This window comes from Lepidochelys kempii, chromosome 7, assembly GCF_965140265.1.
Source record: "Lepidochelys kempii isolate rLepKem1 chromosome 7, rLepKem1.hap2, whole genome shotgun sequence".
NCBI classification, from domain to species: Eukaryota; Metazoa; Chordata; order Testudines; family Cheloniidae; genus Lepidochelys; species Lepidochelys kempii.
The window spans coordinates 63001093-63073181 of record NC_133262.1 but is presented as its reverse complement, the minus strand read 5'-3'; the positions used below and the strand labels follow the sequence as shown (position 1 = coordinate 63073181).

Sequence of the window (72089 nt, the reverse complement as noted above, 5' to 3'; positions counted from 1 at the left end):
TGCTGTCAATTATTTGCTAGTGCCAAAAAAGCAAAAGTAAGATAGAATTCCCTTAAAAGACAAAGCCATTTTTATAGTGCTTGCTCAAAAACGAAACCGTAAGAGGTGTGAACAATAAGTGCAAGAGCCAGATACATTTAAAGTATGTTGCATCTCCGAAATATCACCTATTCAGTAAATTGAATAATTTCAAATATCTTGCTTCATGTATCTTGTTGGTACATTACTTGGTACATCAGACTGCCAATTTACTGTACATCACATGACATTACCTAAGTCACCATCCTCAGTATCTAAGATCCCAAATTAGAAATAGCTCATCCAAATTAATACACCAGCCAGGCATTCCACCTACCCTTAAAAACAAGTACACAACCCTAGAAATACAAATTCTCTCTTTTATTTATGTTTCCAACTGTCTGCATTCAATCTGAAAGATTTTGTGTTAAGAGGAAAACCAACAAAACAAGAACGAACAAAAGTGAAGCCCCGATAAGAAAGCAGAGTGCCTCTCTTCTATAACAAGCTGCACCTTAACTAAAATTGGAAAGGCAGTTGCCTCCAGCAGACAGACGCCCTAACATGTGAGTCTGTAGCACACAATCACAACAGTTCCCTAGCTATATAATGGTACTCAGATAGGCTCCCCTGGAGAACAGATAGTCAAGTTTATTAAATAAAGTGGAGCGAAAGCATTTTTTCACTCTCAACTAAAAAGGTGTCTGAGCTATTCCATTCAGATCCAGATCCAAATTTCAGGAGTCTTTGGATCCAGACTTTTATGTCTAGTCCATCTAGAAAGGTGGAAAAAGGAATTCTCATTTCTCCAAATTTTATTCTTTGCCTGTCATCTTTTAGGGGCTTAATCTGTAAGCTCTTAAAATGCCCCATCAGTAAATTACAGTCCGCACTGCACTCTCATCTGACTTTCCTAGCCAATGAGACTAGCTGATGTACCAAAGCTTTAGAACTGGATGTGAACCAACTGATTTTCAGAGGTTCTCAGGATGAAATATGTTAATACACCTGCTCTGTTTTTATGGGTAAAAAGGACGGGGGGGAACATAGATGTTTAACTGAGGACTGATACAGCAGCTCCCCCATTAAATGCTCCACGCATATCCCTAAACGTTTTCTCTGCCCTATGCAACTTTATTCTTATGCAGCTAATGAGCAACAAATGGAATTTAACTGACTCTGGTATAGGACTGTAACATACATAAGCTGATTGTGACAGTAAAAATTTGTGAACTCTTGAAAATATTAGCAGGCGCTTAGATACAAAACTTGGCCTCTCATTCAAGCCACTCTGCAGATGCAGGCATTAGAGGACTTCCATGATATTGACATCTGCATGCACTTGTTCCCATTGCAAGATTACTTACGGTATAGTTTACGAAGGAAGGAAAATGCAAAGCCAAAAAGAGTCCCAGATCTGAAGTCACAACTAGAACTGGGTGGGAAACCATTTTCCTGACCTGCTAATATTTTCAAGAGTTCACAAATTTTTACTGTCACAAATCAAGGCAGAAAGTCAAAACCTCAAAATTGTGTGTGAACGAAAAATGTTTCAGTTCAGGTCAACTGCAACGTTTTGATGATTTCCAAACGTTTTGTTTATATTTCAACTTTTTACTTTTTAACCTCCCCCCCCCCCGTGTAATTAGCTTAAATTTCAAAGTGAAAAGCCAGTCAGAACAGATATTTTCCCCCCCGCACAAAAAACATTTCAAGTCGGGAGATTCACTGAAATTGACCGTTTCACAAACTGTTATATTTTCAACGAATCAGCATTTTTAGAAGAAAAAAAGTTTCATTGAAAAAATTCCCAGCCAGCTCTAGTCACTACTACCCTAACCAGACTGGTTTCCAATTTAAGGTTTTTTTTGAGACACCACATGTCCCCTATATTTATGTATTATGTAGGTGATGGAATGAAACTCCTGTAACTGACTGCTGATTCCAACCCATCCTGTTCTCATTCCATTTTCCCAGGCAGGGGTCCCTTTGTTAGAGCTGCAGTCATAGAATCATAGAATATCAGGGTTGTAAGGGACCTCAGGAGGTCATCTAGTCCAACCCCCTGCTCAAAGCAGGACCAATCCCCAATTTTTGCCCTAGATCCCAAATGGCCCCCTCAAGGATTGAATTCACAACCCTGGGTTTAGCAGGCCAATGCTCAAACCACTGAGCTATCCCTTCCTCCCCACCCCCAGTCACACAAACGGTAGGAAGTGAGACCAAGTGGAGCAAAGAGTGTGTAATCCCAGCTCTGGTGGGGAACCGTCCTGGGGGAAATAGAGCGCTTGACATTTCTCCCAACTCTGGCAGTGTACTTGTCACTCTGGAACTAAGACATGTAACCTTCACCAGCAGAGAAGGAGCTTTGTCAGAGTGACAGAGGGCAACAAAGAAATTAAACACCTGAGGCCCCATTCATTCCTGGTATAACTCCATTGACTGTGACGTCACATCAATGGTGAATTTGGCCCGCCTATAATACAAAACAACTATGCAGAGGTTATGGCTTAGAGTCAAGCTTCACGTATGAAACACATATGGCCTGATTCTCCTCACACAGATGCTGGTTCTATACCAGTTTGACTTCCTTACTGGAGTGGAGTTACTGCTGATTAATGGGCAGGCAAAGGAGAGCTGAATCATGACCCACAACCATAGAATATCAGGGTTGGAAGGGACCTCAGGAGGTCATTTAGTCCAACCCCCTGCTCAAAGCAGGACCAATCCCCAACTAGGTCATCCCAGCCAGGGCTTTGTCAAGCCTGATCTTAAAAATATCTGAGGAAGGAGATTCCACCACCTCCCTAGGCAACGCATTCCAGTGTTTCACCACCCTCCTAGTGAAAAAGTTTTTCCTAATATCCAACCTAAACCTCCCCCACTGCAACTTGAGACCATTACTCCTTGTTCTGTCATCTGCTACCACTGAGAACAGTCTAGATCCAGTGGGCCAACCAGAAACAGCTCAGCCCTACCCTGAGCCAACGTGGACTTGTGGAGATAGAACTGGATTTTCATCTGGTATAAAATCGCTATGGCTCTATTGAAATCTCTGTAGACAAGTCAGACAAAAGCTGGGAGAAAGGAAGTAACATGATCCACATTTTACAAATGGGAATCTGAAGCACAGACACTGAAGCAACTCGCCCAGGATCACACAGGAAGTCTTTGGCAGATCCAGGAAATTAACTCAGACCTTCTGACTGCCTCAGCCACGAGGCCATTCCTCCTCTCATGTTAGATCAAGTCAGTCAAGCAGCTGAACCCTACTAAGCTGTAAGCTAGGCAGCGTTATCTCATCATAGTTCAGAATGAAAATGTTTTAAATGCCGAGAAACTGAACAGCTTCCCAACTGTAAGTTACTAACTAGTGAAGTGCAAATGAAGGTCGGACAGGATTTTTATGGGTGAGCCAGCTAGTGTGTGGAGTCCTTTTGCCCACAGGGATTTTTTTTTTTTAAACAGGTTGGCTGGGGGAGTGGTGGAAGACATGGGAGGGAGGGGAACTCCGCAAATCCAACTTTTGGAATTAAGATTCTCATCCAGTAGGTGGAGCGTATGGAGAAGCAGAGGACCATCTAAAAAGTTGGCTTCTAAATCTAAACTATTCCACACCAGCAACTGACAGTACTTTCAATGAAGAAGCACCTGAGTACTTAATAACAGAGAATTAACGATCTGACAATAGGCAAGGTACTTGCTCAGGCATTAGTAAGGAAACAGAGTGACACCTTACATAAAAAGCTACTTGAATGCCATTTAAACTTGTCAAATTGCAGAAAATAGAGCTGCAAATTGATAAAATCAGGCTTATTCATTATGTGAACGAATGTCTAATTTTTTTAAATTGCATCCATTTTCCATGAGATAAAACAAGAGAGATTCTCTGCCTGAAATACTAATGAAAGGGAATGATCCTGGATAGTGCAAAGGACCCAATGTTGCCAGTTAACCCATTCTAGGTGTCATGGGTGTCTGGGCAAATCAGTGGTTCTAGCAGTGGTTCACGGACCTCTGGGGGGTGGGCAGACTATGTCTACCTCCATTCAAAATTTATTCAAAATGAAAAAGGATTGAGAACCACTGAGCTGTAGTGACCTCTTATATGGCCCCAGGGAAACACATCATATATCTTACCATAGCATGAGGATCCGGAGCCATCAATGGCTATTAGCCAGGATGGGCAAGGATGACGTCACTAGCTTCTGTTTGCCAGAAGTCGAGAATAGGCGACAGGGGATGGATCACTTGATGATTACCTGTTCTGTTCATTCCCTCTGGGACACATGGCATTGGCCACTGTCGGAGGACAGGATACTGGACTAGATGGACCTTTGGTCTGACCCAGTATGCCCGTTCTTGTGTTTATGTTTTGAGTGGGGACAATGCAATGGCTCATTCAGATCACTGAAGGGTAAACGTTGCTTGCATATGAAATATTTATATTGCAACTTTAACCTCAAAAGATCCTAAAACACTGGAATCCTTTCCCCAGTCACTGAAATGCAGCTACCTCTGGGGTGAAAGGCACACAGTAACACTACACAAAACAACAGAAAAAATACCATACCCAGCTGAAACTGCAGAGAGGCACAGTGCACAGTTACCACTCTAGCTATTTCTGGACGGACAATGGTGGGGATAGAGGGACGGATTTTAATATAAAACTCAAGTCCTGACTACGTGTGGATATCTCCTTTGAAAAGACAGTACTTGCCACAGTTCAAAGACCTTTTGCCCTGCTGGGGTGGTACAGAAGTGAATTAGGAGAAAAAGAGGGCTACCTACTACTATATATGGCAGTACTCTGGGTTCCCTTAGCAGATCTTCCATTTAAATACTGACCAGGTTTGGACTGACTTTGACTGTGAAATCCGATGGGATCCCAGCACAGAGCAATGTGGCGTCAGGTTTGTGGAGAAGTGAAGTGGACAAGATCTAGCTAGAGCTGGAGGAAACCTTCATTACACCTCGGCTTGCCAGGTGTGGCCCTAATTAAAATCAATGTAGGATTCTCAGTCAGGAGGAAAATGATGGCAGCAAGAAAATAATATTAATAAAAAAAAAAAAGCCTAGACAAGTGGAAATCAGGCCAAGGAGAGGCCAGAGGGCCTAGATGGAAGTGATAATTGATATAAGAGATGGATATGTCAAAGAGCAGCAATGACATTGCAGAAATAATGCAGAAGAGGAGAAGGAAGCAATTAGTGTGTGTGCAGTGGGGGAGAAATGGGAAGAAACTAACTGTGAGACTAGCTGTCAGGGTGGGGGAGTCATGGTCCTACAGTGCCTACTCTTCATGCTGCCCTGTTACCATGACATGCATTAGCTTAGTGCTTTGCATCTGCAGATCTTTAAGTCCTGCGCAAAAGGGAGCGAGAATGACATACAGGGAACGTGAGACTGGGAAAGTTAAGTTACTTGCCCAAGGCCAAAGGCAGTTGGGAATGGAACTCAGTCCTCCTGACGATCTGCCCCCTGCTGAAGTCACTACTAGCCCACAGCTGCTCTGCAACAGAGCAGCGTACATGTCGCTCTCCCCGTCAGTACCCAGCCTGGACTGGGAAAGCTAATGATCCAACCAGTGGATCAAATTTGGTGACGAATCCTGGTCAAGTGCCATCTGACTGTGACCCCAATGTATCACCATCCTTTGACTTTCAAGCTATTGGACTGGCGCTTTGAATTCTTCAGCTTCATGTTGAGGACCTGTCAGCAGCCAACCACAGCAACAGTAGTGCCTTGTGATCACTCGTCAGAGTATTGACGTAATCGGTGATGTCACATATCCTTGACGAGTGCCCACTGACTTATTTCGACGGTGGGCTAGCAGCTCTCCGCCTGGCTGATGATGCTGCCATCAGATGGCTGGGCAGATTGCGCATATGCTGACAGCTACTCCACTCCCAGGGTTGGTGGCAGGATTCTTATTCACTTTGCTCCAAGCCTCAAGGTATTGGCTGTGGAGGAGGAGTGATGACCAAAAGTCCCCAGGCGCCAGGGCTGCAGGCCAAGTTAATTATAAGCAGAGGAGGAGCTCAGGCCATAGGGCTTTTTGGTGGGGGAAATTGGAGAGTTTTATCATTTTAAAAATTCAGTTCATTCCTTTGAACCTGTCAGTTACTACAGGCTTCAAGGGTGCCCAGAGAGCAGAGCCATTTTGGGGATGGGGGCTGTGTTGCTTACATTCCCGCACCACATTCTGCGGTGCTGCTTCGAGTGAGTGGGAGCCATTTTGGAGAGGGGGAGAGGAGCAAGCTCCTAGTCAGTGGGGCAGCTTGGAGGAGAGAAGGAGAGAGCAGGGCTCTATTCTCAAAGGGTTATTGGGACTCAGGGCTGGTAACCTGACAACATGAGGACTAAATACTACGACACCAACACAGAGAGCTAGTTTCACAGCAATTCCATGGTAACAGACACAGACAAATGAATCAGCTATTTAACAGGTTTCATAAAACCATATTGCCTCTATATTCAAAGAATGTTTGTCCATATGTAAAACAATATTGAACCTATTGCAGGACTGGCCAATCTGGAGGATAACTTGGAAGAGAGATAGCATGGCTGACGGTAACAAAACAGAAACCTTGGGCCAAAACCAAAAGGACAGTGTCCCTTTAAGCAAACCAACATACTCAGACAAGTCTATTTTTAAAATCACTTACATTGTTGCCATTTTTGACACTGGTATGCTAGCCACTGTTACCACCAGCAAATTTGGGGAGACAAAACATGAGTTTTATTTAGTTTGTTTTTTCTGAAAACAAGAGCAGTGAAAAGATTTTAATGAATTTTGTTTCCAACCCACCCAATACAAAGCAACCAGCATATTATGCATTCATCAAATGGAATGGCAATGGCTATGGATATGCATAGTCAGTGCATAGTCAGTGCTTTCATTCTCTGCGTGCTCTTGTTAGCCAGACAACTTGCAATGCTGAGATACTACAGAGAGGGGCACTACACAAATACCTGAAGATAACTGATTAGATCTATTACTGGAGCTGCAGTGCTGGGGAGCTTCGAAGGGAAGGGAAGCCCCACGCCCATCAGTCTGCACAGATGACCCCTGGCCTCCACTGAAGCTCTTTGGAAATCCATCAGGACTGGGGTTAAACCTTCGCTCATTCTGCAAGAGGGCAAATCCTGGTCCCCTGCAGAACGATCCAGGGAAAACTGCACAGTTTGCTCTCTCATGTGTTTTCTCGGTGGAGACTGGAGAATCTGGCCCAACATAATGAAATGAATGCAGGACAAGGAGATTTACTGGTGAGGTCCATGAAGAGAATCCCAAGGCAAGAGGTGGAAGCCCCACTGCTTGACACACTTAAAACAAGACTAGACAAGCACCAGTAAAAATGTACTAGGGAACAATCCTGAACCGGGCCCTGTGAGATGGACAGAGTGACCCAAGAAACCTTTTACATCTCCAACTTCTATCAGTCCAATAAGCAGCGTAATGGTGAAGTGTGAACTGGATCTAAACAACGAATTCAGATGTAATAATCAAGGAGATGCTACGCAGGTAACGAAAGTCGTATTTTTAAAGTTAACTTGAGGTGGACATGGTCCTTTTCAAACAGGGTTTTCTCCTTCACAGCCCATCTCCACATGCAGAGATGTCAGAAAGCTGGTCAGAATATTCCATTTCGACAAACTGAGCTATAGCAGCAGATGATTAAGACCTCACCATATCACTGTTCATAGTTCAGTGTTAAACCCTCAGCTGGTGTCAGTCAGTACTGATCTATGCCAGCTACAAACATGGTCCCGAGGTGCTGGCATCAGATTGCAGTAATCACTCTTATCAAGTCAAAACAAAACCACAGTCACCACACAATGGAATCAAATACCACAATTATTTCTTATTCTAAATATGTTTCAGAATCTCACTCTGGCCACTGGGAATGGGCGACACGGGATGGATCACTTGATGATCACCTGTTCTGTTCATTCCCTCTAAAGCACCTGGCATTGGGCACTGTCGGTAGACAGGATACTGAGCTAGATGGACCTTTGGTCTGAACCAGTATGGTCATTCTCATGTTTCTTATGTTCACATCTCAGATACTCTGTGGGTAAAAGTCATCTTATTAAAAGGTAACCATTGGAGATCACTCAAATGTGAAAGGAAGTGTCATAACCTGACAAATGAGAATAAATACCAATTATATTCAGGAGGAGACATTAAAATTTTGCTGTTCCATTTCCTGTTAATAAATTCATATACAATGGTCATGCTTGAAAAGTTGCCAGTTGCTTCAGTTAGGGCCTGACGCAAAGCTCACTGAAGTCAATGGATTTTGGCTTAAACCCATAATGCTTTCGACAACTGAATAATCTTACTGAATATTTGCAACATTATAGGTATTCACTATAGATTGAAGTCAATTTATCTCAGCAATTCTGAATTTTTTTCATTCTGCAAACTACAGCTTAACATCGAGATTGTCTCCCTGACAACTCCTGCCTCCCAGTCACAATTCCTGTGACAACTAGAGCAATTGCCTACATGGAAAAGTCATAGCAGGGAATTATTTAATGTATTGTAGCCATCTTTCATATGGTCTTTTCATATGGTATTCTGCAGATCATCAGTGAGCCTCAGACAATCACTACATCATCTAAGGCAAAACTGGAAGTTTCTAAGAGTGACAACTGTGTAGCACGGACATAAAGTATCCTCTTCTGACCCTTAAAAGTGTAATTTCCGTAGCAGAAAGTGCTCCCTTATTCATTAACATCAAAGTGTCACTAATGGTGCCACTAGATATCAAGTAGCAATTTTTTCAGGAATCTGGCATATTCCTCACTGGCACAGCTTCCAGACAAGTACAGCATTCAGCTGAATAGCTTTTTCAACAAATGACACGGCACAGCCTTGACACAAAAATACTTGCACCTCGTCAATCATTCACTCGCCATCAAGTTCAAGTGCTCATCTTCACAGAGATGGATTTGAGCCGCATTGCAGTTAGGGAATGCTAAATATGTAACTTCAGAGGGGGAAAATGGATGTGAGTAAAGTACCAAGCCAAAGTGGCACATCACAGAGACATGATTTCATGTGTACAGTAACTAGGCAATGCAACTTCTGTAGCATGTGGAAATTCAGACATTAGCTGTACAGACCAACAAAAGCAAAGCAACATGGGCCAAAGATCCAGCCACAAGCTGGTGACCTAAAATATCCCAGCCCAGAGGTTAGATACTGTTTTATCTATGCAGTTTGTTACATGGCAGCCGCCACACTAATAGGTCATAGCAAGTCAAGCCTTTTATCACCAGAGAGGAGAGCAATTCCTGGATTGTTTCTAACACCCAAGTTATTTGTTTCACATAGCTATCAAAGAAATATGATTTGTGCAGTGGGTTCCCTGGTTACTCATTGCTTTCTCCAGCCGATTCCATTCAGGCTGAACTTACAACCAAAGTTAGCCAGCCCGTTTTGAATTATTCAAGTAAAATCATAATGATTCACAACATTTTACATGTGTGCTGACCAGGAATGCTTTACTCAGATAACTCAAAACACACCCAAGGTGCTCAGGAGCTGGATTAGTCAAGCCATAGAAGGCTTAGACTTGGATTTCCAGAGGAATTAAATTTAATGGAAGTTGAGTGTTTAATTCCCTTAGGCCCCTTTGGCAATCCCAGTCCTAATGGACAGGAACAGTGAACATGAAATCTTAGCTTAGTAGTGTTAGCAACAGCACTGCTGCAATTCAAGGAACCCAAACTCCATAAGCCAAATTTTGGGGGCTTTATTTTTTTTACTTTTCTTTTTACTTTTCCCTTTAATAAAGGGAGAAACTAAGCAACTGTTCCCCCTAGGCCGCAGCCAGAGTGTTGCAATGAGTACCACCTCCTTCACCTCCAAAACACAGATCTGTGTAATTCTATGGAATGTACTAGAAAAAATGTCTCTCTAGAATTCTATATGATGGTCCAAAAATATGGAAAACTTCTATTAAACACTGTGCATTTTTACAGTAATTTCTATAAAATCTCAACAGTTTCATGCTGATTATCTTCTATCAGACTTTTCCATGGGCTGGAGGAGAAGGAGGGGGAGAGACATGTTTTTGGTTGTGGTATTTGATTTATGTAAAAGGAGCTTTGGAAGAACAGGTTTAGCACTTTATGGTCAATAACAAAAAGCAAAAATGGTGACTTTGGCCCACAATAAACAGACAGAAGTGACCCATTAGATTTGCCAGCAGCCATTCGGTCAAATGATTCATTTACCATCTAAGTGCCTCTGAGCAGAAATATGCTACAGTTGGTCACATAAGTAGGTGAGAACTCCCTGTTCTAAGGCACATCTGGAAATGCTATGTTTTCTCACCACACTATCTGCTAATTCGACTCCTATGACAGTCGTACATGATCAGTAAGCAGGGAATGTTTGCCCTGTGCAGAGCCCTGGTAAGAAAGAGTGGAACCAAGTTATCAACCAGAAATCTATTTGATTATATATTTTAAAGGAAGCGAGGAAAAAACTGGATTGCTTGCCACCTCCTCCTTCATTCCAATCTGCCTCATTTCTCTCCGGAGAGTTTCCCCGCTTTTGATCCTTTGCTCACCAGTACAAGAGAGATACAGAAATCAAAATGCTGCCCTATGTGTTTGTCATTACATCTGTCCTACCTGAGAAGGACTGCTGAAGAGCGGATCAGAAAATGGTTTTTCCCCCACTATGGAAATTTTATGCAAATGAAATAAAACTATTTTTGTCAGCGTTTTCCATGGAAAATTACAACTTGTCAGGAGAATAAAAATCAAAATCCAAAATATTTTGGCTGAAAACAGAAGTATTTTGATTTGGAAGTGCTACACCAGGGTGCTTCATCAGAGTTGGAGTTCAGTTGCTCATATTCCTATTCCCTTCTCCAGCCCAGGCTGTCTGGTTGGACAACCTCTCTCACCATGGTCCCCTTTCTTGGTGAGGAGAGGCATACATCATGACAGTCGGACCAGGGAATGTTTAGTGCATCTTGGGAGAGGAAGTCCTGCTGAGAAGTCCACAAAGAAGAATGGGAGCCGCAGGAGCTCAAACTACAATTCCCATAAGGCACTGTGGCAGCATTTCAGAATCTAAATATTTTGGTTTTCAGACAAAATATTTCAGTTTCCCTGGCATTCAGCTTTTTGACGAAAAAAGGCTAAATTTAAAAGAAAAATCTTTTGTGAATCTTTTTTAGTTGAAAACCCAATTTTCTGTTGAGAAACAATTTCAACAGAAAAATTTTCCACCGGCTCTAGTTGGGTACATCTCCCCTCACACCCAAAGCTCATAAACACTGCTCCTATACCAACCAAGTAGGTCATTTCAGAAGACTAAGGTTTCCCTCCCATTACACTTGCCATCTTACACTGAGACACTGCGGGGGAAGCCCACATGGCTGACTTTTAACTGATTTGTTGTCAGGTACATTTTCAATAATTTAAGGCCTCTGACAAGTTATCCCCCACTATTAATATTCTTCTTACCTATGCTATTAGCTACCATAGGCAATGAGGGAATTCAACCGAGAATTGGCTTCTGAGCCAGTATGCAAAGTCACTAGGTTATTGATTCCTGTAGATTGTAATATGCCATTGAACAATCTGATCTGATGAACTCAATTAAAACAGTCCTCTAATTTAGTGCCACTCATTCATTACCATGTGGCATTCTTAACGGCCACATGCTCAGTTAGTTATTGCTCTCAATTCACAGTTTTCAGCACCCCCTTTCACAGATCAGGCTGCTACATACTGTATTTGTTCACAGTCAGAAGCCACATGCATTAACCCAAGGAATCACTGCAGTCTTCAAATAGATTTTGAGTAAAGCAGAGCCCACTTAACCAGCCCCTTAACACAAGGCACACCAGCCTAGAGGAGAACATATCCCATGCAATACATTCCAAGCACCCTGAGCAACGGATAACTGGCACAGCACATCGTGAAAGCCTGTTTAAATGGCACATTTGGGATTTACCTGCAAGCTTAGTGACAGCAGAAAACAGAGGTGTGAGTCTGGGACAGTGTGAATATTTACTTCAGTTTTGATACTTCATACTCCTATTTGCCCCTAGAAATGCCCAGCACTGTGCTTCCCCTTTCACAGTCGCTTGTAACACATAGGTTCCTATTGCATTTCTGCCCCATTGTAACCAAAATATCCCCCCTAAGTCCCTATGTTTAAGGAGGGTCTTTCAGAACTGACGGTTAGCCCTGCAGAGGTGAAGAACATTAGAGCAAGTCACTGAGCTCTCAGGCAAGGGCATTTTGCTCTTGGTTCTAAATGCCTTTGCTGCAGCTCAGATTTTCATCCTATTATTTCAAATGGTAGGAACTTGGCCATTGCTCACTTTCATACTGTTGCCATTATTACAAAGCAGCATCTCTTTAAATGGTGCCAGGCTTAGTCACTCCAACAGAAGAAGGGATTATGGGAGGGTGCCCGCTTGCTCACCGCTTCCCTCATTTCATCAGCCATTCACCAACTCATTCTTCAGTAAGAGAAATAAAAATCAGGGGTAGGCGGAGCTCTAGTGGTACATTTAGCTTTTCTGGCGTGACACAGGTAGTAACACAGCTGAGATCAAACAGTTGTGTCTTTTCTCCAGAGCCAGCTTGGCTGTGGCATAGCTGCCTCTCAGTTAGAGGTTGGAACGTTTCTGGCAAGGCGTGAGCATCTCTTTTCTAGATGGAACATGCCCACTGGTAGCTTTGGTATTTAAAGAATATTCACTTCTGTCTTAGTAACTTGCTTCGTTCTTAACCCAAGTCCCAGCTACCTGTATGAAGAGCAAGTCACAGCCTGACCACTGAGTTAAGAATAAGCCCATGAGTATAGGGAAAACTGAACAGATTATTAAACCTGGTTGTTACAGCACTTACATGGTTTTATAGACTATAAACCCTCCCATGCATTGCAATAAGTGCTTCCCTGCTAGTCCCTTGCAAAAGGAGGGGAATGATGGCCTCACAGCTACAGTGAATCTCCGCTGACCTTGGTTCCATATAGTCTGTGCTTGACATTAAGCAGTTCATTTCACCCCTCGGTATCTCTGTCACTTATCTGCAAGTAAGGGATAACACCAGTTGTCTTCCCCACAGAGGTTTTACAAAGCTTAATTAGTTTGTGCTTTGAGATCCTCTGCTGGGAGGCATTTGGGAGTACAGGTCATCCTGAAGTTTTGCACTATGAGGGATGGGGACTGTTTCAGCCTTGTTCCACTTTATGAAAAAAATAAGTTTAATCCATCAATTTGTTTTATATTAATATGAAGCTATATGGAATTTTGGTGTGGCCTGCATGTTTCCAGAAAAGTTGAACCTCACTGTTCCAGTGAGTCAGCAATAGCTTATGTTCATATGGCACCAGAAATCTGATCTTTGCCTATTCTGGTATTTGACAGAACTTCTGGATCTGGGGTCACTGTGTTAGGGAAGATGATAAAGGCACACTCCTGTCCTGATTCATATTATATTCTTTGAGAGAAGGAATATTTTTAGGGTTTAGAACAGGGGATTGGGAGTCATGGCTTTTGAATTCTTGGGCTTTGCCACAGATTTCCTACCTGTTATTTAGTAGCGTACTCAGTATCGTGTTCAGAGAACACCTGTCTAAGCTGTCTGTCTCCATGTCTCTCTCTAGCCTACATCCTATTAGAAGAAAGAAAAGGAGTTCTTGTGGCACCTTAGAGACTAACAAATTTATTTGAGCATAAGCTGTTAGAGTCCATGTGGAGTCCACAAAACAGCCCTCTGCCACTCTTAGCTCACTAGACCATCCCTTCCAACCAGTATATTTCTCCTACAAGATTAATCTTTGCTGTGGTGGGCCTTTCCTGGCTGGAAAGTTTTGCACCTCATTGCAGCGAAGCCACTCTTCATACATTGCAATGTTTATCAAACTCAGAGGCCTGGTTTTCAGTTTAAAGCCAAACAACCTGCAACATCTCCCTTTGTACAGAAATCAGCAGCATTGGCTGGCAGGTAATATATTGATTTTCAGATACTGCAGCTGGTGTTTAAAAACACTATCCATAGGAGACCTTTCATATTCAGGCGAGCATCTCATGCCCTAATGCACTTATTGTGTGTCGTAAGGTACAAACTGCTAATACATAAGTAACTCTATAAATAAGGAGGTGCCAGAGAGACACTTTTCATGTTGTACCCCGCCGCCCTTTGCCAGTAAAGACTTGAGATATTAGTTCTGTAGATGCAGTTAGATCACTATTAAGTATGTGATTGTCTTGCTGAATATTCACTCTGCTCCATTAACCCTTTGGAGACTGTGGATAAGACACCCAGAGCAGGATTTTCCAAAGCACTCCGCTCCCACTGAAGTCAGTTGTAAAACTCCAATTGAAACCCACAGTTTACAATGCTGCCTAATCAATGGAGAGGTACAGCCCAACAGTGTTCTTTAGGCTTTATATAGGAACCATGTTAGGAAAAAAAAATAAGGCAATTCAGAGCAAGTTGGGATGATTATTTCCCTCTTCAGCTTGTTAAAACTTTCAAAAACCTTGATCTTTCTCCAGGTTGGAGTAAGGAATATGGTGTTTTTCCCTAGCAACTGCAGAGACTTAAGGCTGCCATTAGTGTTCATGACTGTTACCTGCTTACTCCATCTGAGCACAGAGGATAAAAAAAAAAAAAAGTTTCCTCTGCAGAAAGTAGCATCTCTGTGTAGTCTGCCTCATTAACACACTATAATAATATATCACCTATTGTGAAGGGGTACACAAACCCCACACTAGGACAGAAGGGGTTAAAAGACAATACTGGGCCCAGCTAGCCCCATCTCTCCACCCCTGAGAACATGCTCCAGTTGGGGACAAGGTTAAAAAGGGAGTAACCCAGATCAGACTGGGGAAGGAGTACGGACCTACCCTGCAGGCTCCTGCACAAGGGGCTAGACATGCCTCTGAGATACACTAGGGCTGGATGCCAAGCAGGAGTGTAGCCATGGGTGGTCCTGGGTAGTATCCAGGCCCACACAAATCTGAGCTGGGGTGTAGTGCTGCCACAGTGGCCCAGAGCATCACTCGGGCACCTAAAATCCAGGACGGACCTCTGTGCTCGCCCTTCAGAAAGCTACGCTCCGGCAACTCTGCCTTGCCATTTCCTGAGCCGCCCCATGCACATGCCCAGCTTGGCAGGTGAAGCCCTGTGTCTGGGGGCACCAGGGCTAGGAAGAGGGCATGGCTTCAGGGGAGAAGCTGAACTAGCATGGTCTGTCATTGCCCATCCACCCAAAAGTCGGGGCCCACCCAAATTTCCACTCCTAGCTACGCCACTGATGCCAAGCCCGGTTGGGGCTCATTGATTGGTTTCCTTTCTATTTTTTCTTGTTCCTTATCGGGGACCAGAAGCAGAGAGAGCAGTGGTACGAAGTGATCCAAAGAGGGTAACACAGTAGGGTGCGCTGCCCCGCCCCAGAGGTCAATGCTGCTGACCCTCCTAGGCCCCTCAGTTGGAACCCGGTGGAGTGGGTGGGCCTGGGCTCCCCCACGGAGTGGACGATAACCGCTAGGCCACATAGCCACCGAGGACCCTACTATACGTACGTATGGCACCTTATGTCTCAAGGCAGCTCACAAAATTGAACTGATATACAAACCAGATACAGCCAGCACTTCATTCACCACTGGAAAGCAGCCTCCCACAGACTGAAACGGGGCCATGGTTTAATGGTGCACTTTAACACTACACTGCAGTTTTAACCAGCAAATGAAGAATGATGCTGCATCCAGCTGAAAACGCAGGCAGAACTCAGGGAGGCTGAATGTAATAAACCAAGCTGGAATATGGTTACGCACATGCATACGCACAAACCCCCACATGCATTCTTCCAAAAAGCACCATGTGTTAATGGCCACAACTGATGGAGTCCTCAGCGTAGCAACTCTCAGGAAAGAGAGAACAGCAGCACCCTTTGGCAGCACAATGCCGGGGCAACTGGATCACTACTGATACACAGGGCAAGAAAGCCACCTACAAAACAACCACATCACTTCCTGCAACACCTGATACGGACCCAATCTGACCCTGCTTCCTGTAGGATCACCCAAGGAGCTACCCATTGTTGTTGGAATGAGGCTTTTAAAGAGGGGTTAAGTAAGGAGGGGGAGGAGGGAGGCTCCAGATAACATAAAAAGTCCTGTTTTCTCTAATGACAAGTCATTAGATGCTAAGAATATACTGTAGCAGGATGGAACCTTGCTCTACACCAAGGGCACCCTGTGCAATACCCAGCAGTATGAAATATGCAGGCTGTTACATTTACATGCTGCCGTCACTTTCCTGCTGCTTCAGGAACAAGACAATAGTCCAAGGAGACTGCTGCTGCAATCTTTCCTCTTGCTCTTTTGAATACCCTTAAGCAGCACCGCCTTCAGCCAAATGCCAAGCAAACTGGGCTTTCATCCTCCATGGCAGCATTTCTCCCAGAGGAAAGCACATCAAAGCTGTCAGTCCAGCTTTCACATCATCATTCACTGAGAAGTCACCAGCTCCCTCCTCCCCCCACCTGTCCCACAACAACTGAGCAACTTTGCCACATCTGTGTCAGCACCCGAAAGCAATGCAGAAGAGCCCACAGCCAAAGCAACAGCTGCAGCAGCTGCTGTCACCACTGGTCAGAGGAAAGGGCTGACAATACAGTACCTCTATTTCTTCTCCATTGTTATTTATTGTATTACAGAGACCCCAGTCAAGATTGGTGCTAGATGACCTACATACACACAGTAAGAGACGGGGTGTAGGGATAACTTAGCTGACTTAGGGCATGTCTACACTTACCTCCAGAGCGAGCGATCCAGCGGGGATCAATTTATCACATCTGGTGAAGACGTGATAAATTGACCGCCAAGCGCTCTCTCCGATACTCCACCAGAGTGAGAGTGGAGTTGACACGTGGAGTTGACAGGGGTGCGTCAGCAGTCGACCTACCACAGTGAAGACACCGCGGTAAGTAGCTCTAAGTGTGTCGACTTCAGCTGCATTATTCACATAGCTGAAGTTGCATAACTTAGATCAATCCCCCCCACCCCCCCGCAGTGTAGACCAAGCCTTAGACCTGAAGAAGAGCTCAGTGTAAGCTCTGAAGCTTGTCTCTCTCACCAACAGAAGTGGTCCAATGAAAGATATTACCTCATTCACCTTGTCTCTCTGACTTAGATAACTTAGCTTGAGCAGGTCCAAGTTAAGCTGAAATAATTAACTATTGTGAATATGTTTATAGTAAATAGGGGAGGCAAAAACTAACCAAAACTAACTATTGTGGGAATGTTTATATTAAACATAGGCAGAAACATACTGAACTGATAAACTTGCCTTACACAATCTGCAAAATGACTGGTCCTTACATGTGAGAAGCATAGAGTTTAGTAGCTTAGAAAGATGTACATAAACTGTGTAGTGTGAGACTTGAATTGGAACTGTGGTATCGCCCTGCACCTAAGCCCACTGTGTCTGGGTCTGGCCAGCACAGGCAAAGAGCTGTCACATGCCTAATAAAGATACCTGAGTAAACAGCTAAAGTCAAACTGCGTTTTTTGGATCCCAGACAACTGGATGAATTGTTCTTCCAGAGCTGGACAAGGTGTTCTGGATCAGTCAAGTGGAAAGGTCTCAGAGGGAATCCCAAAAAGGACCTGCCCCCAAGAGCTTACAATTTAATTATGAGACAGAAGAAGGATTAGTATCTCCATTGCACAGATGGGGAACTGAGGCAGAGAAAAGCGAAGTGACTTGCCCAACGTCACCCAGGAAGTCAGTGGCAGAACCTAGGAACTGAACACAGAACTCTCAACTCATACTCTACTGCCTTCACCATAGGACCATTCTTCCATCACATCCGAGTTGGATGAGCTAGAACTTCAGCCGGTCATAATGGCAGTCCTCACCCTGGGGCACAGGAGGAAGTTATCACGCTGTGAGCATTTTTCATTGTTGCTTGCAGTTAGCAGAGTTTTCATTTTATGAATCTTTTGAACCAGAATCTTCTGTGGAGGTGGAACCATTGGTAGAGAACTTCCTTGGGGACCTGGTAAAAGGCAACAGTGACATTCCATGACACTATCACTACAAGCAAGATGATGATGACACTTGCAAAGTGACACCCATCAGCAAGGCCTGTAGCCCATCTGGAAGCCCACATGAGGCAGCATATTCAGAACAAGACATTTCTTTCCCTTCCCTTTATTTTTAGGTGAACCAGAAACTGGTGTAAGGTGGCAGATAACTTCACACTCCAAGGCGGTCTTTCGTATCAACAGAAAACACACCACACAGGCAGCAGCACCTTTCTATGCTGCCCAGGCTATGAACTTATGTCCTGTGGTGGGGCTATCACTTTCAAGGGCAAATTCTTCATGCCTACACATTTCTTGCCTCCTCTGTGGAGACTGCTACTAACTGGACTGAGACCAAAGAGCTGTCAGACAGCACTGATGTTTCCGTCGCCACTGCCTTGGGCAAGATTTGAACTATGGACTTTTAGGCTCTGTATCCTAGAATCCAAGTTCCTCATTCGTTGTCATTTTTCTTTGCCGAGAAGTCACACAATGCACCAGCCATCCTCTCACAACTTAGTTCTGGTTACAACTGGGGCTTCTCCTCGAGTCTAAAAAAGAGTCAGCTTTTCGGGAGGCTTTTGGGAGCTATCTTTCCATCATAGGGTCCCTACTTCCCTCTTCCACCCCCTGCATCCCTCCAAATCTCTACTCTCCAGGATCCTTGACCCTGTCCCCCACGCCCACATCAAAATCCCAGGTCCAGATTCTTGCATCTGGATGAGCTTCAGGTCCTTCACCGAACAGGGAGAGAAAGGAAGGGGATTTTCAGCCTCTTCTGTGCTTTGTTTGGTTACAGCCACTCAGGGTTAGCTTTGTATTACTGTAGCATTTAAAGGCCCAAAGCAGCACACGGCCCCGTTGTCCCAGGTGCTTCACACACACATAGGAGGGTTCCTGCCCCCAAAGAGATTAGCCTGCATAGAAAACAAGAGGTAACTAGGGGATGAAATAGACAGCAGAGAGAGGTAGGGTACAGGAAAAAGGTGTTTTCATGGACTGCACTTGCTCTAAACTGCACTCAGCTGCTTACAAGCAACAAAAAGGGGTTGTACAGAAACCATGAATCAGGCTTTTGGTCTAGGAGAGGGCAGGAGCATGGCAATACAGCCCTCTCCATCTAAGGAAGGTCAGATGCTCCACAGTGCCCTTGCAAGCAGGCAGCTCTTAGTGGGAGAGTGACTCTACAGTGGGGGCATAAGGGGATGCAGGGATTGAAAGGCGGCTCTGAATTTTACAACAGGCAAAGGCACTTATCTGTCCACAGTTGGCTCCACTCTTTATGCTACTGGCTTCTTTAATTCTCAGAGGCCTGGAAAAGGCAAGAGAGACAGCTCTTGCTCAGCTTTCCATGCCTGCTTACAGCAAAGACCAATTTAAACCCCATGCACACACCCCTCTAGAACTTGCGGCAATCAAAGTCCACCCCACAGGGACATGCCATTTCCTCCAGATTGCAATATGGCCATTCATTTTCAGATGCCGGTGTCACTGTTCAAGATGACTAGCGCACACTGGGAAATTACAGCTTAAAAAAAAATAGCCCTATGTGCCAAGAGAAAGGGAGAAGCGCATGCCAAGCTCTGTTCCAAGAAGGTTATGTTAGAAAACTGGGCAGTGAGCTGAAAGGATAACTTCAGATGCATTGACACAGATGCAGCCCATGTACTTAACCTGGACGCCAACAAGCAATACAGAACAGCTCTGCAATTTACCCCAGAAGGGTGGGGAGCTGGAAGCTCTCTGCTGCCAAAATGCCCTTCAAATTGGCCAAAAGGTACATTTGGTTGCTTGTCAGTGCAGCAGATGCAGAATGGCCATCCTTTCTCTGCCCTGACCTCCTCAAGGACAGCAAGAGCCGCTTCCAAGAAGAAACCAAGGGACGTTACAGCAGATTTTGTTCATTTTGGGTTTTACAAGTTATAAAAATTTCCAAGCCTGACTACAAAAATGGCATCTAGATACTTTTACCAAAACCACTTGTTAAACAGATCGGTGATGGGCTTTTAAAATTACTTCTTGAAGTGAACTGCTAAAATTTCAAATGATTTAAAACTCCTTGGGACACTGGAACAATTCCGAGTAGAACTTATTTACAGAGTCATTTTTTAATGCAATATTTATTTAGTGAAATGGATGCCAGGTGTACATGCTTTATGAACTCATTAGATTGGTATATGGCCAAATCCTAACCATATTTAGCGGTTTTGCTCCCTCAGTGATTTCCACTTCTTACAAAGTAACAGCCAAATTTGACCTATTGTGTCCCAGTCAGAAAATGAGTATTTTCAGCCTAGACAACAAATCTGGCCACCTTAAAAGCCCTGGAGCTAAATTATTTTCTCATTATGCTAGTGTAAAAATCCAGACTGAGGCCATTGGCACCAATGGAGTTATTCTGGATTGGCACATAGGTGCAGGAGGGCAGAATTTCATCTGCGTGGGTATGCAACACACCCGCTAGAGCTGTTTGTAACTGTAAAATGTCCATCTTCACACCATATGCCTCTGCCTACAAAACCAATGTTGCACTCACCCTAACTGGTATTTCCAGTTTACTAAAATGCTCAGAAAGACCACAACGGTCATCATCTCAATCTTAGAACTTGTACTTATATGTAGTACCAGAAGACCTCCCCAGTATTCAAAAATTGCCAATTCCCTTTCCCCACCCCCCAGCCTTTAGAAGACATGGCTTGATTAGTTTGCATGCATTATATATAAACAACCTTAAAAGCAAGAGAAACCCAAGCCAAAGAGAGGAGTTTTGCATTGAATTCTGACAGCATGAATCCTGAGGTCCCTTTTTATCTTTTGCAGGAGCAAGATCCAGAGTCCTGGGCCAGCTCTTCTAAAAGTTCTGGCTCACGTGCTTGCCAGCCTCCCCATACTGGTCAACAGTTTCATGGTTTCAGCGGAATGTAGTTATCACAAGAGATCACGGTTGCAGAAGGAGAGGCAATCTCCCAGGTAGGTAGGCCCAAACCCATGAAGCACTTCAAATATCAGGATAGTGACCTTGAACTGGACTCTGTGCTCAATGGGAGAGTGGAGCAACTGTAGATGCTAAGTGGATGAGTAGTTCAGCTGTGTATCAGTAGAGCTTTTTTAAGGTATCTTGCTTCTTTCCTAGCTATCATGAGTTGCAATAATCAAGCCAGGAGGTCACAAATACATGGATCACTCTGACCAGACCCAGATAGAAATGGGCATTTTTTGCTATCATGGATGTTTGGGCATCCATGGGTACAGAAGAGTTGATGGATGCTGAAACTGTGGACTAACAATCTGATGGTCATACACTATATGCTACAGAGAAGGCAAGTTCTTCAAAGGGTTTTCCTCTTCCTACCAGCATCCTCTCTATGTTGCTTGGATTCAGCTTTAGCCAGCTGCTCTTCATTCAGCCACTGATTTTGGCTAGGCACTGAGAAATGTGCGAGAAAGTACTGATCTCATTTGATGTACTTCTAAGAAAACTTGGTGGTGTCCATCACAGATCCACAAGCAATAGTGTGGGAAAGCAACTTCCCCATAGGTTGGAGAATTCCACCTTTCAAATGCAGAGATTTATAACCACGCCTTTTGTGCTTCTGAACAGCTTAAAGAAAGCACTGGGCATTCTTTGGGTGGCACCAGGGTTTCTGAGGTTCTAGAAGGCTTCCGACTACCATCAGGTTTCCAAAGTTCCATTCAAACTCTGCTTGGTGGCACAGAGAGCTGTTCTGTAATGGCCGTAATCCCTGTTGTCTTCTAGCCAGAATTCCCTTTCATCCAGCCCATCTGGCTTCAAACTGAAAAGGAAACTTCTTTCAACCTCTCTGGTCTCATCATGCCTCCTCTTTTCCCTGATGATTTCGCCTGTCTAATAGGAACAGTAATTTCTATTTATGTTAAGACCAGAACCAAGTCTGATACAGTGTCTGGAACCACATCAAAACTTCCCTACATTTTCAGGGATATGGGGATCTGAGGCTTTGATTCAGCAGCGATGTGTTTGCATCCATGAATTTCATGGGGGTGTATTCTCAGAAGGAATGCTTGTGGGACTATGAAAGGAATAGCCAACTTCTTAGGATTCTAATGGACCAGGTGTTAAGGCCATATAGTCTCCTGCCCTTTTACATCTGCGCCAATTGTGCAATAAACATTGATTCCACATTTCATGCCCTGCTTTAGAAATACAACAATTCTGTGCACACATAACCATCAAATAGGCAAACATTTCATGAATGACTCTGCCGCTAGGCTCAAAGAGTTACTAACCTAATTTGGTCAGAGAAATGGTCTCTGCCTTGGAATGGAACAAATAGCATTGATTTTCCAAAAAGTGTTTCATCAGGAAGGTGTACGGTGCACAATAATTACCTATGTTCTCTCAATCTGCGAGACAGAAGACCAGCTGTACACCCACCCACCTCCTGGCACATTGCCCAAGGATGTTGGCATTTTCCACCGTTGCCTCGATAAATCAGGCAGAAGACAAAGGAAAAGCGCATCAAAGTTTCCACCAGCTGGGTGTCATTTGGGGTTATAAGAATTGTAGTCTAAGCTTCAGTTACAACAGTAACGGTTTATAATGTGCTACAAATATCCTATTAGGAAAAATAACTTTTTAACCACAAAATTCACCCAGCAATGTGAAATATGTGATTGGAAGCTTAAATATTCTGTATGTCCTAAAAATTCACAAAACAGAGTCCCCCTGGCCTCCCACATACAAACCTGGCATGGTGAGTTCTGATCTAATGGTTAGAGCCTGGAGAATCAGAAGACCTGGGTTCTATTCCCAGGTCTACCACTGACTTTCTGCTTTCTTCCTCTGTTTCCCCATCTAAGGAATAGGGATAGTAATATCTACCCACTGACATGGCATGAGGATCAAGGGACAACAGGAGCAGCTTCTCTTCAGTGAACTAATGGGACCTCAGCTTCAGTTTTTGTTGCTCACTGTGGTCATCTCCCTTGAGTAATGTACTCTCTGTAGATGGATGGAAGAACTTTTGTTGTAGCAGGCTGCTGCTGACTCAGTGGGAGACACTGAAATGGCATAGTCATCATGTGAGGCATGCATGAGGGTTTATTTAACGCTTTCCTGTGCTCAGCAGACCTTCAGTTGCTAGACTGACAGTCCAGCCATCACAAGGTTACTTTCCAAATAATTTTTTTCAGATTAATGGAAAGAAGAACAACAGCCAAGTCCCCACGGAACAGCACAGTGTATTTCTCTTCTGTAGCAGGCTACAGAAACTCTGAGAGCAAAATGGCAGCTGCCCCTGCAAACCCTAAAAATGTGAAGGTGCAATACACAAAAAACATTGTAAGAGAACATATACCAAAGATTCCACTTGTCAAACTGGTATAGAGAATATTAAAAAGGTACTTCATACAGGAATACTTGAAGGGGAAAATGGTTAGGATGGATGTGAAGGAAAGGGACAATACATTTCTCCATAGGGCTCGGCAAATTGAGGATAAGAGTCCACACAGACTGTGCAAGGTAAAAAGAGTCGAATGTTGTCCGGGGATATTTATGATGTTTTATACAGAGACACTATTATCCTTTGGAATGGACTATAGAAGAATCATTTTGCTACTTCATGGGTCCAAGGCTCTAAAAATCTGTGTTACACTTAGGAGAGTAAAAGTGAAGTATGCAGAAGTGATCAAAGAAGAACAGGCTGGTTTTATAGCCAGCAGGGGAAACAACTGATCATATATTCTTCCTATGACAAACAACTGAGAAAGTAATTGAGAGCCTAGCAGAAACCAATGTTGTTACCCCAGCATTATTGATTTTAGGCAGACATCTTAATCTAACACATGACAAAACTTTGGCCATTGCAGTAAGATACGACTTTCAAGGAAAAGTGATATTTATAAGGTAGTTTATGGCTCAGAGATTCTTATGAAATCAGGCCCAAGCTATAAATGAATGGAGAGAAAAGGACTTTTTAAGCAAACTTTCTACCTATTTTTTTTTTAAAAAAGCTAAACTGTGATTCAAGTGAACAACACAGGAGGAGGACTCCTCTTCCATGCTAAAGGGAAACCGGTAAAATTAAATTTATTATTTTCAAATAAATGTTTCCTTATATGGGTTAGTCATTAAGAAACCCTTAAATCATCAACAGCACACTCAAAATTCAGAAATTCAAAGCTCACCCAAAATTTGGATTTTTTTTAAAAACAAGCCTAAGACCAACAGAAATATTTCCGTTGTTTCATTTAAAAAAAAAAAAAAAGAGGTTTTAAAGCAAAAAATATCCCCTTGTCCTGTTTGCAACCCACAGATTGCAGCACTGTGGAGCTGAAAGTGAAATCGATATAAGCAAAAAGGTGAAGCTGGCTTAATTTCTTTTCACTGGCCAAGCAGAGAGAAACGCAAAGAACAAAAACAGCAGAGATCAAAGCTGCCTTTTTAAAGGTCTAAAATTATCTGAGGATTTTAAGGATGTGAGTAACATAAAGAAGGAAAATGTGTTTTGTTACTGAGAGCAGTTTTTAAATTGACAGCAGAGCTGTAAAACTGAAAGAATAAAGAAGCACCAGGCATGACAAATTGTTGTTACAGTAGAACCGCAGAGTTATGAACACCAGAGTTACAAACTGACCTCAAGAAGCAGAGATTAAAAAAAGCAAATAGTGTACAGTACAGTGTTAATCATAAACTACTAAAAAAATAAAGAGAAAGTTTAAAAACATTTGACAAGGTAAAGAAACTCTTTCTCTGCTTGTTTCATTTAAATTAAGATGGCTAAAAGCAACGTTTTTCTTCTGCATAGTAAAGTTTCAAAGCTGTATTAAGTCAATGTTCAGTTGTAAATTTTTGAAAGAACCACCATAATGTTTTGTTCAGCGTTATGAACAACCACCATGCCCGAGGTGTTCATAACTCTGAGGTTCTACAGTAATATTAACCAATGTAGGCACCCTCTATTGGAGGGACCTCTGAATTTAATATCCCTGGCCAAGAGGATCCTGAGTGCTGAGATGGGAAGAGAGAGACTGCTGCTGCCAGGAGTGAGAGGAGCCTCATTTTGGAGACTCAGATGTGGTGTGCTCCATTTTGTGGGGGGTGAAGAAAGCATAGCTGCTGAATGAGTAGGAGTCTTCTCTGAGCTCCGTCCAAGTGGGACACCAGCCTGCTGCCGTGGTCCCCTGTTCTGACTCGGGAGTTGAGACTGTGTTACCGCTCCCCAGATCAAGGGACAGGAGATTGCTAAGCTGCTGCTAGAAAGCCAGTACCCACTGCTAAGAAACTGGTGCGGCTTCGACCCAGCAGGGAGCCAAGGTGGCTATTGCTGGGTTTAATGGGAACCTGGCCAAAGGCTGTGGCTGTGACCAGAACTGACTGAGGCTGGCATGCAGTGAAAGTAATCACAATATTTTGTTTGGAAAAATGCTTTCGAGGGAAGGGGAATTGCAAAGAGACTTCAAGTGGTTTCCTTTTGTCTGAGAAGTGAAGAAGCGGTCTTACTGACTAACCAGGATCCAGGATTACTGACCTCTGGTTATAGCACCTCCCATCTTCAGAGAGGTCATGCAGCTTGGATTCACCCCCAGTTGGAATCGCTTTGTCCCTGTTCAACTTGGTTGGACTACTTTACCAGGCCCACAGCGTGCTGTCCCCAGCTTCAAGATCTTCAAGCATGCCCACGCAAGCAAGCATCTAGAACTCAGAAATTAAGAGGTGTGCACACTCAGGGGAGGGGTAATTGGAGCCAGTGTAAATGTAAGTTAGTTACATTTTATTTACTAAATTGCATTTATAAATTTATTGTAAATTGCATTTATGAATTGGTTTATTCAAGTGCCCCTTCTGACTTAATGTGGCTGTGCCAGTCTGTTATATCAGATTTTTCTGTGTTAAGTAAAAGCGTGTTAACTCTAACGTAAGAGTTTATTGTTTATAATTGGTACTTTTGAGTTAGACCCACTGCATAGATTATCTCAGGTTTATTCCTGGAGGCTCCCAAGGCACACCCATTACTGTGTACAGGGCCTAGCCAGGTGCAAGCAGCACCAAGATTAATTTGCTTATATTTAAAAGGACTGTGGCAGAGGGGTGGGTAGAGGATTCCCACCTATCAAGCATCACCACTGGAATCCTTGGATCTCCTTTTCTGTTGACAAGATCAGGAACCTGGGCACACAGGCGAGCGTTGCCTGCTCCCAAGTAACCCCAGAGAGAGAGGGAGGGTTATGCCAAATCGAACCTTAGTTTTCAAATATAAGCATCAAAGGCTATGTTTGAGCATTTAAGTGAGAGATGGGCCTAAACAAATCTGCCCCTTCTCCTTCCCCCTCCCATTCTAGATTTCTACACTGCCCTGAATCTTTGGATATTCAGAATTCACACCTGAATTTCACAGCCTAAAAACTTCTCTAATTTAAAGTGACACTTACATGCCTAAAACAAGAAAAGGAGTACTTGTGGCACCTTAGAGAGTAACCAATTTATTTGAGCATGAGCTTTCGTGAGCTACAGCTCACTTCATCGGATGCATACCGTGGAAACTGCAGTAGACATTATATACACACAGAGACCATGAAACAATACCCCCTCCCACCCCACTGTCCTGCTGGTAATAGCTTATCTAAAGTGATCATCAAGTTGGGCCATTTCCAGCACATTTCCACCCCACTGTCCTGCTGGTAATAGCTTATCTAAAGTGATCATCAAGTTGGGCCATTTCCAGCACAAATGGAAATGTGCTGGAAATGGCCCAACTTGATGATCACTTTAGATAAGCTATTACCAGCAGGACAGTGGGGTGGGAGGGGGTATTGTTTCATGATCTCTCTGTGTATATAATGTCTACTGCAGTTTCCACGGTATGCATCCGATGAAGTGAGCTGTAGCTCACGAAAGCTCATGCTCAAATAAATTGGTTAGTCTCTAAGGTGCCACAAGTACTCCTTTTCTTTTTGCAAAGACAGACTAATACGGCTGTTACTCTGAAACATGCCTAAAACAGATACTTCACAGACCTCAGTACTGATTTGAGCCTGTAACTCTGCAGAGACCTAAGTGTTCTCGTGTGAGTGTCCCCAAACCTTTAAAGCTCTTATTGGCCTGGGACCTAATTAGCTGAGAAGCCCTCCTCCCACATTTCTCTTCCCTTGTGATGCTACTGCAATTGTGATCTGTGGGGCCTCTCTAGTGGGAACCACCTCCCCCCCAGCTCAGAAAGAAGGCAGGCAGACTATCTGGTGTTTTCCAAGAGTGGCCCTCCTCTTGGGAATTCACTCCCTCATTTGATGTGAAACAGACACCGCCTTTAGGGTTCATTACAAAACACGGGTGTGTTTTCTCAGGCTCTGGGATGGAGGTGAGAGGTAATGGCCTGGATACAGTCTTTAGGGAGGATGAGTTGTTCTTATATGCGATTGCTTGTCTGCATGATTAGTTTTATTATGTGTATCAGAGTTGTTTGGGGCTGGATTTGTCACATTTTGCCTCCGGACTGTCCATTCTAGGCTTAAACTAGAACATCTAGAACTTTGCTACAAAGCTTTCTGTAATCTAAATAAGACTCCATGGAGTTGCACCTGATTCTGCCAGGTATGGATTTGGCCCTATGAATGGTCCAACACTGCATTGTGCTCATGATAGCAGTCATACCTATATGCAATTGCTCCAAAGCCCTCGCACATGCAGGATGCTGCTGATTCATGGCACTCTCATCAGCTGCTTTGAGTAATTAAAATAAAAAGCCCTTGACCCATATCCTTCAGCAACAAACCCTCCTTGTCAGGAGAGCTGCATCTCTCAATGAATCTGTCAAGCTGAACCATCAAACCATTTTTTTGGTTGGGTCTCCCCAGTCAAACTCAATTTGTGGGTTTCAGTCCTTGATAGTTGTAGGTTGGTTTCAGAGGATCCATTTGCTTATTTTGCACTGGGATTTATTCTGGTTGGCCGCAGCTCTCTTCCCCCTACTATACCTGCACATCCAAAGTGGAAACCAAGTCTTGTAATGAGATAGCATAAAGTAGTCATATATATTCAAAATGTTGGCCTCTAAACCTGTAAGACCTGGAAATATTTACCAATATGTCAAAATGCTTCTAGCTGAAAACCATTTCTAAAGCATGCACAGTTTGCAAGTTTAATGGCTTAAGGCATATGGGCTCATGAATCACCAGCTTTCTTAGCAAGCAGCATTTGAAATGTTGATACCTTAGCCTTGAAATGGATGTGAAAGCACAACACCCTTTACATGTCATTAGGGAAAGACATACTTTAAAAGCTCCTCCGGAAGTGTGAATGCCAGAGAAGTGGCTGGACCAGGTGGAAGTAACAGAACCAGCTTAATTTGAGTCATTGTGCGCATCCAAGTTCTGTGATAGGAATGACACTTTGTCTGGGTCAGGAAACATATTAAAGGAAGCACTGATTCTTAGAGTTTGTCTGATAACTCCAGATGCCTTTACGAGTGATGATAAGCATTTGGGGACGGTATCAGGACTTAATTCAAATTAGTGAATTCAGCCATCAGATTAATACTTTCTCAGTAATTCTATTCAGTACCAATTGGGAAGATCATAACACTCTTAGCACTGTTAAGTATTCAGATGGCAAAATGTGGACCCTCCAGTGAACAGCCATTACTAAAAGTTTACATGACAGAGAAAATGTGAAGTAAGTATTTAAGAGGAAGGCTGTTATATGTAGACACCAGTAAGTGGCACACACTGCATCACAAAGTAAAATACATGTGCACAGCACCCACCATTGATCCAGAAGAACTGTTGAGTGTACTTCATGCGGTAAATGATCATGCAGCTGGAACTGTCAAATACCATAACACAAACTGGAATGGAAATAAAATACAGGCTCTCTCATCTTAAGTCATTTTTACATGAAAAAAAATAGACTTCATATATTATCTTTTAACATACCCTGCTATCCTAAGCTCTTATCTAAGCTTTCCAGAAAAGTAAGAAATGTTATACTATACATGTATCGTATAGAGTATACCAACAATACTTGAATACTGATAAACAAACACAAAAAAGTAAATAAAAGCATACTACATTAAATTCAGCCAACCAGATTCTTCTGTGAAATCTGTTTTGGTAAAGATAACAGACCAGGTAAAGTCTTCTGGCATATATATTGAGTTTTACTGATGCATTAGATTGTGTGTGAATTTATTAGAATTTTCTGAAGGGAAGAGGTATCTATCCTTGATCTCCTTCTCTTTTTCCTCTGCACCTACAAACACAATTCAACCACTATTTCTATGCTGACAACTCACAAATCTACCTCTTTACTCCAGACCTGGCTCCCTCTGTCCAAACTAAAATCGTGTCCTCTCTCTCTGACATATTGTGGATGTCTAGCCAGCAGCTCAAGGTCAACATGGCTAAAACAGACTCCTAAACCCCCCTCTCTGATCTCTGTGGACACCACTGCTACCTACCTGTCACTAAGGCCTGTAAACTGGGCATCATCTTTGACTGGGACTTCTCTCTAGGTTCTCACATCCAGCTTATGTCTAACTGCTGTAAATTTTTTCTGCAGCGCATGTCTAGGAAATGGCCTTTCCTATCCAGCCGCACCACTAAAATTCTTGTCTAGGCTCTCACCATCCTGCAACATCCTTCTCTCTGGCCGGGGAAAATGCAGTTTTGTCCCGCTCAGATCCATTCAGGATGCTGCTGCAAAGATCACTTCCCTAGCCCATCATTTTGGCCACATCACCCTTCTCTGTGAACCGCTCCCCCTCCCGCTTCTTTACTAACTCTGCACCAAACATAAGCCAATAGCCTTCACTTTCCAGGCCCTTCATGACCTGTCCCCACCTTCTTTCCCTATCATCTCTGATTCACTACCATGATGCCAGCTCTCACCTCCAGTTGGAAGCTGGCATCTGGCTACTGATTTTCAAACCAGCACCTTTCACACCTGGGAGGAGCTTGTAAACATGCACAAAGCTACCTTTTTATCCTCGTACAAATCCCCACTTAGAACTCTCCTCTTCTGTCATGCCTACTAAAAAGCTTGACCACGGTTAGGCTGCTGGTATGTTGAGATCACTGCCTATCAAGCTGACAAATATTGTCTCATTGTCTCCTTGTGCTCCAGGAGTCTGTCTGTATCCACCTGTTGTCTCTAGTCTTATACTTAGCGGAGTTAGTTGGAAAATTTTTGCAGAAGCAGGTTTCTATGCGTTTGGAAAATGATGTTTCAACCATGTTTGTAAAATCTTATTGATTGTGATGACATGTCCTGGGGGAAATTTTTTGTTTTGGAAAAATTTGATTCAGGATGAAATTTGTGGTGTTTTTGTCATTTTTATATTTCTTCCATTATTTCATGACATGCCAGTAATAATGATGCATGATACCACTTAAACTGACAAGTCCAGTCATGTTATGCACTACTGATGTCATATTATCCTGGTCAAAATATTCTATGTTTATTTTATTTTTAAAATCATTAAGGGCAGCTGCTACCTAGTACTGGTGGAGACCTCTTATTTTCTGGATCACAAGATCTTCTGTTTGTAATGATCACCCTAAAAAAAACCATTCCCGGCTAACACAAGGAAACTGAGCAGAGCTACTCCTCTAATCAGTACACTAAGTACTTATCTCCCTTTCCTGTTCAAAATGCAAAAACTTTCATTACAACATAAACAGGAGACATTTGATTTAGAAAAGATAAGACGTTACAATCAGTAGTAACTAGCAGGTGCCATTAATGATTTTTAAAATAAAATAAATTAATAGGATATTTCAATTCCATCATAATTTGACATGAGAGAGACAAGGTGGGTGATACATTTTATTGGACCAACTTCTGTTGGTGGAAGGGACAAGCTTGCGAGCTTCACAGAGCTTTTTTTCAGGTCTGGAGAAGGAAACCAGAGTGTCCATGCTAAATAGAAGGCGAGATAGATTGTTAAGCATCAGGGGTTCAAGCATGTGATAGGAAACCTCTTAAAATGAAATGAGTAATGAAGTGAGTAATTTCTGCAGTCATAAGACAATGAAGGGCTAAAGCTCTGTGGTGCGCAAAAGATTGTCCCTTCCACCAACAGAAGTTGGTACAATAAGAGATATTACCTCACCCATCTTGTCTCTCTCTTATCCTGAGAGCAGCACAGCTACACCACCACTGCAAACAGTATGACATTATGCACTATTACTACTGGCATATCATGTTGTAACAAAACATATTTTTAAAAGGATAAAAAATAAATTTTTAAACAAATTTGTTTGGAAACAAACAGTGTTTTCCCAAAACGACAGACTTTTTAAAACAAAAATTCAGAGTTTCCATTTCATTGGAGATTTTGAAAATATTTGGTTTTGTTCAGATTCAGAATGAAAACAAATTTCACACATGCTAGCATCAAACACCATAGGTAGTCCTACTGGAATCTCTGCAGGATCAAGACCCTAGTTAGCCTTGAAGAGTGTGGATAAGGATTATTTTCGATGAGCTGTGGTACCCGAGCTGTGCTATATAGGACCCCTCAAGGATGTCTATAGTATGTAATAACAGGTTTCAGAGTAGCAGCTGTGTTAGTCTGTATTCGCAAAAAGAAAAGGAGTAATGGTGGCACCTTAGAGACTAACCAATTTATTTGAGCATAAGCTTTCCTGAGCTACAGATCACTTCATCGGGTGCATTCAGTTGGGATGCATTCTGTAGCTCACAAAAGCTTATGCTCAAATAAATTTGTTAGTCTCTAAGGTGCCACAAGTACTCCTTTTCTTACAGTATGTAATGATATTCAAATACAGTAACAGTCCCATTCTGAGAAGAGTCATCCACATCCACTCTGGTCTGGTAAAACCATGCTAGCAATAATTATATTTAAAATATGATTGTTGTCGGCATGCTTTCAATCATAGCATGGACTGGTCCTTACTGAGCAGACCACTAAGGTCTTGCATCTCTAAGCTACAGCAATAAGAGAACTGAGAAGGTGACAATCTTACCCTTTAGCAACACCTAGAAGCAGGTCACAGAACAGCATTAGTGTCTCGGAAAGGGCTGATTGCACTCTGGGATTCAGTTCATGCAACTGATACATGGAAGAATAATAGAATGAAAAAGAGCTAGAAGCGAACCCCATTGCAATTCTCTTAACATTCTCTGCTGGTGGCTCAGTGACCAAGTAACATTGTGCCATGCTGGAAATCCAGGTTAAGGGGCAGCCACAGGAATCCCATTGCTCAAGAGTGTGAAACCCCAGAAGGTCAGATGTGATGCCCTTCATCTTTATCATTAGGCATATGCTTCCCCAGTCCTATCTGCAGGGGTGCATGGATGGTGGTCAAGCAGCCCACTCTCCCACACACATGGATTGTTGTATTCACTACAGGTGCAGGATTTCATGGCTAACAAAGAAATGATCAGATATCCCAGACAAAGCAGCCCTATGGCTAATTAACAAGAGAAGCAAAAAAGGAGGACAAACTCTACTATTGTCCAGTGATTGGCCAGCCTTGAACTCAAACCCTGCCTGCTCTCCATGCTCCAGGAATATGGACTTTTGGTGGCTTCCAATCGGGGAAGTCCTCAGGCTACCTTGTGCTTCAGGAACTGGGTCCCAGTGAACATGCATTGAACCACGATATCTACTGAACTAACTACACGGGGGAACAACTTGCTTACAAACTGTGCAACCCTACGTCCTTCATGGGGCAGTCAGTTGACTGCAGTAGGATTGCACGTAAACGAGGGCAGATTTTGCTTTCAAGTCTAGTTCAGACTGGCTAGTGTCTTTATCTGAACAGAACAGCCAACCTTAGTTCAGTACCTATTTCCCACACTCCTCTCCTGCTAGACTTCTACCGAAACATTCGAGTGCTCAGATAACTGCAGGCACATTGCATGCCTGCATCTGAACTAATTCGGTGGACAGCTAACGTTTCCTATTCAGTTAGCATACCACTGAGCTACGTAAAATGGAAATTATGTCTCAGAAAAGTGGCTGGCTGCCTTCTATTCAGTTTAGAAACTAACTCTCTAGCGATTGAGCTATACCTCAAACTTCTACACTTCAGTGACAGCCAATATTTAGATGCATGTAAGTTAGATACCTAAACCAAAGGAAAAACTGCTAGACCCTGTAGATTGGCAAATGACAATACTCTCCCACCTGGGGGAGTAATTACTGCTTAGTAAGAACATTCAGGCTCCAGTTCAGCAAGGTACTGAAGCACATGCCTAACAACATACATAAGTAATCCCATTCCATGTATAGTCCCACTGACTTCAGTGAAACTACCATCAAGCTTAAAGTTAGACACATGATTAAGTACCCTGCTGAAATGGGGCCTGAAATCACAACCCTGTGTGCTCATTTACAGAAAGTGTTGAAATTTACAGACTGTTCTATGTAAACACAAGTATTTCCGGTAGTAAATCTCTCCCTAGAGTTATTCAGAATAACCACTAGATGGAGCTACATAGTCACAAATCTGATTTATAGCCCCTAGCGGAGTTTGTTGCACTGTGATTGCCTCACACGCTTTTGCTTGCCTTGAAAAGGATGTCTTCTAACTGCTTCCTTGGTAAGGCAGCAATTTAAAAGAGGGACTGAAATGCCTTCATTTCCAAAAGCAAATGAACACAGAGAAAGTGGTGAGATCCCAAATCGAATATACACTCGTGTACTCTTCGAAAATCAAACAAAATATCTTTCGGCTCACTTTTAAAACGTGTTTGCCAAGAACCTAAGATTAGATTTCTCGTGTTACTCCTACAAGTGGTGAAGCAGAGCAGACTATGGCAAACACCTGAACAATCAGCTGTTGTAAGAGAATTGCAGAGCTCTGAACTCAAGTCCTTGTCAAGCAAGGTCTAGTCTACACTAGACAACATTTACTATCCACATAGCTATACCAGCAAATGCTCCTAGTGAAGACAGCTTCCACTGGCAAAACTGTGCTTTTGCTGGGATAGTTTATACTAGTTCCCTGAATGAAATGAGCTGTACGAGCAAAAGCACTCTTTTGCCAGTTTAAAAATCTCATTTAAAAAAAAAAATCACATCCTTAACTGACATTATACTGCCAACGTTTCTAGGCCAGGTCTACACTAAGGAACTGATGGTCAGTTATTTTGTTCCTATGAGTTAGGGATGTGCAAAAACTGGAACCTTTTACCAACTTCCATCCCCTCCCATGCCATCCCTGCCCCATGTTGTAGGACCCCATCGCGCAGCAGGCTCTGTGAGAGCAAACCCCTGTCCTGACTTGCCACTGATTTCAGCCCCTGCAGCACTTATCTGCATAACATCACACACCCGAGCCATCCTTGCTTTGGGTTTTCCAAATCCCAAAGCCTGGGCTCCCGGGCCCATCTATAATGTGCACTGTGTGTGCGAGAAGCCTACATGTGCATCCTACAATGAAATGGGAGCACAGTCGGGTTTTTTAATTATTTCCCCTTTAAAGAAAAATTCTGTTCTCCTCTTGAAGGGGCGAGGCATAATACAGGATCAGATTCATGCAGGCTCAGGCTCCTTCTTGTGCCAGTGAAGCCTACTGCACCCCAGTGGGAGCAACTGTCCCTGACAGGGAAGGGTAGGTAGTATTCCCCATGTGGCTCTCTCGAGGGCTACACTCGGGAGGGCAGCCTCAGTTTCCACTGGGATGGGGAGGGGTGCATTGGGAGCCCCTCCAGAGAGTCTAGCACCAGGCTACACTGAATCAGTGTAGCATTTGAAAACAGCCACCACCCAAACCCCATCAAAGCAAACCACTCTCCTGCACACCAAGGACTCTGCCGGGGAGGCGGAGAGAGAGAATGAACCACTCGTGACAGAAGTTAGTCATGACACTTCATGCACTAGCGGCAGGTGCTCAGGTAGCATGGGGAGGCAGGTGGGCTAAGAACCTGACTAGAACAGAATCAGTGCAGGTCTCTAGCAACTTGGCCAGCCCTACGGCCTCCCCAGTCCTGGCCATTCCTCGGGCAGTGGGCAGCCCCGCCCTGAAGAACGAAGTTGAGGTTGTCATACATCATCGTAACCGCTCCCAAGTGGCATACACCATAGCATCTGCTAGCACAAACCAGGAGTGACTCTGGCCTTTGGGCACTCACTGACTCCTTTTCCTTCCCTTTCTGGTTTGGTCCCCTTCCCTGCTCCTGCTGATGCTCCCAGGAGCAGAACCCTGCATGCTGGCCTGTGCTTTTGATTATAAGGGGAAGTACCTTTGTTAAACAGTGAGATGGGACTAGCCTTTATCGTACACTGCATACCTCAGAGAGAAAGTCACCTCCCCTCTCTTTCTATGAGGGATAAGAGCAGCTGGTCCCTTCCACCTCCTCTGACCCTTTAGGTATTATTATTATTATTATTATTATTTGCCTTCAGATGTTGTCACCTATAGCTCTATGCCCAGCAGGACAGAAAACAGAGAACCTAACAGAACTGGGGGATCTAAGATCACATTGGTGGGACCAGGGGACTGGGAATCAACAGACCCAACAATCATGGCACTCCCTGCCTCAGTTTCCCCTCACCAAGGTTTTCTGTCTCTCAAGGGGATTCATATGGCTCAGCCCTCTGGCAGGGATACTCTCAGAGTTCAATCCCCTTCCCGGGGAACAGACGTCCTATATCAACAAAAGGTTTTTCCACCCTACTTGAGCTCATTTTCAGATTCTGTTCCCAGCCCCTCTTGGGTTACCTTTAAGTCTCCAGGATGGAGGCCCAATTTCCAGGTTACTTCCCCGGAGCCCTCTCCCCCTTCATAGACTCATCCCCTCTGAGACAAAGCCCTGACTTGCAAGCTTCTTCCCTGGAGTCCTTCCAGACCCAACTTCCAGGCTTTCCGTAAGAGCCTAACTTGTTCCCTGTAGTTCTACAGACTTTTCTGAGCCCTTTTATGAGGGTCCAGAGTTTCAGGCTGTCACCTGGCCCCAATTAGTCCAGTCCCCTTAGAATGGAAGGAAACTAAGAATGGCACAGGGTGGGCTGACTGAAGAGGGCTAGCTAGAACCTGGCCTCTTGGCCTTACCAAAGCAGGCCACTCTATTACAGAGTACTTCTTGATACAGTTGGGATTCAGGTGAAAGGTGCTGCATTATTTATTATTTGTATATGTGCTACAGTAGCACCTGCAGTTTCTGTCCGAGCCCCACTGGACTAGATGCAGGTAGTGTGAGACTCCCTGCCCCAGACAGCTTACAATCAAAACAGACAGACACAGGGTGGGAGGGGAAGGAAAGAAAAAGAAGTGGCTTGTGCAAGGTCACACAGCAGGTCACTATAGAGCTGGGAATAAACCCAAATCTCTCAGTCCAATGGCCCGACCACACTGCCCCTACGTAGCTGGGTCTTGCAGACCCTGGAAGTATTTTACACCAACTTCTTTAATATTGAGACCCTCTAGGTGCAAAGTTATTTATTCATCTTAACAGAAACAAACACCCTGCCTATAAAACAATAAATATTGCAGACCTTTATAGTCACGCTGCTAACTATTTTTTCATCTCCCAGAGCCTGAGGCTGTTGTAATCCAAACCAGAGATTCCCCAGTAATTGCAAAATTAGATTCCACAATTGCAGTGGAGATTGCTTTGGATTCCCTTAGAACATTTAAATGCTAATTTTGCAAGCACTGACTTGTAACCTGAGTTTATGATGATTTCATGCCTCATTCAGAGTGCCTCGCTTCTCCACTGTAAGATGCCAGTGCTCATAAATAAAAAGAATTACAGCAAGCCCTGTTTGTTCTTGCCTGTAGATGTTGCTCTCTCCCCACTGTAGTTTGTGATCATCACGTGGCTGCAATGCTTGCTCAGGCCCTGCAAACACGTGATGCTTACTAGCTGAGGAACCCTAATGCACTCAGTGAGTTAGTCATTGGTCTTAAAGCTGCAGCACCCAACAACATCCATTTTGAATCTTGCTGCTGTTTCCTTCTTCCTCCGTTACCCAAAATGCCCTTTTTCAGTATAACTAAAGAAATGGCCATTGGAACTGCAGTCCTAGGGGTTGCTTTTGCTACTGGAGTCTTAGCAGGTAAGCGCTGCTTTCTTCTCGGATCTATAAAATCCACCACACCCTCCCAGTTCCCAGACCCAGGGCCAGAAGTGAGCTCGCGTTGAACAGAAGGAGGCAGCGCTCTGATTCAAAGCACAACCACCAAGTGTGCTCCATCCAGCCGCACTTTACCACCCATTTAAAAAAAAAAAAAAAGTGTGTGCGCGCGCGCGTGGGTGAGAAAGTAATTTACTAGATGCTGGGGGAAGCGGAGAGGAAAAAGGGCTGACGGCGCCGGCCTTAAAACTGCTGGCTTCTAGAATGTTAGCCAAGTGAAGGTGCAGAATATTGTATAGGGAGAGCGCGAGGGGGAGAGAGAAGAGAGCTTTCTATAGACTTAAAGGTTGTGGTTAAATTTTTCAAAAGGCCTGGAGATTAACAATATCCATTTTAACGAGGGTAATGGAATCTTATGCTTCAGGTCACAGGCTGACAGCTCCCAGGTTGGGCATGGGCTCAGGAAGGAATTCCCCTTACTCCAGTCCCCAAGCACTGCCCAGGGGCACGCTGGCTGGTTCACCTTCCCGTGTCAGAAGCTGGCCACTGCCTGAGGCAGGAGACCAAATAAAATCCTGATCCTGCAATGAGAGTGACTCGGGTGGACTCCTTTGCCTGTCTTAGGACTCTGCATGGGTTTGCACTAGCAGATTCATTGTAGGATTAGCACTTATCGGAATCCATGGCAAACCCTGTGCACATTGGGCAAGATTGCATGCTGCGCATCCTGCAGTATAGCTAGCCCCAAGCATTGAAAATCGTGAGATTTGGCTTACAAATCATGAGGTTTGCAGAAAAATAAAACTTGGGTTCTGATCCTTTAGGAGTCCCATGTTCAAGTTTTTTTTTTTTTCCCTCTGCAACAATAAGGGCTAAACTTTCTTTAAAAAAAAAAAGTTGAGAGTCTCTTGGAATCAGAGTAACAGTCTTAGGCTTAGTCTGTATTTGTAAAAAGAAAAGGAGTACTTGTGGCACCTTAGAGACTAACAAATTTATTTGAGCATAAGCTTTTGTGAGCTACAGCTCACTTCATCGGATGCATTCAGTGGAAACTGCAGAAGACATTATATACACAGAGACCATGAAACAATACCTCCTCCCACCCCACTCTCCTGCTGGTAATAGCCTATCTAAAGTGATCACTCTCCTTACAATGTGTATGATAATCAAGGTGGGCCATTTCCAGCACAAATCCAGGTTTTCTCACCCCCCCCCCCCCCAAAAACACACACACACAAACTCACTCTCCTGCTGGTCGTAGCTTATCCAAACTGACCACTCTCCTTACAATGTGCACGATAATCAAGGTGGGCCATTTCCAGCACAAATCCAGGTCTTCTCACCCCCCCCCCCCCCCGACACACACACAAACTCACTCTCCTGCTGGTAATAGCTCATCCAAACTGACCACTCTCCTTACAATGTGTATGATAATCGAGGTGGGCCATTTCCAGCATAAATCCAAGTTTAACCAGAACGTCAGGGGGGGAGGGGGGGAGGAAAAAACAAGGGGAAATAGGCTACCTTGCATAATGACTTAGCCACTCCAAGTCTCTATTTAAGCCTAAATTAATAGTATCCAATTTGCAAATGAATTCCAATTCAGCAGTTTCTCGCTGGAGTCTGGATTTGAAGTTTTTTTGTTGTAAGATAGCGACCTTCATGTCTGTAATTGCGTGACCAGAGAGATTGAAGTGTTCTCCGACTGGTTTATGAATGTTATAATTCTTGACATCTGATTTGTGTCCATTTATTCTTTTATATAGAGACTGTCCAGTTTGACCAATGTACATGGCAGAGGGGCATTGCTGGCACATGATGGCATATATCACATTGGTGGATGTGCAGGTGAACGAGCCTCTGATAGTGTGGCTGATGTTATTAAGCCCTGTGATGGTGTCCCCTGAATAGATATGTGGACAGAGTTGGCAACGGGCTTTGTTGCAAGGATAGGTTCCTGGGTTAGTGGTTCTGTTGTGTGGTGTGTGGTTGTTGGTGAGTATTTGCTTCAGGTTGGGGGGCTGTCTGTAGGCAAGGACCAGCCTGTCTCCCAAGATTTGTGAGAGTGTTGGGTCATCCTTCAGGATAGGTTGTAGATCCTTAATAATGCGTCGGAGGGGTTTTAGTTGGGGGCTGAAGGTGATGGCTAGTGGCGTTCTGTTATTTTCTTTGTTAGGCCTGTCCTGTAGTAGGTGACTTCTGGGAACTCTTCTGGCTCTTATCAATCTGTTTCTTCACTTCCGCAGGTGGGTATTATAGTTGTAAGAATGCTTGATAGAGATCTTGTAGGTGTTGGATACTATTAATTTAGGCTTAAATAGAGACTGGGAGTGGCTAAGTCATTATGCAAGGTAGCCTATTTCCCCTTGTTTTCTCCTACCCCCCCTCCCCCCGGATGTTCTGGTTAAACTTGGATTTATGCTGGAAATGGCCCACCTCGATTATCATACACATTGTAGGGAGAGTGGTCAGTTTGGATGAGCTATTACCAGTAGGAGAGTGAGTTTGTGTGTGTGTTGGGGGGGGAGGGTGAGAAGACCTGGATTTGTGCTGGAAATGGCCCACCTTGATTATCATGCACATTGTAGGGAGAGTGGTCACTTTGGATATGCTATTACCAGCAGGAGAGTGAGTTTGTGTGTGGATGGGGATGGGGGAGTGAGAAAACCTGGATTTATGCTGGAAATGGGCCCACCTTGATTTTCATACACATTGTAAGGAGAGTGGTCGCTTTGGATAAGCTATTACCAGCAGGAGAGCGGTCGCTTTGGATAAGCTATTACCAGCAGGAGAGCGAGTTTGTGTGTGTGGTTTTTGGAAAGGGGGGGGGTGAGAAAACCTGGATTTGTGCTGGAAATGGCCCAACTTGATTATCATACACATTGTAAGGAGAGTGATCACTTTAGATAAGCTATTACCAGCAGGAGAGTGGGGTGGGAGAAGGTATTGTTTCATGGTCTCTGTGTATATAATGTCTTTTGCAGCTTCCACAGTATGCATCCGATGAAGTGAGCTGTAGCTCACGAAAGCTTATGCTCAAATAAATTGGTTAGTCTCTAAGGTGCCACAAGTACTCCTTTTCTTCTTGGAATCATGTGATTGCAGCTGGGAAAGAGAGACCAAATACTGTGAAACTCACAAGAGTTGTCAACAATTTGCAACTAGCGCCTATTTCCATAATATTGTGAGCCAGAGTCCAGGCTCCAAACAGACCCCGTATAGGAAAATCAGGATCTGAGCTTTAGCTTCACAGTTTGTACTGTCTGTCTGTTCTCAATAAGCTGAACAGGAAAAGCAAACATCTACCCCATTTTGTGGTTGCATTATGTATACACGGTGCCAAGTATCAGAGGGGTAGCTGCATGAAGAAGATTGGGTTGCAGGAAGATGCATGCATCATCATGTAGATGCATGAAGAAGTGAGGGGGGGGGGGGGGAGTTTACCCGCGAAAGCTTATGCCCAAATAAATCTGTTAGTCTTTAAGGTGCCACCGGACTCCTCGTTGTTTTTATGTATCCATGAGAACCTACTCAGAGTGAATAGCAAGATAGAGTGTCCTCTCCAAAAGACCTTTTCTAGCAAGAACTGAACACAAGGACTGGGTTATAGGCCAGGATTTGACTACGCTCTGGCAGTAAATATACAATGCTGTTAAGGGCCCAGTCTGTCTGTATAACCCACTACGCCACTGCACTACAATAGGCTGCAAAGCACACCTCCCATTAGCTCTTCTGCTCAGGATTAAAAGGCCCAGGGCTTAGCAAATCTGCTGTGAGCTGTCTCAGCCCTCCCCTTGCAGGATGACTGCAGACAGACATGTATCCTCCTAAGCACATTGGAAATTGCCATCTTAGCATCCTGGTCTTGGCTTTTTCTTTTGGTGAGAAGAGCAGCTGATAATTTTCTCCCATCAGCTGGGGTGAGAGGAAGCATGGTCTGAGCAGAGGAACAGGGACTAGGATGCTCGCGTTCTGTCCCTCGCTCTGTCACTGACTCGCTGGGTCATCGTGGCAAGTCACCAGACCTCTCTGTGCCTCAGTTTGCCCCTCTGTAAAGCAGGGATATTATTAGGAAAAATGCTTTGAGATCCTTGAATTAAACGTGCCGTCTCATGGCAAAATCAGCCACTGAACGACATCAGCGTCAGCTTACAGTCACTGCAGACCTAGGCTGGATTTGAACAGACGCTTTAGAGGGGGTTTGCAGAGCAAGGTTCTGTTAGCCTTCAGTGGCAGTTTTCTTGGTCTTTATTTGCTCAAGGCATAACTGGTCATTGCAAACTTTTTCCATTGAGACACAAAACCTTTTAATATCTTAATTTTTTTTATAGGTAAAAAATATCCATTTTTAGCTTTTGGAATTTCCCGATCATCCAAGACTCTTCTTGGAAAAGGGAGCCCGTTATGGCAATACATATTGGATCACTCTCTGCGGGAGCATCCAGTCCTAAAGAAGCTGCGACTGGTCAGTGTTTTTCTCAAGATACGTTTTGTGGAGCGTGGTGTGTATACAGTACTGCTATTAATGTCCCATGATTCATAGAGTCCAGGGCCAGAAGGCACCACTGTGATCACCTAGTTTGACCTCCTGTATAACACAGGCCAGAGAACTGCCCCAAAATAATTCTTAGAGTGGCTCTTTTAGAAAAACATCCAATCTTAATTTTAAAATGATCAGTGATAAAGAATCCACCACGACCTTTGGTAAATTGTTCTGATCGTTAATTACGCTGTCAAAAATGCATGCTTTATTTCCTGTCTGAATTTGTCTAGCTTCAACTTCCAGCCATTGGATCATGTTAGACCTTTCTCTGCTAGCTTGAAGAGCTCATTATTAAATATTTGTTCCCCACGTAGGTACTTACAGACTGTAAACAAGTCGCCCCTTAACCTTTTCTTTGTGAAACTAAATAGATTGAGGCATTTCAATATTGTCTGTGCCTGTGTCTAGTACATAGATCTGCTAGTCCCCAAAGAACTGCCTTTTCTCTATCCACTGGTATGCAGATTTGTAGTGGTATCTAAGGCCCAGAGTCTCAAAGCTCTTTAAGTACCTGATTCCCACTACTGAAGTGGCTTGCCCCATGGCACCCAGAAGGCCAGAATAGAACCCAGCTCTCCTGGGTCCCAGGACAGGGCAGGGCAGGGCCTTATCCACTGGGCTAAACTACCCCTCCATAATCATTGCATTGCTCCCTATATAAAATATTTAAGTAGAAAACAAATGTGTTGATTTTAAGGCCAGAAAGACCCATTATGATCCTCTAGTCATAGAAGGCCATAGAATTCCAGCCAGCAATTCTTGCATCAAGCCCATAGCTTCTGGCTGAGCTAGAGCGTGACTTGTAGAAAGACAGCAATCTTGATTTTGAGACTTCAAGTAACAGAGAATTCCCCCTATCCCTACGTAAGTTGCTCCTATGGTTACTTACCCTCACTGTTAAGTTTGCCCACAACAATGGTAGCTGCTTATACGTGTATCTTCTTTGGTAAATGAAGAGAAATTGCTTCTCTGAGATCAACAGTAATAATAAACCCCAATGCTGTCCTCACCCTGAGGATCACATTGGGCTCTTGAGGTCTGCCTGAAAGAGCAACTTCAGGGTAGTTTTACTTTTCCTGCTTCCTTTCAGTTTTGTATCATTTCCTTTGCTAGCTCACCTTGGACCATCCCTGGAGTAGAATGATGGTGTCTTGTGACCAGGCCCAGCTTATGGCAAACTTGGCCAAACTCATCAAAGCCAAGAAAGCTATTGAAATAGGTAAGAATGCACATTTGCTAGGGCATGGCCCAACACCGATCATTTGGAAGCTATATCAGCATAATTCCCTGCTTCACCAAGCCTACCAAAGAACACCAAGGGTGATGGGAGGTGGTCAGAGCAGGATCCTTCAGTTAGCTTCTTGCCTCTGACCTGGGGCAAGTCAAATTTTCAATAGTGACCACTGATATTGGGTGCCCAAGTTGAGACACCTGTTCCTGATTCTTAAAGGTGCTGTAAATCCCCAGCCCCCGCTGACATCAACTGCAGTGGTGAGTGCTCAGCACCTCCGGAAATCAGGCCCCAGGGGACACAGTTTGGGTACTTAATATCAGTGGCCATGCCTGAAAGTGTTGACCCTGACTTCCCTGCCTCAGTTTCCTCATCTGTACAATGGGGATAATAGCAGCCTCTCACGGGTGTGGTGAAGCCTAATTCAAGGCTGACAGTACAGCAGTGTGAGCGGCTTACATGGAAAGCACCATGGGACAAAAGCGGAAGAAGAAAGCAAAGCCCAAGTGAAAGGGCTTGGCTTGGGTGGACCTAAGGGAGATTCTCAAGCCCCTGTTTTTCAGGGCTAGAGAATCCACAGCAGCTGCCCACTACTGCAGGTAGAGAACAACAGACACAGCCCACGAGGATTCAGTGTGCTATGCTGGCCATGGCTCCCTTCCCTCCTCTTCCTTTTTCCCTTCAGAGATGCCCTAAAGTCAAACTCATGCCATACAAGATGGTACTCTGAGGCCAGGAGACCCCTGACAGACGAAAGCTGTAAATTTAGCTAGAGAACTAACGAGTTCACAACCACTAGTCCATTGGGCTTCAGCAGCTACACAATGCTACCATGGTAATGGGATGGACAGCATTAATTCATGAGTAATTTGGGATCCTCAGCTCTTCTGAGGGTTTTATTCTTTAATAAAAAAAACCCTTCTTGTTCACAGTTAAATCAGTTTTCATGGTCAAATGAGTCTTACATCTTTCTCTCATGTGTTTTCTAGGTGTTTTTACAGGCTATAATACCTTAAACATGGCACTAGTCTTGCCAGATGATGGCAAAGTCGTTGCCTGCGATATAAATGAAGATTACATCAGTATTGGAAAGCCGCTGTGGAAAGAGGTAAATAGTCTCTGCCCGTCCCTAAATGCTGCATGCTCTGAATAGGAGTGCTCAGAATTGTAGGAGTATGTTCCAGGAGGGCTTAATTCTGCTTCCCTCTAAGTCTCAGACGTGTATATGTGGCCGCTGCAGGAAAGAATCAGGTAGTTAAAGGGTTACCCAACTTATCCACCCAAATCCAAGTGTCACTGAATGTGAGCATTCACTTTAGGCACTATAGTATAGTTGAGGCAACTTGGTAAACTTGGCCTGTTGTTCGACCAAATGTTATATGAATTCTGGAAGTAACAGGGAGAGTAGGTATGGGATCTCCAGTTTTATGGTGACTTTTCTGAGTGCGTCCCACTTTAAGATATTTCACAACTATTTCCATCAAATCCCTTTCCTCTTTCGTTTCAGGCAGGAGTGGAGCATAAAATAGACTTGCGGTATAAACCAGCAATTCAAACACTTGGTAGGTAACATAACACATATGAAAAGTACAGGCTGAAGACCTAGGCTGGGGAGAAGTCCCTCATGTGAAGTCTGAGATTAGGAGTTGTGTAGCAAAGGTGAACACGCAATTTCATCAGTCACAGTGGGCAGCTTCTCTGTTATATAAAGGAAATTTAGGAAGAGTTCAGCTGTTTCCGGATATTGGGGGAGAGAGAGAGAGAGAGTGGATAACTGTTCGTCCACCATCCGTTGTTAGATTGGTCACTTACCCACTCAACCCATTGCTGTGTTTAATATTAAAAGAGGTATTGTCTTGCTGATTCTATCACAGGGAAAGCTGCTTAAGATGGATTTAAATTGGACAAAGCCCAATTTCTCTCCCATGAAGTGTCTATTCTAAGTGATTATCTGTTTATTCTAGGCAAGCAAAGTCTTCTCCGAGGAGCGAAAGATGCAGAGGGAGTCGAGAAGCTAGCGTACAAGCATCAGAGGCAGGACATTTCTGATCTGGGGAAATTCAGTTTGGTATTCCTGGTCAGGAGGAAGCAAAGCCTTCCAAGACCACGGAAGAGGCAGATGCAGAGCAAGTTTGTAGAATAGGAAGCACTGTTCCACAGGGGAGCAGCATTAGGGAGGGAAATTTTCTGTCAGAAAAGCGGTTTATTCCCATTGTGAATGCCAATGATCTATTCCACCAGTGGATGCTGCTGCTTTGCCAACACTCAGCTTTTCAGAAGAAGTGTCTTTAAGAGAAATAACTGTCCAGCAGCAGTCTAGCACATGGGGCAGTGTCTTCTTAGTGTGACTGATGCTGCTGTCCTCCCTGGTAGCTAGACTAATGCGGCCTGTCACCCACTCTCTTCTGGCACAAACATTAGCCCTGTCTGGGCCACATTCTGCTCTCCAGCATACCCAGACAAACTCTGATAACAACAGGGCTGTCTGCTGACTTTAACCCCATGCAGAAAAGGCCTCATGAGTTGTTCTCCAAAACAAGAGGGTGCAAAGCAATTTGAGAGGGGCAGATAACTTGCATGAGCTCCTTGCTCCTTCATACCCTCTCAACACCCTATCTCTCTTCCCCTTCTCCTCTGTGGAGGTCACTACTGAGATGCTACAATGGGGAGTGAGATTCCAAATGGGGTCCCCTCCCAAAACAGACGGTGGTGGGTGTGGCTATAAACAGCCAAGTACTTCTCTCTCAGCTTCCAGTGCCTTCAGGAGGACCACAGCCATGGTCTCTGCAGCTGACAGTTCCAGTGTGGAGCTGTCAGCCAGAGTGCAGCGTAAGAAAGTTTTAACAGACCCCAGTTCTGCTTGTTTTGGCCCAAAAAAGGGAAAATGGAATGAGAGACTCCTGAGAAAAGCCCACTGGGTGACCACCACTTGCTGCCATCTGTGATTACACAAAGGTTATGCATGTTCAGGCAAAGTCCACGAAAGGCCTTCTGGGTAAGAATTCTGCATGACCCAACTTACAACACTGTGGTCAGCAGTTGATTGGTCAATCTGAAAATTCATTTAACATCCAGGGTCTTTCTACAGGGAGAAAATTTCTAACCAGCTTTTAAACCAGTTCAGCTAAGCTGATTTTAAAACTAACAGGAGAAGTAGTGTAAACCCAGTTTAAAGGATCCTGACCTGCTCTTACTCAACCAAATTTAGGAGTATCATGTCTACAGTCTACACTATGGCTCTGGCTGCTTTTAAAATTGGATAGTAAGCTTCTCCAGACCCTTGTAGACTCTGAGCCTTGACACACATGGATTGTCTCATCCCTTTATTCAGCGTTAAACCAGGGCATCACAACACACTTTGTTTCCTGTCTAGATGAACTACTGGCAGACGGTGAAGCTGGGACCTATGACTTTGCTTTCATAGATTCAGATAAACAGAGTTACAATGAGTACTATGAAAAATGTTTACGTCTTGTAAGGAAAGGGGGAATCATAGCCATTGCTAATGTAAGTATTAACCCACTGGAACCCCCACTTTAAGTCACATTAGATAGTTCCAGTAACAACCTGGACCCAGGGGACATAGATCCCAAAGACAGCATTCAGTTTCCAAGTTATATAAATGTGATTAAAAAAAAGACATGATTGTTCTATTTACCTATTAATGACACACGCAGCTAATATCTGCAGCAACTAAAAGGACCTTGCATTAACCTGTATATATGTACACTTCAGCCCACACACACACGAAGTGCAGAATACCAACATCTTATCAAGCTATTCATGTATTACCTACAGAATGTTTTGTAGGATATTGATATTTAACAGTTATATCCTTCTACAGGGCATCTTCTACAATTGTAAACTGTTCATAATACCTAAAACTACATTTGCTTTATTCATCATCATGTTACAAGTGACTTCCAAATACTTAAGAGAAACTATTGAAGTGTATATCTCAAAAAGAAAGAGAGGGATCAGTGTTAGTTGTTTTTGGACTGTCTATACATTTTCATATGTCTACCTATTTCTATTAGGCTTAACTTATTTGTAAGGGCTGAGCTGAGGCTTCATATTTGCGAAGAGCTCTGAGATATGTTGCATTTCTATAGAACCTTCTTCCCAAGGATATCAAAGCACACTATGAGAGTAGCTGGGTATAGGTGTTCCCAATAAATAGATGTGAAAACAGAGAGGCCCAAATTAAGCAAAGCATTTACATATGTACTGGAGTTTGTCCCTATTCAACCTGTCACTTAAGCTTAAGTTCCATTGACACTAATGAGATTCAAGCACATGCCTAAAGTTAAGCATGTGCTTAAGTGGTAGGCTGAATAGGGATGGACTGCTGAATCAGGACCAGAAAGATTAAGTGACTTGCCAAAGGTCATAAAGTCAGGGAATAGACTCTGGACTCCCAGTCCCACTGGAGTATGCTGCCGCTGTGTGGTGCGTTATCAGTATAAATGCAAAATATTATAATGCTCTTCAACCAAACTCCTGATTTGTCCAACTACTTTGTGATCTGATACACTGTGATAATCAAGGGCTTTTCTACACTACCACAGCCTGGCCTGGGATAGCCATGCCAGCCAAGCCTCCTATTGGAGACACTGTATACAGCAACAGGAGTTCTGCCAGCATGGCAATACCACCTTCCTGCATGACATTAGCTAAGCCAACAGAAGCAGTCTTTTGTTGGCATAGTTATGTCTAAACTGGGAGTTTTGCCATCTTAGCTATATTGGCTGGGGGTGTGCTTCCCCACCCACCCCCCCTCCGAGCCAACATACCTATGCTAGCAAAACTTTGTGGTGTAGACAAGGCCTAACAAAAGGCAGTTAAAGGGGTTGTCAACACATGCTTGTAAAAAGGCTGTGTGGATAGACTTACATGAGTTTAAACCAGGCTTATGTTGGTTTAGCTCCAGCCTCTTTTGAATGGGTTTAAAATAAACTGAAATAAATCTGGATTAAACTGCAGTGTGTCCACGCAACCTTTTGCATCTTTTAAACTTCATCAGTTTAAAAATCACACTTTTAGTTAAACACTTACAACTCTGAATGTAGAGAAGCCCATAGTCTTGTAAACTCTAATAAGAAAGTTCTCTCTTGACCCTACGTTTCCCTTTGGACTGTCAGTGCCATCCACAGCCTGGTCAGATGTAGCGTGCACCTTGAACGTAAGGGTGATTGTGTACACGGGATTCTTTTTTTACACTAGGTTTTATGGCACGGGAAAGTGTTGAAGCCAAGCAAGAACGATCTGGAAACCCAAAGCCTCCACCACCTCAATGAGAAGATCTTCCGAGATGTACGGGTCAATATCAGCATGCTCCCCATGGGGGATGGAGTGACACTAGCGTTCAAGCTGTAGTGGGAGAAAAATGCTGAGCAATGAAAGGGAGACAGAGAAGCACCAAATCTTCAGGCAAAACTAAGGTGGAGCATGAGGAGCAGCTGTGCTGTGAACTTGTGTCTCAGCAGAAGAGCAGAAAGCTGGGAAAACAGCCCTTGAAATGAACAGAAAAACTACAGGTATCTAAGTACAATGGTAGAAAAAAAGATTTATATTAAAATTGAATATAATTTTATATCATAATAAAAAGAAAAACCCACACTAGGTTGTCTTTGTAAGAGACCGTGAGAGAGGGAAGGAATCTCCTTCAGGGCCCACTCCTTCAAGACACTGAATGACTATTATTTGTATTATGAGACACAGACATTCCCCATTGTAAAGAGCTTACATTTACACAGGCAAGACAGACAAAGGGTGGGCACTGAAGCAGTGAAAGATTAAGTGATTTACCCAAGATCCCACAGGGAATCTGTAGCACTGCCAGGAATGGAGCCCTGATGTCTCCAGGCCCGGTTCAGCGTGTTAACCAAGAGACCATCTTTCCTTGGCTTTCATTTTCTCGAAGGGGATTTAACAGTGCTTACCATCTCTTAGGAGTGGCCCTGTAAATCACTCTAGAAATGAAGCCAGGAAGCAGCATGAGTAACCAGGAGAGGAAAGCAGCTGTAACCCAGCACAATGAAACCTGTGTGCCACTGACAGAAGAGCAAAAGGGTCACGCTCGCAACAAAGCGGAGAATGGGAGGTAGCATAACATTAGCGTTGCCAGGAGACTGGTGAGGTAGGCGGACACATACTCTGGTTAGAGGATTGCCACTCTACAGTTTTGTTAGTGTTGCTGATTTAAACAATGCAGAGGACATAGCCAGATGCGTGCTGCTGTTCCTCGTTATCTTACTTACGGAACAAGTGGCAGGGATGCAGGGGGTACAGAATGATGGCTGCCAGTGACATATAAGGTTGTGAAGACTTAAGAAAACAAGAGATGGGCACTGTGTAATCAGGCTGTGAGCTCCCTGTAAGATCAATTTCTCAAACAGCATGGAGCCTGTAGCATTGTTGCTCATGCCCAGTACCTGATACAGTATCCCCTTGTACACTGCAATGGTCACCAACCAGTCAATTGCTATCTACGGCGGCGCAGCGGGGCTGCCCCTAAGACAGGCTTCCTGCCTGCGCTGGCCCCACACCGCTCCCGGAAGTGGCCAGTGCGGCCCCAGAGGGGTGGGGGTCTCCCTCTGTGTGCTGCTCCTGTCTGCAAGCACCGCCCCCACAGCTCCCATTGGCCAGGAACGGGGAGCTGTGGCCAATGAGAGCTGCAGGGGTGGTGCTTACAGAGGGGGAAGCGTGCAGAGCCATGTGTCCCCCGACCCTCCGTCAGGGGCCACAGGGGCACATTAGCCCCTTCCGGGAGTGGCGTGGGGGGGCGGGCTAGGCTGGGAGCCTGCCTTAGCGGCAGCCATGCTACACCATAAACCAGGAGCTGCCAGAGGTAAGTGCTGCCCGGCAGGAAGCCACACCCCAGCCCTGAGCCCCCGTCCCAGAGCCAGCACCCTGTACCGCCTCCTGCACCCAAACACTCTGCCCCAGCCCTGACCCCCCCTCCCAGAGTCAGCACCCCATGCTCCCTCCTGCATCCCAACCCCCTACCCCAACCTCCTGCCCCAGCCCTGACCTCCCCCTCCCAGAGCCAGCACTCTGTATCCCCTCCTGTACCCCAACACTCTGCCCCAGCCCGGAGCCCCCTCCTGAACCCAAACTCCCTCCCATACCTTGCACCCCTCACCCCCTCTTGCACTCCAATCCCCTGCCCCAGGCTCAGCCCAGAGCCTGCACCCCGTCCAGAACCCCAACCACAGCCCACTGAAAGTGAGTGAGGATGGGGGCGAGCAAGCGACCTGGGGGGCAGGCGGGAGGAGAGAGTGGGGCAGGGCTTTGGGGAAGGGGCAGGGTAGATCCTGGGTTGCCCTTAAATTCAAAAAATGATCTTGGGCATAAAAAGGTTGGAGACCACTGCTGTACAGCTTGCGCTTTCTGGCCTGCTAAGAAGCCAGGCAGGCACGGGTGCTTGTCTCATGCATGTTGCGATAGAAACTATTTCCTCAGTACCCATCTGTTCCAGAACATTGGTCTCAATTTGTGCCTAGGGCAACTCAGGGAGGAGTAGGATAAGACTTTCCCCCCCCTTTACTTTACTGTGAGGATCCTACAGATTTCCAGCAAAACTGGTCTAGTGAAGCTCTAGCTATCTAGGTACTTATTGCTACTGGCTGCATTCATCATTCGATTTGTCACATACTAGTCAAAAGAGACTTGTGTGCGACTTGTGGACCATGACCCTTCCTCAAAAGACTGTCTACTAGTCCAGCCGTTCAAAAAGAAAAAAATAATAATAATAATTTCAAGTGAAGTTTTTTCCACTCGCTCTACTTCTCAGCAGCCCGTAGTTTCTCTTTAGAACCTAGGAACCACCTCATTTCACCCACAAAGCGCCCCCCCAGTACTAGACACTCATTTCGCTCAGATGGGGTCTACTGCGTGAATGAGGCTAAATCTGCATGCACAAGGCCAATGTATCGCTTCTGCTCGGGACGCTGCTCCATTTAAAATATGCAGAACATCATGCAAGTGTTTAATCAAACCTGTCTCCATCCTGATCACATAATTACCATTAGAAAGAACAGCGGTGTGTCCCTGAACTGTAGATTGATGAGCCATCTGTAAACTGAAACAAAGAGCAGAAGGAAGCTTAATTGAATCAAATATTTAGAATACATTACACTCTATCTTCCAGTTATTCAGAGCCTGGCCTTCTCTTCAGACTTCTGTCCTATGTGTCTGGAATTCATCACAGTTAACTGCATTTAATCCTGCAACCTTACTATAAAGTGACTGCTGATAACACATAATTGTAGTTTAATTCAAGTGGTAAATCAGCTTTGGGGAATTTGTGGGGGCAATGGGGATTTGCACTTTGATTATGAGATGAAAAGCATGGTTCTTTTGCCCCCCTCTAGCGGGAGCATAGAGCCTGCTACTGCCTGTAAGGCAACAACCCCAATCCTTTAGCTCAGGCAGTCGAAGCATGTTTTGGGGTCACAAAGTCCGGAGTTCAGGCCCCATGGATGACTTAACCAGGGGCATCATTGCACAAGCAAAGAGCCCGGTGCTGTCAAGGGAGTTATGTCCTTGGCATCAGTGGGCACAAGAGCAGACTGTGGTTTGGCACCCAAGAGTAAAAAGTCTGCAATCCTTACTCAGCTGAGTTGGGGTGGCAGGATCTGTCCAAAGAAAGTGCCACAATGTCTATATTACTGCTCTTTATTACTTGTATTGCAGTAAACGCCAGAGGGCCCAAGCAGGGTCAGAGCCTCGCTGTGCTAGGTGCTGTACAAATGGAACTGGAATGGCAAAGTCTTACAGATTTTACCTAACAAACTAATGAATTAAGGTGAAGTAATCTGTCTCAGCAGCACAGCTGGGGTCCCCTTTGCAGGACACTATGGCTCCCTCTGCTGTGCCCAGACAGGACACTAGAAACTCACCATTATCTGCAGCTTGGAAAAGACAAAGAACTAAACCAACAGCTCCAAACCTTAGAGGAAAGGAGTACTTGTGGCACCTTAGAGACTAACTAATTTATTTGAGCATAAGCTTTCGTGAGCTACAGCTCACTTCATCGGATGCATTCAGTGGAAAATACAGTGAGGAGATTTTATATACACAGAGAACATGAAACAATGGGTGTTACCATACACTCTGTAACGAGAGTGATCACTTAAGGTGGGCTATTACCAGCAGGAGAGCGGGTGGGGGGGCACACCTTTTGTAGTGATAATCAAGGTGGGCAATTTCCAGCAGTTGACAAGAAAGTCTGAGGAAAAGAGGGGGGTGGGGGGAGAATAGTTTTACTTTGTGTAATGACCCATCCACTCACAGTCTTTATTCAAGCCTAAGTTAATTGGAATTAATTTGCTAACTGGATACAATTAACTTAGGCTTGAATAAAGACTGTGAGTGGATGGGTCATTACACAAAGTAAAACTATTCTCCCCCCACCCCCCTCTGTTCCTCAGACTTTCTTGTCACTACAAAAGGTGTGCCCCCCCCACCCCGCTCTCCTGCTGGTAATAGCCCACCTTAAGTGATCACTCTCGTTACAGTGTGTATGGTAACACCCATTGTTTCATGTTCTCTGTGTATATAAAATCTCCTCACTGTATTTTCCACTGAATGCATCCGATGAAGTGAGCTGTAGCTCACGAAAGCTTATGCTCAAATAAATTTGTTAGTCTCTAAGGTGCCACAAGTACTCCTTTTCTTTTTGCGGATACAGACTAACACGGCTGCTACTCTGAAACCTTAGAGGAAAACTCTCCTCTCCAGGCCACGCTGGGCATCTCTCATTCTCAGGCCCCATTTCTAAGCCCGTCACAATCCAGCCGTTGCACTGATATCGCTGAACCAAGTACTGCATACAGGACTGAGAATAATGGTGCATATCAGAGGGGGAATTTGCTCTGTGGGTGGAGATTTTAGAAGCAAGATAGTTCTCATTTGCTTGAGGTTGCTAGGTTAGGTTAGGTTGCTGTGTTCTCTTTATTCAATGAACGCCTGCCAGGTTCTTTGCCTGTCTGATGGCTGCACATGTTTATCACGTGACTTTCTGCTTTGTTGTATTTGGGCTGCTGCTCATAGAAGCTGATTGAGTGGGGAGAGTGAGAAAGCTTATAATGAAAGAGCCCCTAATGATGCAATGAATGGAGTACTGTCTAAGAGAAACCTGCTGCTGGAATCCCTAGCCAGCAGGATCCTCCAGGGCAGGCTGAGAGGAGACACACAGGGGTGTAGTCCTTGCTGCTAGGCTAAAAGGAGCTTGGCTGCTAGTCGTAATATACATAGGAACGAGTTACTGGCCCAGGTCAATCTAACCAGCAGTTTGCTCCAGCTTGGGGATATGACACACAGGCCACTGCATTGCTAGCTAGGGGTGCCTCTTGCATGCTCTCCAGTGCTGGGAAGAAATCCAGCCCTATTGCCTGCAGCTGCAATGGACAGGTGGAGTAGTCCGTGGTGTATTTTAGAACACATTCCCTTCCTAATCTAGACAGACCCAGTAAGGGGCTCATCCAATGCCCAAAACTCCCATTGACTTCCCTGGCTATTGAATCTGGCTCTATGTTCCTCATGTTCTCTTCCACAACACCTGAGTCACAGGGGGCAGGGCTGGGTCCTTACTCTTGTATATTTAAGGAAGCAGCCTCAGTGTGACTGAAGTAAAAACCTCAACTAATATGAGGCACCCTACACGTCCCAAGCTCAGAACTCCAAGCACGGGCCCCCAAAATGATTGTTTTTCTCTACCCTGCACACTCTTTGCCCCAACACTCTAGCTACATAAATAAACAGCAGCATCCAGTGTCAACCTACGGATGAGCAAACTGGGTTAGATTAGATGAAGTTAGAACTCAAGCCCCAGTGCTCCAACCCAGTCTCAGAAAGGTTCAGTGGACTTTTGCTTTCACTGTTTTTCATTCTCTTTGTGGCTGCTGCACTGTGGGAGAACGGCTGACCTGCTATCATTTCCTCTGCTTTTCATGAGATTTCCAGCCCCATCACAAGCAGGAAGGATCAGACAGTAACTGACAAAGTCTGTGCTCACCGGATTTTCAGACGCAAGAGTGGTGGACATGGCTGAGATTCCCATCAGGGGGCCGTGGACTTGATGGAATTAGTCATGCTGGTGTAAATCTGGACTGAGATTGCAACCTGGGCCATGTTAATAAAACAGGGAGATGGGGAATAAATCAAAGCACTGGTGGAAAGATTTATTGTCTTGTCTCTGAACAATCAGACAACATCAAATACGCAGTGAATTCACTTCCAAATCAAATGCTATGCTGGATTTGTTCCAGACCATCTAATTCTCAGCAGGTTAAATGCAGGAGTTAGGGTAAAATATTATCTGCCGCGTTTTCACATTATCCATGGCACAGTATCTTGCTTATGTCATAAGTACAAGAAGGTGCATACCTGACACAGTAAAAACACAAGCTTCTGTAGAGCTGTTTGGCAAATTTCCACTACAACAGTAGAGGAACTAAAGGTGGAAATTCTGTTTCTTCTCTTGTTGTGCACAGCTGTTCCCTAGCCTGCTGTGTGCCACCCCAGAGGTAGCTGCACTTCATTAATGCTGCATGTACAGCACTTTACATTTTTTGTGATTTAACTCAGGATGAAAGTTACTGTATAAATACAAAGCATTCCCCCTGCATAACTCCAATCACACGGAAATTGGTCCCATGCATTTGCAGCTACTCGTGGGTTCTAAATAACCTGTTTTACCATAATAATTTTAAAGGTGCCACTTTGAAAGAGGAAATGAACAAACATATAACATATAAAAGACAGAAATTAATGTATGATTTCAAACAAGTTATTTATCTACCTCTTTGCCTCAGCACAATACTGTAGGGAAAAGCACATAACTAGCTACTTTCATATAATAGGAATAAATATTAAAAGTAAACATTGATGATAAGTCACTGCTTTCCAGATTAAGATTTCATATTGTAGACTGCTTTAAATTAATGCAGAAGCAAACATTATCTTTTCCTGTTATTCATTTATTTCCCTAATGAGTTCCAAGCAAATTGTGCCTACTTATATTTTATGATTTTAAATAATTAAAACATTTTATGAAAACAACTAAAATTCTCCCCAGCGTTAGCAGACAGATTATTGATTGAGCGGGTCTCAAGCTACATGAAAAGATTATTGTTTTAGTTTAAAGGCTCATAATTTTACTTCTACTTACCTACTAAAAACAAAGAAATTCCATGTTTTTCTTACAGCGGTTTTATGAGTTTTGTTGGGTAGAGATTTTTTGACCACCAGAAACTTGCAACATTTTTTGACATTGCAACATTAGATTTGCAGAAGACAAGTTAATGTGTCTTTTCACCGATGTTACCAGCAAATAGTATGTCTAGGTGAAGCATATCCTTACAATAATGTAGTGTTCATTAACCAGAATAACAACCTGCAGCATGTTAAAAGTGTTAAGAGTTTGACTAAAATCCACAGGCAGAAAGATACCCACATGAGGAGCTCAGCTTTCAAATGGGAGTTCCTTTACCAGACACCAAAATCCCACCTCTTGGATCTGAGTCTCTAGCCGTTAAAATCGCCAGGCACATTGTCTGTGACATCAGAAGGAACAGACACAAAAATCAGCACTTAGGTATGTACGTGCCTGACAGTGTGCTCCAATGGATAGGACACTGGATTGGGAATCAGGAGACCCAGCTCTGTTCCCAGCACTGCCATTGACTTGCTGGGTAACCTTGGGCAAGTCATTTCACCACTGTTCCCTCTCCCACTCTTTTCTGTCTTCTTTAGATTATAAGCTTTTGGGGAGAGGGACTGTCTCTTACTAGGTCTCTATATAGCACATAGCACAATAGGGTCCTGATCTTGGTGGGGGTTGGCCGAAGTGCCACTGTAATGGAAATAAATACAGAGTAATAACAATACTGCATCATTTGTATTACAATAGCACCTAAGGGCCCCAGAAGAGATCAGGGCCAAACGCTGCCAGGCGCTGGTGGTCCCTGTGCCATAGAATTTACAGTCTGGCTGAAATTCTTCTCTCCCAAACTCTCAGAAGTTTAGAGGCGAGACTCCTCAGAACCCAACTAGGGAAGGCCACTGGATTGCAGGAATTCCCAGTTTGAGGTCTCTGCCCTCTTCTCCTATGGAAAAGCCCAGTAGAGTTTAATAGAAAATTAGAATGTTTCTACAGGCCTTTGCTTTAACTACCTCCAGTCTGAATGTGTCAGCTTCAGCTTCCAGCCATTGAATCATGCTGTATCCTTGTCTGCTAGATTGACGAGCCCATTATCAAATATTGATGTTTTTTCCCCTGAATAGATATGTATAGACTGTGATGGAGTCACCCCTTAGCCTTCCTCTTTGTTAAGCTAAATAGATTGAGCTTCTTGAGTCTATTGCTATAAGGCAAGTTTTCTAATCCTTTAATTATTCTTGGGGCTCTTCCCTGAACTCTCTCCAATTTATCAACATCTCTCTTGAACTGTGGGCACCACAACTGGATACAGCATTCCAGCAGTCAAATACAGAGGTCAAATAACTTCTCTGCTCCTATTCAAGATTCTCCCGTTTCTGCATCCAATTATTATTGGATTGGATTAGCCCTTTTGGCTACAGTGTTGCATTGGGAGCTCATGTAGAGCTGACTATCCACCATGACCCCAGATCTTTTTCCAGAGTCTCCCATCCTGGAGTGGGGTCCAGCCAAGAGCCTCCTTGTCCCCCCTCCATGTCCACTTTGTCCATAATTCAGTCCACAGATGACATGGATTTTGAACACTTGTCCTGGAAAATGCAGGCAGGACCCTCAGCCTTTAAAAGCCTTTAGGTCCCTAAAAAGGCACTTTACGACTGGCTTTACACAATCAAGGCAGGCCAACTCGTCACGGTAAAGATAAACTAGGAATAGCCCCTAGGTCGAACCCCCCAAACTACTCATACGAAGCCTGGTGAAGGCTTTGTGCTTTGGTGCGAGATGGCTTTGCGATGGAACATGGGCTGCTGCTGGTCGTGGATCTCCCGCCTGGCTTTCACCTCAGCTTTATCATCCCTACTTTTGAATTGCAGTGGGGATGGGGGGGAACTAAGGTTTGTCCAAAGTGCTGGCATACGAATTTAAAATGCATTTTTTAGTGGCTCCATTTTGGGCTTCCATTTGGCTGACTTCTTGGTAACTAATTAGTTCTGGGTATTAAGCCATTCCACTTGGAATTCTTCTTTGTTTGTGGAGAGGAAGACCTTGGGCTTTCACTAGGGGGAGGAAGAAAACCGACCACATTCCAGACACAGAGAAATCTCTTCCTTAGATACAAATCAGAGGCTCAAGTGTCTAACAACCAGGAGGATCTTCTAAAATCATTGAGTGGATATGTACATTTTAAGTGCTGTAACACTGTTTCTAATTGCATTTTTCTCTCTCTCACTTTTGAAACAGAAGAAAGAGCCATGACTCTGACAAACATGACCTCGGTTAGTTTCATCAGACTAAGAACGACATTTCCTAATATAACCAAGATTTATATGGGTGCTTCCTGCAGCTCCTTAAATCAAAGCATCCACTACACAAGTGAGGTATGGAGCTATGCACGTCACTCATTTTATCCTATGATTTAAAAACAAAAACAAAAAACAAATCCCAAACTCCCCCTGCTCTGCTAGAGCAGATGACATGGGTGGATTCTGAGCAGCACATGCTGCAACAGTGATTTTGAAGGGAAATCTTAAACATTAGCAGTGTGGCATCCAGAATGGTTGTACTGTATCTGCTTGCTGGTTAAGGTGGGTGAGGTGCTGTATTTATGTTCTCACTCAGATTCTGTGCTTGAGGAAGAAATTCAGGGAGCCTGAGCAGAGACCACTGTGGAAATGGAGGAGGGAAGAGCATTGGAAGAAAAATTACACTGGCCGCCCTCTGGTGGCTAAGATCTTAAACTGCACATTTCATGTGTGTTTTTAATGGGCCAGACTTTTGCTAAGACTCCACACCCTCCTGGCATTTTTGCCAGACTTTCAAGATTTTCACCTGGACTTTTTAGAAAACCTGGCCATGTGTTTTGGTGCCATATTGGAGCAGAGCAATTCTGAGAATTCAGCCCTCACTGAGGGTTCAGAGCTCATTTGAAGATCTGGCCCCATACGGCAAACTTAGTGTTAGTGTAAGGAGAAGCTGCGTGAACCTCACTCTCTTTCAGTGCATGAGGATACAATAGTTATGGCTGTGATGTAACAGTAGATAAGCCAACTTAGTTCCCAAGACTCCACACGTTGAGCACGCCTATGAACTAGCACTAGGAAGTAGAATAAACGGGTAAGTAAAACATACAAACTCCAGCCAAACTATAGGTAAAAGCCAGCTGCAAACCAGTTTGAATGCCAAACTATAGAGGACCTTGTGCTGCAAAAGCTTAAGCCTCAGCTCAAAGTGAAAGGTACTGCAAGACAAAATGGTCTCCCAGATTTCCCTTGGCCTCTCTCAAACACACAGAAAGGACACAGTTGCAAATACTAGGCCAAGAGAATACAGCCAGCTAGAACCACAGCAGTGCTGTATTTATTGCTTGTTAGTTAAATGCACTCTCCTAAAAGTTTCCTCAGTCACACTGGAAACACTAATGACCCATCTGGACACCCAGTCAACCTTACCTGGTGCTGTCTTCTGCCAAGGAAGGACCAGTGACTTGCCACCTCCTTCCATATGTCCTATATGTACAGCCAACAATCCAGCTCACTATTTTCATGGTGATAAGGCAGAACTACTGCTCCCTAAAATCTTGAACACCCTTCATGGGGTTCAATGTTAAATTGTCCCCACACAAGCAATGGCCCAATGACCAGCCACAAGCCATTCCCTGTTGCAGACAGCTTTTGGCTGACACAGAGAAAACACAACCATTCCTGTTGAGAAAGGAAGTCAGAATGGCTTCTGCTAACGCCCACCTTGACCACCTGGGATAACCTCAGCCAACCAGAAAACCAGAAATGACACCATGTGCTTTTCATGGTCAATTGTAACCCGCCTAATGTGCTCAAATTCAAAAAAGCAATGCTAAAAATGGTCAAATTTGCAAATTTGACCTTAATACCAAATAGGCTATGGGAAATTTTGGCGCAAAATTTTGAAAACTTAGTGTAATCACTTCCATTTTGTGAATGTAAAGAGTGGTTTTAATGAAAATATTTATGTCTGTGGAGCTAATTGCTATTAATAGCCCATTTCCCAAAGAAGTAGGCCCATGCCATTTAAAACTCAAGACACATTTGAGTGATGGGAGTGAGCACACACTGCTACCTAATCAAAAATCCCAGTTCATGCAGGCAGACTCTTGCACCCCTGAGGAGCTGATTGTTGGATTAGGACCTAACTTGGTCACTGCTGAGAATATTTCGAGACCAGGTACAGCTGTGCTGGGATGAGGGTCAGTTCTTATGTTGCAATGCCCATGCCGGACCTGGGCAATGCAACAGCAAAGTACCATTGCAACGCCGTCGTGTTGTGACGCAATGCCACACTTTTGAGGTAGTGCACCGGATGCACATAGATCAGAGCGTGAGCGAGCTTGCCGTCCGTTGTGCAGTATGGCCAACCCCAAGCATTCAGAACTCAGGTGACAGGATCCGTCCATCATGAGACTGGCTTAAAAATCTTTTTAAAGCAATTAATGTTGTGTTCTGGTTTCTGAGTCTTCAGGGTGCACTCGCTTCACATTTGCAAGCTTTTCACCGCCCCCTGGAGGGCTAGCACTTCCTTCTTTAGAATGAAAGCTGAAATGCTCCTGCAGTCTCTTCATTTCAGTATCTGGAGCATCAAGCAAAACACCAACCACCACGGCGCTTGCAATTAAATACGAGAGATGGCAACAAGGTCGCATCTGCAATGCAGTGTCACAACAAGATGTCTTCACGGTCCCTGAGACGTTTTAGCATACTCCAAACCAGAACCCCAGTTCGTCAATGAGTTCTGTGTGGGCAGGGTCCCTTCACACACAGGGATTCAATCACGTACATGGAGTGATTGAGATCCAGACCTTACATTTGTAGGGTGAGGTATCAGCTTGTGCAAACAGCATCAAGCCCAGAACTACCGGGTTGGATGGTGTCCTTGAGCTCCATGGTCTCCTGCATTCCCCAAGAAAGAATATGGGGTAATGTGAACGCCTGGGGAAATGGGCACTGAAAGAAAACGTCCCCAGACTAAAGCTGCAGGAAGTGTTTGTTCGCTAGGGTAATATTTTTTTCCCCTGCCATATTAAAACTGATGCCACTCACTCAAGATCTGGCTTAACTATGTTGAAAGCAAACTATGTTTGTTTAAAAATAACTCGACACGCTCACGGACCAAGGCACTGGTGCCTGAGCAACAGCAAAGTGCCACAGAAAGAAAGAAGCTGTTTCAGCATTTTAGAATAGTCCGGAGGGAGAGTCTAAAAGGGGAAACCACCAGATGGCACAATTGCTCCGTACAGCCAAGCTGGAAAGCTGTGTGCGCACCTTGTAGCAACCAGCTTTACTCCTGAAAAAAGAAGGGCCAATTCCCAGGCCTTGAAAGTGTGTCACATTCCCAAGAGTGCGCAGCCAGGCCCTGCACCTGCAATCGGCTCTGTGCAAGCAACTGCTCATGCCCGCGTCAGGTATGGCTACACTACTAGGTATGGCTATCAGCTATGGCTCCTAAAAATGCACAGCTGGCCTGGGGCAGCTGACTTGGGCTTGGCTAAGAGACTGTTTAATTGCAGCGTAGATGTCTGAGGTGAAAGGGTCCCAGCTCTAGCCCAGAAATCTACACTGCAACTAAACAGCCCCTGAGCCCGAATCAGCTGGAACGGGCCAGCCATGAATGTCTAATTGCAGTGTAGCCCTATCGACCGTCCCAGTATCACAATCCCAGGAGGGCGCAGCTGGGCCCAGATCCTGCAAGCGGATCTGTGCAAGTGTCCACTCATGCCCACACAGACCCCTATCAACCTCAGGGAGGGAGGGGGCTCCCAGCCATGGAGTAACATGCAAGATAGGGCTGTTGCCGGCACCCAGTGCCGAGAGGCAAAACAACAGCGGGGGTTTGTTACCCGGTGTGCGTCACCCAATAATCACAACGGGGTGGAGAAGCAGAAAAGTTTATTTGCAGCTGGAAACAAGGTACAGGGAGAATAGACTCTTAAATCCTGCACACAGAGCAGGAAGTTACACAGGCTTTTATACATTTTTTTTTTAGCATATTTATTTAATAGCAAGCTGCCCTAAGTATTTATATAGCCAGCCAATTCAGTTACCAGCTAGTTTTTTTGTTTTTTGTATTATTTATTAAACTATATATAAAGCTGCTTTATTTAGCATTGTTTTTTATATTTGCCTTGTTTGGCCTTGTTTAGTTTTAGGCAGTCTGACTCTGCAACATATTGTTGCAGATCCTCAGCATAATTGCTGCGAGTGCCTCCAGGCGGGGGGCCAAGGACACTTGGGCCTAGTACGCACAGCTGCTGCGAGTGCCTCCAGGCCCGGGGGCGGGGGGCAAGGACACTTGGGCCTAGTGTGAGGGGGCTTCATCGACACTCATGGTTTTTTCATCCCCTCGAGTTACCTAGTGGCCATGCCCCAGTGTCCCCAACAGGGGCATCACCAATCACTGACTAGTCCACTTAAAAAATGCTGCTTTAGCAGGGGGCAGATGAAAGGTGCCTTAATGCCTTCAAAAAAAAACCCCAAACCAATGTAATATCTATTCCTTAAGCACTGCATGTAGCCTTCAATATGATTCTGACAGCAAAAATACACATATCAAATAAAGACATGATTATGGTTGGTTTTTAACAACACTACTATGGAAACCTATGGGGATAAAGTTCATTAGCTACTTGCAAGTTGCTGCCTTCACCCAACTCACGTGAACAATCTTGGCTGCAGATGCAATGTTTGTAACTAGCAGAATGTCACACGCCTAGATCCCTTCAGTGAAGCACACCCAGCTTTTGAGCTTTTATAAGAGAATTGGTATAGTACTGGATTGTTTTACATGCTTGAATATACTCGTTAGCCGTAAAATAATCACCCAATGTCCAGCAGTACCACAGGAACTCAGCAATGAACCACCACCTGAGCCTGTTGGTCCTGCCCACAGATCCAGGGCTGGGTGCACCTCTTAAAACTGATGAATTCTGGGGCTATTGAGTATTTATGCTATGGTCATCGGCCCACAGATTTTTAGCGCAATGTTCCCTGTTTATTTGAGTGGAAAATTCTGCTTTTTAAAAAATGGATGGATAGATATGGCCCATAAAGAAAGGTGACGCTCAAATGTTTGGCAGGGAGACAAATCCTAACCACTTGTGGTCTTTAAAGATCCCTCTGTACTTTTCATAAGGCAAATAGCTAAGGGAACGGGTGTAACCGTGGCATCCTAACCAAATTCTAATTTATGTAACTACATTGTCTACCTAAATTTTTCTATATGGTTTTAAGTGGTTTGTATTCTTCATCTCCTGATGTGTTGGGTACAGTGTTACAGTTCCTTTCTAGCCCAGAGGTGGCTGCAGTTCAGCGGTAAGTAGTATGAGAATCTTCTTAAACAGCAGGTGAAGTTATTGCTTTAGCCTCTAGAAAGCACTTTAGCACTTTTCAGGATGACAGCAATTCTCCAAAGTGCAATTCCCAGATCATGCAAATAACGTCACACAGGTGCCTAACTTTATGCCCTGTCAAGCAGTCCCATTGTTAGCTTATTGACTTCAGTAGGGCCACCTCCAGCACATGCAGTGAGGCTTTGCAGAAGTAGGACCTAAGTCAATATTTCTAGAACTTCCCCTCTCCCCACATCCAAGATGAAATTGCAGCTGCTTCAGTTTACTTCTTTATGGTCCATGGATCAATGGAGAAAACACTGAGGGTCGCTGCCATATTCTGAGATGAAGCAGCATTCCTGTTCCACCCCTTGCAGCAAGCACAAGCTGGTTCACCCAGGAATAGAAGCACGTAAAACACCTGCAGCCTCTTGCCGGTAGTTTCAGCACCTGCTCCTGGGGCGGCTGTTGCCTGAAGCCGTGCACACCCTAGATCTCCAGGTCAGCATGATATAGTCATACAGACAAGACCATAAAACCTAGCTATTACTTTTCAATCCAAATTCATACTGTTGAGCAACTAGTCCAGGAAGAAAGCCGAGCAAGCCTGAAATCTTATTTTAAGGTGCAACTCACTGGTTCCGCTGCAGCTGCTAACAGGTACATTTTTAACCCCTGGGCTTCACACTCTTGGGGAGGAAACGTTCTTTAATACTTAGAGTAGCAAGCTGGACATTTGAAGTCTATCCCCAGCTTCACCAGCCCACTGGATGTTTGAGGCTCAGTGTTCTTAAAATGCTCAGAGATGCCTGAATGAAAGGAGCTACATGTGGGCAGTCTTGTGTCCATTTCAAGCATAGCAGGTTGCTCAGAAATGGCGAATGCCACAGTGCACAAAAATTAAATACACACTATGACACTAGCGTGATTTTCCACAGCTCCTGCACCTGCAAACACATCTAGCAGCAGCTCTTCTCTCCATTGGCTCATATAGGAACTTCCCCCCTCCCCATGCCCTCACCTCCCAAAAAACATTTCCCTGCATTTTGGCACATTTAGTGTTTAGAAGACCACAAAGTTAGAAATAATTCACAAACAGGACAACAGCATGTAAACTGTGCACAAGGGTCACTATTAAACTGCAAAAAGCCAACAATCTACAGACAAACTAAAACTATATGGGCAGGCTTAGAATAGCAAAAGCTTCCCAACTTTTTACTGCTTTTTGTTTGACTTTTACACACAGGCAGCTGAGGATTGAAGATCCTAACAACTACTGCCCTGCAATCGCAATAACTTAGTCATACAGCAAAAGAAATCAGTTAACTCAATTTTTAGATTTGTTTTTTTATTTTACTCTGAGCCCAGGTGTGAGGCCAAAATTAAAACAAAGAATGAAGGTATCAAAACCAAGAACCATTTTACTACAGCTGGTAAAATAATGTGTAGTAAATGCTTTATCCAACACATTTAGCACTTGTTCCTGTTCAAGAATCCAGACTCTGGCTTTTGCCAATTTGATCGCTAATTTTTCAGATAAGCGGCATTAACACATGGTTGGGTTAAGTCTGACTGGGACTTAATTCACTTTGATGAGGCCCAATATTTGTGACATGTGATGGTCCCTTCAGTGAGATGTATTGCTTCCACTTCCTCTTTAGGTGGCACTAGAAATAGGAGGGCAAGAACCTTTGACGTAAGTGTCTGTAATCATACCCTTGTTCCCAAGCAAAAATGCCTATTTCCCCACCTCGTTCTGTGAAAGAGCCAGGCCTGCAAAAGTGAATGAGCATGCTGAATCAAACACTGATTTGTATGCATGATTTTGTAGTTATTTGCTCCACTTTCTTTACTACAAAAATAAAACCTCTTTAGAATAGATTCACATCCACCACTGTGCCTGGTAGGCTACCATTTGCCATAAGCAGCACATGGTCACCAATGGAACAGGGGGGCACGAGGCTCACTCTGCGACCGCTGCCTTGTGTGAAGAATGCTCAGCAACAGTCATGGTTAGGACAAAGCAGAGATGAAGCCCTAACACCTATCCTCCCTCCCCCCATCCATCCATGATTAGAAGGGTCATGTTCTGAAAATTTTAAACTAAGTGATTGCTAATAGTTTCAGGTGTGAGACTAACTCTAGGCCACGCAAGACCTACCATCTCATCCTTCAGTGTGAACATCCTTACTTTACTGAATTATGGTGTGCAAACAGGTTCCATTCCAACTCTGGGAGGTGGGGACCAAATGTTGCAAGTTCTATATATATATATATATATATATATATATATCCATCTCATTATATATTAGGGTGACCAGATGTCCCACTTTTATAGGGATAGTCCAGATATTCAGGGTTTTTTTCTTATATCTATTACCTCTACACACACCCATCCTGATTTCACACACATCATCTCTGGTCACTTTAGATACAGGTGCACAAATCCCATTGACACCATGAAGAGTTGCACAGGTATTCAGGAGGGCAGTATTTATCCTGGAGTGTCAGTGGATTTTGTATATTAAAACATAAAAAGATTAAGAAATTATCCAGCAGAGAGGACTGTACTCCCAAGCGCTTAGTCGGTTTTCCCTAAGCCCATGTGTGGAGCAGGGAACCCAATGCACACTGAGGGGGGGAACTCTTCACTTCTCAGAAAGCTAGCTTGAATATCTGGGAAGTACATCTGAGATTTAGGCTTGGTTCGTTTTGGCATTTAAGGTCTCTCTGTACACTGGTCTACAGCTAAAAGAATTACTGCAAAAGTCAGTCTTTAAACCAGTTTAATGAAAATACAAGGCTTACGTGTATCATCTTAAAGTCACCATGGTAATTGGGGAAGAGTATAACAAGTTATATGCCTTAGTTCAGCTCTAATCTGATGTTTTATCATCTCCACCTTTCATACCAAGTAATACTCGCTGTAAAATACTCTTATCACAAGAAGAGTAAACGTGCGATTAAAAAAAAAAAACAAAACAGGAAACCACCCTATTGAAAATGGTGACTAGTAGGAAATGCTAGTAAATATTTAAATAGCTTAAAGTCTACCACATTGCTGTTTAATACCCCAGAACAGATGCTGTCTTCCAGGCTGTTCCTCCCATCTAGTAGTGTAAATTCAGATGTACACCAAGGTGGATATATGGTTCAAAGCACGTAAAATGTATGCAAGGAGAAGAATTTCCCTGAGACGGCCCCCTGAATGGGGGATGTCTGTTTAACAGCATGTGGACTGCATTTTCTAAATATATGTATATATATTTACCTTATTTATAAGTCATCAAATTCAGAACTAGAATTGTGACCTTAAAGTCAGACTTTTACATTAGGAGGATCACTGCACATTCATTTCCAGTATCCCTTTTAGCAAGGTTCTCTTCCACTTGGAGCTGTATTTTAATACATAGGAAATCTTTTTAGCACTTGCATTACTGCAACAACTTCAGGAGTTACCACATTTATTCACTGATACTTGCAAAGAACTGTAACATCAAAGGGAAAACGCAAACTTTATCTTCTATTTCTCACTCGAAGGATTAAAAGTAAGTCACTGTATCTTTCACACATTCTAAATAGAAGCTTAACAGTCCTGCTCACATGGCCAGTTGATTGTACTCAGTGGGCCTCCACTCTGCAGCCAGACGCTAGTGGGAGATGTAGGGGGCATTTTTCAAGTCAGATGGTGGAGTGTATTGTACTCTCCAGACCAGCAGGCACCGAGTACCAGACAAAGTTCACTTTGTTCACGGAGGGACAGGAGAACTGGAGAATAGGGAAAAAGGGCCTTGTCATACCACAGCAATAGATTAAGGGTGAGGTTCACTGGCTCCTGAAGGAGTTCCCATCCAATTGTCCTCAGCAGAAACCTGCTTGCTTCAACATGTGGTCAAAAGGACTGGGCCCATAATGGAAGTTCATGATCATTGATGGCTGAGGTGTGTGGCACAATGACAATTTTATAAGTAAACTACAGCTCACTGAGCCCTATCAATAGCTAAACTCTTAAAATATTTGGAGGCACAAGTATGTGTGTGTATTTGTTTTATTCATAATTTGAGTTGTCTTGGGATACCAAAAGTATTTCTAATTAAGGTGATTTAACAAAATTGCTGACCTCATTTCAAAACATCCACTGATCCATTTCTCATTCAATGGCAATATCAAAATGTTAAAAGGAACATAAAAACAAACATGCACACAATTGTACAGTTTTCATAAAGGTCTATTTCATTATTTGTGGGTAGCGCATTAAACAGTTAAATACATTTAAATAATGTATAAGTGACTGCACTAATGCAGAATTGATAACTAGATAGGTAACCAATTTAACTAGAAACCAGCTAACAAGTAACTGTCTAAAATACTTTGAATACAGCTCTTGTTCTAGGTCATCCCTCTTGGGGAAAAAAAGCCTGCTGATCACATTGGAAATACTTTTTTTAAGGCCGAATTCTTCTGATATCCCTTCCTTGCAGCAGTTTCTCCGGCTGTTTCAAGCTTCCAATTCCAGACCAAGACCAAGTTTATGACCTCCAGAATTGATGCTCTTCCCATCTACCAGGGCGGAGAGTGTAAGCTTCACACCTGTAAGATTAAAACAATCCTGTGTTAACATAGAATCTGAAAGTGCTAACCATTGTGTCAATCACAAGTCTAAGTTCAATTATACTCTTTCCAAGGTAGTAAGTAATTCAATAGTAAAGCAAGTTTCTAAAGCAATTTCCACTTACGTACATCAACTCCATTCAGCTTTTAAAATAAAGTTGTACAAAACTAAGCTGAACAACAATTGTAGGTACCAAATGACTATCTGGGGGCATATAAAATGCAATTAAAAAAAACACATGCAAATTCTATTTAAGAAACACATTTTATATACTGGACTTATGAGATCATTTATTGACTCAAACTAATGTGGAAATGAGCCCTTTCCCACACTGTAGCTCGCACACACAAAAATATGCTATGTATGTGAGATAGCCATTAGGGAAAAGTGCGATGATAGCTTTTCCCCCACTTAAAGATAGAGGGAGGATTAGAGATACTGCACAAGATGTATTTGCCCAAACAGAACACCAACTGCCATAAACATGAGAAAAAATGTGCAATTTTCAAAATGAAGCTACCTTAATCCTAGCTTTTTAAAGAGCAATCAGCAACCAGTAAAATCAGAGATAAGATCTTTGGAGGAAGACAGTGAAGAATGAAAGAGACCATCTTATTTTCATTTGCATCAACTAAAACTATTCCCCCTAACAGAGAGAAAGAATCTGGAAGTCAAGTATTCTTTTGTCTGAGCCCACAAGGATCTCAGCAGGGAAAGAGGCCAGGTTCAGTAAGCTACCGAGTCCCTTCTGACTGCCCTAATAAATTCAAATGACGATCCCGTATACTGAAAGTGATTTAGATTTCACTCCCTTCCCCAAAACCTTGATCAGAACAAAGGAATGCTAACACGAATGAGTGGACTTATAACTCTCTCTAATCGGAGATCCAGTAAGTGGTTTGAAGCAAGCCAGAAAAAAAATACATTAAAACCCAAAAACTTTTCAGGCTTTCTTAATGCATCAGAAAGCAGCACACAGGAAAAAGCCCACTTTTTTCAGTTGATTGCAAGTCACCTGTAAGGTTAAAAATCTACAAGAAACCCAAATATTTGGAAATACAGAACAGTTAAATATTAAGTTATGTCAACTCTGCCCACCACTTAACAATTCCAACTTCCCTGGTGTACTTCTGCTCCCCCTGCAAGACACAGTGGTGTTTTGGATCACAGATTTAGAAAAAATCCTCCAGCCTGTGCACGCAATATTAACAGCCAATGTACGTATAAAGCTTTCAATTTGTAAGTGTGCCCTACATAGCCCTGGTTTAGAATTGGTTTGATGTCTCCATTGTACACATGCTGTATCTGTCACATGGAACATGCACTTGCACATAGAACTGTAAGGAACCCTCTGTACCAGACAGAATCAGGCCCTTAATAAGGAGTACCAGTTCCTCATTAGGAAAACAGTATGAATGTAGTAAAATTGTTTGCTGAGTAAAGAAGGCACAATCCCGAGGCAATTAAGAATAATGCATTCTATTTTTAGTAGTGTCTGATAAGTGTTTGTAAACGGAAGGATAAAGCAGTCTGAGTTTCTCAGGGCATTGATATGGAGCAGACTAAGAGCTGCTTAGCTACCTTTAACTGCATGCATGAAGGGTTTGGAATTTCTCATTAGTTTTTAATTCTAACAATTTTCTTGTGCGTTTTTGCAAACTGCAACCTTCCTGAAAGGGTTTCTATCTTTAAGTTATGCGTACAAACAGACTTGTGTCTCGGAATTTCTTTAGTTTTTAAGAGCAGAAAGAGCCATCTCCCTTCTTCTGCCCATATACTTGTCCTAGGATTTCATCCTGCTCCCCCACAAAAGCAGCAACTGCAATCAACCAAGGTATACAGCTGAAATTGAGAGGCATTATCTCTTCTTTCAACTGCAAAGATAAGACAGGACTTATTTCCTAATCAGAGAGATGAGTCCCAATATGTTTTAATATACTAGCAGTTAACTCCGTTTTCTAAACCAGAAGTTGCTTAGTTTCTGAAACAAAACTATGCTGAATGAGTTCGCTCCACAAGACTGCCCCATCCTGTATATGGTGTTAATGCTATTTGGACAGAAGCTGCTCAACCTAAGTCCAAAAACAGGTCAGGTTTTTCTCATGCAAGTCTGGTCTTAATGGTTTAGTTATTCACCATCATGTTTTATAACCAGAAGTGATTTAAACAAACAGCACAAATGGACAATCACTGAGAACATTGTTACCAAGGTATTAACTGAACACAGATAAACTGTGTTAGCTGGTGATCAGAGGATGTATAGGTTACTGCACTTGCTTAATATCGTCATAATAGTTGTAATGCAAATTAGGTCTTCAAAAAACAAAAATAGTTATTTCACTCTGCTGTAAGAAGTTGATTAATGGATACCAGCCAGATAACTGGACATTTTCTAGGAATGATGGTTAGACCTTCCACGATACTACCAACAAAAATGTTCTGGTTAAATTAAGATGACTAGAGCTTGTTGTCATATCAGCATAGCACCACACTGAGTTTGGAACACAGCTGAAATCCATCCTACTGGAAAATAAAATGGAGGACACGCTTAGCCTAAATATTTTAGAAGTGCCATTGGATTTAGCCAAGCAGAACTCAAACTCAGTACAAGTTTTAGTTTATGGTATGTGAAACTGTTAAAGTACAAGTCAGCTCCAATATAGATTGAAAGGGAAAAAGATGGCAGAGATAGTCATTCTAAATAGAGGAAAAAGAAGCAATCAATTTTAACTGGCATTGAGTGTATAGATAAATATTTCAACAGCAGTTCCATGCATAACAACAAGGAATGCATGATTGCAGTGAAGTGATTCATTTATAGAATATTTACCTGGCCTCAAGGTCTGGGTGTAACCCACTCCAACTAAACTAGAGTTGTTCACTTTTGCCTGCAACAAAATGAAAAGCGGAGTAAAACAGCAAGTCAAAGAAAACCATGAAAGAATGTTCTTTGCTATAATCCTGTAGTGACTATAATAGCTGTCACCAAGAACACACACCACAAACTTAAACCAGTTTATATTTTGCAGTATCTTTGCACTTACTGGATACACCCACCCCATGCAAACCATACACATACACCCTTTTTATCCCAGAGGGAAAATAATATATATATATTTTGAGTGGGCAGGCAGAAATTCACCTTTCAAACTACATTCCAACACAATCCCTGTTACCTGAAATGTTTGTTTAGAACTGTTCTAGGAAGGGAGCCAATTCACCTTTTTTTTTTTTTAAATGCTTCTGACATTAACTCTATCAGAACAAGCCACAACATCTAATGGTATTCGTTGAAGAAACAGGTTTTCATTGATTCACTCAAATCAAGGAATGGCCATTTAGTTTTACTGGGCTAGTACATTTCTATACTAACCATCATTGTAACGTTCTCACTCAATAGTATGTTCACCAGCACTAGAAGTTCAGGTTTGCAAGACTCTTATTCTAGATCCAATAACATCTGGTGCATTGACACTACCCACTTCAAAACTGGAGTTAAACTAGAGCAAGCCAAGCTCTATTGTAGATAGGGTGCTGACTAGTATAGTAGAGTTCTCAGCATGGGAACCTGGTGCTGTAATCTGAAAAAAAAAGTGTCTGAACCACCTCTCTAGAGTGATTTAATGTAGTGTGTAAGGCACTGAATTGTGTTACTATAGGCATAGTAAGACGACTTTCCATAGAAAAAGTAAATCACAGTTACTTTGTTGTATGTAACTAAAGTCACATACTTTACAAGATTTAGTTGTTAACATCTGGGCTATTACAGACTTTTACATTAGTGATACAGAAGAGTAACTGGCATACTTCTTCACCATTCCATATCAATATAGAATATTTATACTACTATAAAAGATATCCAGTTGTATATTTACATAGAGCAAGAAGAAGCTTAAAGCCATACTTACAGAGATAGAAGCAGTGGAATCCAACTGGTATTTAGCTGCAATGCCAAAACGAGTGCTGTTGCTGCCTGCTGTCCAAGCTAGATTTACAGCAGTATCAAGATTGTCGCTCACTTTCTGGTAAATTGAGCCACCAAATTCTGACCCATCATTGCTGCAAGGTATTTGCAAGTGAAATTAAATTACAGGTTTGTGTGTATATTATATATAAAGTCCTACACTTACATTTAGCTTTTAAAGTTTTATTCACCTGGGGAATTATTTGTACTTTAAACATGACCATTTATTTTTCCATTATAAGACATTAAAAAGGAGGGCAGATAAATGTAGCTTGCAAGGCAGAATAAGGTATTTTAGCAGAGTCCATGAAAGAAGCTCACTCCAATAATTATATTGCTAAGGATGATACTAATGTATTCACTTGCACAATTAAGCTCATAAATACCCTAGGTAAAATCCTGGCTCCATTGAGTTCATGTCAAAAAACTCCCTTTAGTTCTGAAATTAATGAAGAGTATGAAATGTGTGATACAGACATGCAAGTTATAAATCAGAGACAAATATTCAGAAGAATCTTGTGGTTATTGGAAACGATGTTTCTAAGTAGCATTACGGTTAAGAAAAAGGTCAAAGGACATTTTATTCTAGAAAAGCAATACCATTTTCAAATATTTTAATAAACTTTGAAAGCAGTTCACTACAAGTCTGAACAATCCTGTTTAAAATGTACTTATATTATCTTAATTCCCCCTCTTCCCCCTCTTTTTTGGGGGAGGGGCAGAGAGGGGGAAGAGAGTATGTGATTTGACTCCAGTGAATACAAGTAAGATGCTTCCTACCCTAACACATAGTGGAACCACGCAGATTTAAGTTAACATCACTAATGCACCATTATCACAATCATTCAACCTGAGAATTCTTTTAGGAAAACTATAAATATACAAAAAACAATTAAGGTAGGACCAGGACAGCTAAAAAGCAGAAGTCAGCAGGAAGGTGAGAAAACACATAAAAACTATATGCTTTCCCATGTATGATTAGAATTCATAAACATGAGTGCTTCCTATGTTAAAGTTCCCTTTCAGGGCTAAAGGAAAGGGCTTAAGAATTAAAAGCACTGGCAAAGCATATTTATTTAACGATATCATGCCA

The 72089-nt window shown here is 43.5% G+C and overlaps 2 protein-coding genes across 5 annotated transcripts in view; one reads left to right on the top strand and one right to left on the bottom strand.

The window, feature by feature from the left end:
* The first annotated feature begins 36942 nt into the window (after positions 1–36942).
* COMTD1 (catechol-O-methyltransferase domain containing 1) lies at positions 36943–48534 on the top strand. The gene is made up of 7 exons (XM_073353188.1): positions 36943–37108; positions 41458–41591; positions 42783–42888; positions 43890–44008; positions 44408–44462; positions 46274–46407; positions 48124–48534. Exons 1-7 carry the CDS (start codon positions 37027–37029, stop codon positions 48274–48276), a joined length of 783 nt encoding a protein of 260 aa, XP_073209289.1. The 5' UTR covers positions 36943–37026; the 3' UTR covers positions 48277–48534.
* A 16655-nt stretch (positions 48535–65189) lies between these two features.
* The window catches only part of VDAC2 (voltage dependent anion channel 2), an 18073-nt gene continuing 11173 nt past the window's right edge, over positions 65190–72089 (bottom strand). For all 4 annotated transcript variants that reach the window (XM_073353185.1, XM_073353187.1, XM_073353184.1 and 1 more), the window contains 3 exons: positions 70941–71091; positions 69863–69920; positions 65190–67010 (listed from right to left, as the gene is read on the bottom strand). In XM_073353185.1, the coding sequence (XP_073209286.1) occupies positions 66919–67010; positions 69863–69920; positions 70941–71091 (301 nt within the window). In that variant the 3' untranslated portion in view covers positions 65190–66918. The remainder of the gene's footprint in view (positions 67011–69862; positions 69921–70940; positions 71092–72089) is intronic.

Excerpts from the sequence above, each read along its gene's own strand:
- COMTD1 (XM_073353188.1), top strand. The coding sequence starts at position 37,027 with ATGCCCTTTTTCAGTATAACTAAAGAAATGGCCATTGGAACTGCAGTC. Across the intron at positions 42,889-43,889 it reads CAAGAAAGCTATTGAAATAG|GTGTTTTTACAGGCTATAAT; the intron begins GTAAGAATGCAC and ends TGTGTTTTCTAG. Across the intron at positions 44,463-46,273 it reads ACCAGCAATTCAAACACTTG|ATGAACTACTGGCAGACGGT; the intron begins GTAGGTAACATA and ends TTTCCTGTCTAG.